General features: G+C 37.6%; 4 protein-coding genes and 1 pseudogene across 4 annotated transcripts; 3 read left to right on the top strand and 2 right to left on the bottom strand.

The window, feature by feature from the left end:
* The first annotated feature begins 11,479 nt into the window (after window positions 1-11,479).
* LOC126791516 (ribonucleoside-diphosphate reductase small chain A) lies at window positions 11,480-15,170 on the top strand. The gene is made up of 9 exons (XM_050517974.1): window positions 11,480-11,650; window positions 12,607-12,767; window positions 12,933-12,981; window positions 13,078-13,204; window positions 13,791-13,856; window positions 14,011-14,127; window positions 14,293-14,455; window positions 14,556-14,626; window positions 14,874-15,170. Exons 1-9 carry the CDS (start codon window positions 11,500-11,502, stop codon window positions 14,986-14,988), a joined length of 1,020 nt encoding a protein of 339 aa, XP_050373931.1. The 5' UTR covers window positions 11,480-11,499; the 3' UTR covers window positions 14,989-15,170.
* Window positions 15,171-20,380: 5,210 nt separating this feature from the next.
* LOC126791510 (mediator of RNA polymerase II transcription subunit 33A) lies at window positions 20,381-28,595 on the top strand. Its single transcript, XM_050517968.1, has 12 exons — window positions 20,381-20,733; window positions 21,534-21,644; window positions 21,743-22,090; window positions 22,409-22,728; window positions 22,843-22,934; window positions 23,026-23,386; window positions 23,497-23,707; window positions 24,233-24,347; window positions 24,502-24,663; window positions 25,970-26,630; window positions 26,965-27,171; window positions 27,266-28,595. The coding sequence occupies exons 1-12, from the start codon at window positions 20,468-20,470 to the stop codon at window positions 28,375-28,377; spliced, it is 3,966 nt and encodes a 1,321-aa protein (XP_050373925.1). The 5' UTR covers window positions 20,381-20,467; the 3' UTR covers window positions 28,378-28,595.
* A 215-nt stretch (window positions 28,596-28,810) lies between these two features.
* LOC126792238 (mediator of RNA polymerase II transcription subunit 33A-like) lies at window positions 28,811-40,745 on the top strand (annotated as a pseudogene).
* A 416-nt stretch (window positions 40,746-41,161) lies between these two features.
* Window positions 41,162-45,061, bottom strand: LOC126791519 (uncharacterized protein At5g19025). The gene is made up of 2 exons (XM_050517978.1): window positions 44,406-45,061; window positions 41,162-41,450 (listed from the first exon to the last, which is right to left on the bottom strand). Exons 1-2 carry the CDS (start codon window positions 45,059-45,061, stop codon window positions 41,408-41,410), a joined length of 699 nt encoding a protein of 232 aa, XP_050373935.1. The 3' UTR covers window positions 41,162-41,407.
* A 1,161-nt stretch (window positions 45,062-46,222) lies between these two features.
* LOC126791521 (uncharacterized) lies at window positions 46,223-50,562 on the bottom strand. The gene is given in 7 exon segments (XM_050517980.1): window positions 46,223-46,843; window positions 46,951-47,188; window positions 47,658-47,832; window positions 47,914-48,025; window positions 49,740-49,766; window positions 49,769-49,972; window positions 50,304-50,562. Coding segments are annotated over 7 exon segments (1,224 nt in total). The 5' UTR covers window positions 50,479-50,562; the 3' UTR covers window positions 46,223-46,550.
* Window positions 50,563-72,089: the final 21,527 nt, after the last annotated feature.

Raw genomic sequence — 72,089 nt, 5'->3', positions numbered from 1 at the left:
GGTCCGCAAAAGCCCGCAAGGTGGGCGGGCTTGGATCTTCATATTTGTGAAAATATCCAATCCGTCACTTATTTAAATTTACTAAGGCCCGGGCCGAACTCGCCACTATGGGCTGGGCCGGACCGAACTCAGCTCGTTGACGAGCCCTAAAGTCGTTGACGTCTTCGTCTCTATGTCGCAATATGTATTTGCATCATCTCTAACGTCACATCTTCATATTGATCATGATATAATCATATTATTATGGTGATAGGGTCCCCGATTATTACAGATTTTGCTCCATAATTGATGGAAATTCATTCAAGATTTCAAGCTTGATGCTTTCATATTATATTCTTGTGGTAATGTACTTGTCCAGTTGGACTATACTATCGTTGCACCAAATCAGTATGTCTGTATGTGTTTGTGGTATATATCACTCTCATTCCTATTAAAGCATAGTTCTACAAGGCAAGAGGCTAAGCTAAGCCAAGCTTCCTGACTTCACTAGAACTTCTTTCTTACACTACCATTCTTGATCAGACACTACCATCCTTGATGGCTTGGTGTTGGATACTAACTACAAGTGAAGGTATAATTTGCTCGCATGGAGATATAAATAAGGTCATCTCCAATAAGGAAGGGTCAAATTGGGGCAGAGCTAAAATTTAGTCATTGAAATATTATTTTTTATTTAGCATAAGGTGAACCATCTCTAATAATAAAGAGAAAAAATTTAGCCCTTTTCCAATATATACCTGACATTTGACACAATATGTTTTTTTATTAGTTAACCCCATGCCACATTGGTGTCCCCATTTATTTGGCCCGAGCTAGCCGTAGTGCTAAATATGACCATTTTCATAGTCCTTTGGTCCTTTTATGACTCTTTTTATTTTTCTTGTTGGAATTCATTATAGAGCTAAAATTTAGGAAGCGACTCTTTAGCCATTTTTATTGGAGATGGCCTAACAACCTAGGAGGTCATTTGAAGTGTTAGGCTGTCATTAGGGGGTTGCTAGGCGTGCGTTAGGCGGTCTCTAGGTGGGTCCTAGGTGGTCATGAGAAGTTTTAGGCAAACATTAGGCGGTTTAGGGGTTTGGCATATCGATTTTCATTCAAAATTATTTTATTCTGTTAAACTCATTTCGATTAAAAGTAAAATAAGTCATTCTCAATGGTGACACTAGTTAGAGAAACTCAAAATGGATTCTAATTATTATAGAAATGTGACCGAAAAATATTTGGCCAAACTCTGCTCTTTAATTCTAGAGCGGAGCTTCGCTCTGGAGGGACACTAATATATATAATATGAAGTTTCACTTTGAAATTATAGAGTGAAGTTTCTTATTTAAGTCAATTTTTGATCGGGTTGGGCATTGGTCGGGACGAGCTGGGATAAGGTGAATCTCAGTCCCGTCCCGTAATTTTAAAATAAGGGACAAGACGGGTCAAGATTAGGTGTTTCTAAAAGTTATCTCACTGGACTTGTATCCCGTTCGGGATCGGGACAGGATCATGACCAAAACGGGACTTGTCAAATAATGCAATAATTATCTCATGATGAAAATAAATTAATTAATCAATTTCCATATACTCTGTTACAAGTTCAATTCTACATGCTAATTAAATTTAAATGCATATCTCGAGCTTTAATTCATTACTAGATCACCTACAAGACTATATATCTTAATTAACAACGGCTTACATAATACATAGAGAAGAAAAATAAACTCTAATGGGGGTTGTGGTTGTTGTTAATCTAATATTTCTTAATCAATTTAACAATTGAGTTGAAATTACTAGTTATTTTAGTTTCATATTAATTCGGGATGAGACAGGATTGAATGAGTCTTACTAAGCTAATCCTGATTTCATCCCGTTATTTCAAAACGGATCGGGACAGGACGAGATATGCATTTTTGAAACACATATCCCACCTCATCCTGATGAATTTAAGAACGAGATCGTGATTACGGGACAAAATGCACATTCCTACTTTTTGACCACATTTCTACATCTTCACCATATAAATTTTAGAATATAAGGTGTAGATCACTTTGTAACTTCTAAAGTGAATCTTTGCTCTGTGTATATATATAAATACAAGAAGATGAGAAAAGCGTACCAATTGGTCCCCCGTTGATGAAAATGTTGGAATTCTAGTTTTCAAGGTAGAAGTGTTGGAATCATAGTAATTTTACATCATTTTGTATCTCATATCTCTACTTATATACACAAGGAAAGATCAAGAGTGCACATCTATATCCTTATTTTAAGAATTTTTTCTACACTAGCTAGTACATGACCTAATTTGATGAATCTTCTTTCGTCAGAATTAAACCCTAAATTCCCATGCAAGAATGATGCCTATAAAAGATCAATTAATTTTATAATCATTTTTTACTAATCAAAATAAGCAATGTGCAAACGAATGTAGACCATTCGATAATATATAAACCAAGATTGTGCTAATCAAATGGTTAAATGTTTTCTATTTTGGCTAATTTTTTGTACAATTCATATATGAATGCTTGGTCTAAATGTAATTCAATGCTAGAACTAAAAACATTCTCACGTTTAGAGTTTGAGGATGTTATTTCTTTATATATATACATATACAGTTTATATTCAGAGTGAAGCTTCATTTTAAAATTACAGAGTGAAATTCATTATTTGACTCACTTTTCGGTCATAATTCAACATAAATAATGTATAAATCACTTATGTAAAGTTTCTTCCAATATATATACATATATATATATATAGTCAATATCCAGAGTGAAGCTTCACTCTGAAATTACATAGTGAAGTTCCAATTTTGGCGCACTTTTCGGTCAAACTTTTTCACCATAAATGATTCAATATATATGTATGCTATTCAAGATAATCTCTACAAAATTTCATTTAATTCGGACATCGTTAAGGTATTGAAATTAAATTAAATCAATGAATGAATTAAAATTGTTTAATGTGAACCGTTCGTGTAAATCTCAATTTTGAAAGCTCAAACCATTGTCAAATTGGATGAAATTTTGTAGAGATGATCTTAAATAACATACCTAAATATTGAATCACTTATGGTGAAAAAATTTGACAGAAAAATGTGCCAAAATTGGAACTTCACTCTGTAATTTCAGAGTGAAGCTTCACTCTGGATAGAGACTGATATATATATATAAAGTTTTATCTATATAATTATCTTTATATATATAAACTGTATATACTCAATATACTTATATATAGAGCCCTTCCACTAAGAGATCCTATTTTTTGGGTCTTTTAAAGAGATAGCTCATTCATCAACTTTTCAATGACATTTTCACATCTCCACCGTTCAATTTTTAGGGTCTAATGTGTAGATCACATCTGTAAAAATTTCAGCCAAAATGGTGAGTTAAGGTATCAAACTTAGTAAAAGCAATGGACGCTTCAAATTTATCAAACCTAAACCGTTCATGCTTATAGGTTTAAATCCCAATTTTGAATGCCTTAAACACCTCCATTTTGGCTGAAATTTTACTTAGTTGATCTACACATTAGAATCTAAATGTTAAACGGTGGAGATGTTAAAATGTGATTAAGAAGTTTGTCAAGTGATCTATCCCTTTAAAAGACCCAAAACATATATCCCTGATTGGAAGGGCCTTGTGTAGGTGTGTGTGTGTGTGTGTGTGTGTGTGTGTGTATTTACGTGGAGCCGTTCAGAAAACGAACATTCATAAAACAAAAAAAGTGCGGATAATGAAGATTACAACCACATCAAGCATCGATGGTGTTGCTGTTCTTGTCGGATTGGGACCACATCTATCCCATGCGGCGTCAACATGAAGAAGGAGGTCAATGTGATCAAGGTTGAAAGTATTCCCGGCAAACCATGAAACACCATCTTGCTCAACTGCAAACTCATAACAGAAGAGTCCAATTGCAAAACGAAGCTCCAGGTTGAAGCTTAGTATCCTTCTAGCAAGAGCGTTATCGGTGCCCAATTCAAGTTAAAAGATGGACAACTGGGAAGCTTCCGCACTTTTTCTATTTTGCGGACATTTGTTCTCGAACGGGTATATATATGTGTGTGTATGTGTGTCGAGTATTGATTTTGCAAGTTTTGCAACCTCAGTCCCTCCCTGATCCCCACTTCTTGTTAGTTTGATTTTCTATCGAGTATTGATAACTAGTTTGTCCCAAGTCGTAAAGGGTATGTAAACCTCCCTAGCAAAATCCTAAAGCTCCTATTGCAGAAACACCTCGACTTTTTAGAGCAGAAAACACTTGTATGACATCTTTATATCCCTTTTGCTATAGAATTTTATACTTTATTTATTTATATATTTTAAGAATGATTAGACCTATAATACTGTGCAATTGTTCAAAACATTTTCTCTAGCATTCATTTTCTCCAGCTCTCTCCCCCTCCTAATTCATCTTGATTCTAGTCCCTCATCACCAATTCCAAAGCTTGTACACATATACTCTTTTCAAGTAAGTCATTAACCTTGCCATGAGCTTTAAACCAAGACTCTAGCAAAAAAATCGAGTGAAGGAACACTAGCAAAAATTTTCAATTACGTAAAGCCTGCTTGTTTATATTTACCATTTAACTTGCTAAATTTTAAACATTTCCAAAAACAATACGTAACATAATTTAATTTACAAAATTATGGCCCTACAAGTTCATTCTGAAAACACTACTACAATAACTCAACCACACATCAGATAACAAAATGAAGTTGACCGCTTGTCTCATGACTTGATTCTCTTTATACAACTAAACTTATCACTATGTGTTGTGTTATCAATGACTTTTCATTTTCAAATTTCATCACACAACACATTTGAAGTTTGTGTGTTGTATAGAAATCCTCCATCAAACTTTCGCAAAATGCAAAACTGTAGAGACAACAAAATCAAACTACTAGTTGCATGATTGATACTTCTACAACACACAATATATGTTTTGTTGTTTGAGGGAAACTCATTTTACGTATCATGTTCCAATATGTGTTGGGGGATGCTAATTGAACTTGCTAAAAAGTTTGTACAACAGAAAATAAATATTGTCTTGTAGGAATAATCATTTATACAACTAATAAAATTTTGTGTTGTGTGCTTAGGTTTCAAAACTTTCAGAGATGCCAAGTGTATTTGACTCTACAACAGAAAATGAATCTTGTCTTGTAAGAATAATCATTTATACAACTAATACAACTTTTATATTGTCTGCTTATGTTCCCAAACTTTCAACATGTTCTAAGGAATGTCAAGTGCATTTAATTATACAATAGATTATGAATATTGTCTTGTAAGAATAATCATCTATACAACTAATACAACTTTTGTGTTGCGTGCTTATGTTACAAAACTTTCAACATGGTTTTAAGGGATGTCAAAGGCATTTGCTTGTACAACATAAATGAATAGTCTTGTATGAATATCATTTATACAACTTTCCCTGCTGTAAGATTATGGTTCGATATGAGCTGGGGAATACCACTTGCAATGGTTGAATGACACTAGAACAAATATAGCTTTTTAGTTGTAGGATTTTAGTTTAGTGTTTAGAGTTTAGGGTTTAGTGTTTAGAGTTTAGGGACTAGGGTTTAGGGTTTCAAATGAAATTTAATTTTATATTTGATAAAAATGATATTCTAATATTATGAAAAATAATTTTTAAAATAAAAATAATTGAATACAAGGTCAATATTATGCCACGTAGGCCATGTTTGACTATTAAATAATATTCAAATAACGAAAATTATGCGAAAAATCATAGAAAATATCTTAGGTGTTCGAAAATGTCGTAAAAAAACGTTACGCTCTACGCACATGTGTAAACATTTTCGTAGATTTATTTTCGCGTAACGCAGCTACCCTTAGGGAGGTATAAAGAAATCTATGATAAGTAATTTATATATAAGGGTTGACCAGATCGATCGAGAACTAATCGTTGTCGAAAATAAATGAAATTTGAATCTTAACTATATTTAACTATGACGATCACACTACGGTTAATTTTTGAAAATATGGTCTACTCAATATAGTTGATTTAAAATGACATACGTTCATATATAACATAGTAAGAATGTTATGCCCCATTAGTACAGCCGTCGTGCTTCAAATGATCAATAATCACAAATTGATGAAATTCAATCAATCATTAGATAGTATGTGTATGTCATCAACAAAATACTTGTATGGTACCAAATTGACATGTTTTCGGCAATATTTAGATCTTGATTCGCAAGTTTAACCTTAAACACGCCGATGCATACTTATTACACTAAATTGTTATTACTACCCATCTTCGATTTTCTCGATCTTCAAAGAAATTGGACCGTACATAAGATGTGATCACTATAATGAAATATACCTTTACATATTACATGATTCGCTCACCTATTTGCGACAAGATGCGCGATTCATCTTAAACGTATACTATAAAAAAATAAAAAAAATAATATTCACACAACAAAAAATACTTGTTTTGTTGTGTGATGGGATGTTACAATCACTTTTACTCAAACTAGACGGGAATATTGCCGCTTCATTTTGGCATTTCAAGTTCATTTTGACATGTTAATATAGGAACTCATACAACAATAGAGTTTAAACTCTTGTGTGAATGAGAAGCTCAACTTATCAATTCCCCTTGGAGGGAAATAATTTGCCTCTAAACTTAAGACACATTGGGGAAAAGTCTTTATATCTCATTTAGCCGTGCCTCTTCTCTCTTTTTTTTCTTCTTATTTCCTCTTCTTTCATTTCTCTTCTTCTTCCTCGACACTTCGACAGAACAGAGAGCGCAGCTCTCGTCAGCGCGGCCTCACCAAGACGCAGCGCCGCCATCCCTAGCCTTCTGGTCGGCGCACCACCACCTATATATCTCCCTCTCTTTCCTATATTGAACCCAACTCGTCCATCCAACATAGATCCAGAAATTGGTGAGTTCGAAGGAAGAACTCGACAAACCCAAAATCTATAATTCCGATCAATTATTTGATCTTTGGCGACACCTCGACCTACGTTTGGTAAATCCTTGTTTCTCTTGATTCTCTACATCCCAGAACCCTTAAATTTTCATTTTTGATCCGATTCTAACAAATCCCTCTTTTCTGGGTTTGAGTTCATTGATAGACATCACTGTGTTCTTTTAATTTTTGGCGACGTTTACGACTACTCATGGTAAGTCAAGCCTCTGTACATTTATTTCTCATTCCAAATTACTCTATGCTTCCAATTTTTGATTTGGAACTAATTTGGAGTTTTCCCCAATTTTCTGCAAATCTCTTTCTTTCTGGATGCCGCCATGTTTTCTAGCAAAGCCAGAGCTTCCAATGCTTGACTTCGACCTTTACAGGTGAGATTTTCATCTCTTGACAACTCTAGTTACTCTATTATCTCAGTTTCGTGAATTTGAGCTAAATTGGATTTGAGAAATTAGGGTTTCAAATTTTCCAGTAGTTTGATAGTTGTGTTAGATTGTCTACATTAGCTGCTTTCTGCCACTGAATTGTTTGTCGAATGCTATAATGAGTTTCAGAAATTTGGAATCTTTGGGGCTTTTGCAAGTTGAGAATAGACCTAATGCCAAGTATGTGTGTGATGATTGTGAGAAAACAAGTAAAATATGATGCGGGCTTGTGATGGTTTCTCTTTTTTAGTTTTTACTTTTCATCTTCTGACTTTTTGGTAGTACAAAAAGTTTACTACTCTAGGCAATTCTGATTGAAGAGAGACATTTGTAGGTCATAGCTATAATGTAGGAAACAGTATAATATTACTTAAGTATTGGGAAAATAATAGAATTGCCCATATCACTATAATGTAGGAAACAGATCAACAGAGAAAGGATGTTTGCGCTCGTTGCAGCAGGTGCTGCTGCTGGAATTTCTTTAGGTAACCAAAATTTCTTTTCACGAGTTGTTTCCACTTATTTCATTATTTGGTTTTTTTCCCATTGTTTCTTTCTAGTCAAACTACACAGAATATACAGGGATTCAAATGTGCAACTGATCTTTGCTCACTCTTATGGCCTCATTGGGCTTGTCCAAATAAATTTGAAGGTAATATATTTCTATAATATTTTAAAAGATAATGTGCAATGTGAAGGATGAGATGATAAACTGTATTAATGGACATATTCCTGAATGATTATTTCACAGTATGTTTAATTTGGCTGAAGATAAAGTACTTACATAATGCAGTGATAGTCATAACTCGTAAGTCTTTTTTCTTAATCTAAATAGTGGTATCACTAATGTGATATGTTCTCCATTTTCTCTATGGTTTCTTGGAACAGGAACATACTATGATTGAGTCCAAGCATGAACATTTCATTTTCTGGATAACCTTCGGTTGAATAATCCATGGCTTGATCTAAGAGGGTACAAAGTTTTATTTTCATATTCTTATCTAAGGCATTTTCAATGTCAGACGGCTCTTTTAGATTTTGATAAATTGCATCTTGTCTGCCTTAATTGATTTCTGAATTATTGTTGTTCTTAATGGAGCTCTTTAATAGCCGTATTTATTACAGGTAAAACAACACTTTATCTTTGCAGTAGTTATAAGCAGTACATTTGTCTTTCTTAGAGTTTGTTTTGGCCCTTCTCCATTTCTTGGTTTACATTTTAATTTGTTGTGCATACTTTCCTTCTAAAATTATATGAATTCTATTTAGTAAACATTGATTTTGATATAGAATAACCTCAACATCCATAGTAACCAGTTTTCTAAAGGAGGTGTGGCCAGGTAGATTGTAGGCTATAGTTATGTGTATGATATCTTGAAACACGAGTGAGTTGGTTAAATACTAATTACACTAGTTTTATGTAGGTAAAGTAGTTGACGATTATATCTTGTCATATGTGTAGAGAACATTGGGTACTCACTTTTGTCTTTGAAATGCTTCGTCTAAGTTTTTATGTCCAAGTGAATTCATACTTACACTATCTTGAATGATTTTTTAGTGGGAGAGCAGGGACCGACATGCTTACACCAAAGCTGATATCAATGAGATTAGGGAGTGTGGGCTGATCATATCCTCACCAAGTGCATGTAGGAGCATTATGTGGTATGTTTTTTTGCAAGAGTAAAATGGTAGAACTATTTTATTCAATAACTAAGAATCTGCACAACATTGCTCTTAGCTATATGAATGATTTTTCTATTTATATTTCAAGTACATTATCTAAGTAGGGATGTTGGAGTACCTAAATGGTACTGTGACCTTTGTGATCTTTTGTCGTGAAGTTATTTGAAGCTATTACATTTGCTTTTGTCATGATGTTACCATATGAACAGTGAAAATGAATTGGTTCACATAACTAGGTCATGTTGTTTTAAACTTGATTTGTTGTATGATGTAAATTCAAACAACTACTTGAAGTATGTTTAAACTTGATTGGTTATGTGATGTAAACTCACACAACTAGTTGAAGTATGTTCAAACTTTGTTTAGTTGTGTAATGAAATGATCACACAACTAGTTGAAGTCATATCAAAATTAATTGGTTGTGTAATGAAATCCCACAACTAAATAACAATGGTTCAGACTAAGATTGGTTGTGCAATGTCAAGTAAATTATAAACAGTATTTGTTGTATGAATTCACTAAAAACAACTAATTGTAAAAATCACCTAAACTAATTAGTTGTCTGATAAGGAACACAACAAATATTGTGATTTCTATTTGTTGTCTGAAAACCACATGTCGAGGGTGCTGTCAAGGGTGTCGTCAAGGGTGCTGTCGAGAGTGTTGTCGAGGGTGCTGCCAAGCAGCTATCGAAGATTATGCCGAGAGTTACACAACTAAAGTTAATTTCTTGTTTGAATGTTTCAATTAGACAACACTGTCATACACGACAATTTTCTCCAACTTCACACAAATGTGATTCACTCTTGTATGCTGAAGTTATTGTAGTAGGGAAACTATGCTCTCTTCAAAATGTGTGTAAATTTGTTCACTATATAAAAACAGTGAGCAAATGTGTTTGTTCCTAAACTTGAAACCACCCAAAGGAGCATGCTACATGATCAAGTAGAGGGTGACTCAAAGCTAGTTATAGATGCAGTCAATGAGAAGATCAAACCACCTTGGAGAGTACAACAAATTGTTTAGGATATCAAGAAGATAAGTGAAAGCTTCAAGACAATCTCCATCAAGCATATCTACTAAGAAGCAAACTTTGTTGGGGATGCAGTGGCAAATACAGGACATTTGACCACAAAAAGTCTCACATGGATAAGTAGTTATCCAAGAAGAGCAGTGCAATTTGTTTACTCTAATAGATTTAGTTTAGAATGCCCGAGGGTAGGGGTGGGCGCAAGTCGGGTCGGATCAGGTTTGCCCCAAATCCATTTTCGACCCGGGTTATACGGTGTAGGCAAAAACACAACGGACAATTGATTTATTAATGTGATGGGCCGATAAATTCATGTCACCGATTTTTCAGTTCGGCCCTCTTTGGTTTTCGGGTCAATATGAGTTTTTTTTTCTCTTACTTATATTTCTTATTATCCTTATCTAATTTTTTTTCTAAGTTTTATGTCGATGAGAGGAAAGAAAAGTTTGGGAATTCTAATCTAGAACAAATAAACTATATGTCAAAGTGCAAATTTCACAATTGTTATAATATCTCGTTTTCCAATCGGATCCAAATTCAACTCTAGAACTCCACATGAATAGATCTATGCTCTTAACCATCAAATCTAGATCTAAAATCCACAAATCAAAAACAATACGTTTTGAAATGAGAGATAAGAATGAGCAAATATGAAAGGGATGAGATTTCAATGTTGGAGATATGTGAGAGAGTGAATGGAGAGGTGAAATTGAAAAAGAGTGACTTATATTTGATAGAGAAGGGAGAGAGTTTGTGGAACATGGGAGGGGAGAGAAGAGCAGATGAGGGTGAGGAGAGAGAATGGAGTGCGGATGGAAAGAAAGAAAGAAAGAAAGAATGGGTAGAAATCTAGGGTTTTGATTCATATATATAGCATTAAATATTTAATTATAATTATAATTTAAATATTCGGTCGGTTCCGTTAAATGTGGTCGGTTTAGCTTCCGAACCTATTTTCGCACCGGTTTAATCTAATTCGGGTAGGAAAAATGGATTTTTTACACCGTATTTAATTCAGTTTGATCGCTGAGCCTTTTATCGGTCTGGTTCGGCGGATTTTGAGATGCGGATCGGTTTCTACCCAGCCCTAACCGAGGTGCACCGGCATGTAATGTGCTGATTTTTGTTTTTTCCGTATAAAAAAAAACCGCTGGTTAAACGTCGTCGTTGCCACTTCCAAACCCGAATGAATCATTACAACCAAAACTCAAGCGAATAAATAAAAAGAAAATCGAAACCTAAAAAACTACGAAAGCGACCGGCCTTGTGTGATACGCTATCCATCCAAATCCCACCCATCCTTTCAGTTCTTGTCATTTTGTGGAGGCTTTTGTAGGGTTTATCTGTCTCTACCCAACACAACCCAACACAACTGATAAACCCAACTAAGGGAAAAATGGGTTCTCTGAGAACTGAAGATGACAAGGAAGAAGTAGAAGTATATGAACCCATTTTGGCAGAGCAAACCCAGAGATTCTGTATGTTCCCCATTAGGTACCAGCAACTCTGGGAGATGTACAAGAAGGCTGAGGCTAGTTTCTGGACTGGTACTTGTTTTTTTCTACTGTGTAGTGATGCAAAGATTCAAACTTTTATGTCAATTTTGGTGCTTTATCTTGTTCTCATGTGTGGGTTTTGAAGTGGATATCTGTTTATTGGTTTGAATTTGATTGGTATTTGACTGGTTTGAAGTGGGGGTGTGGTTTGCTTGGAAGTTGGAATTGAGAGGGTTTTTTGTACAATGGTGGGGTGTTTCACTTGAGTTTGTTGGAATTCAGAAGAAATTTAAGTAGGAATTTACTGATGCATGTGGTGATTTACTTAATTAATCTTTGGATTGGCTCTGTATGATTTTGTTTATAAATTGGTCATGAAAGCAGTTTCTTCCTTAATTCAGTGAGGCCCAAAACATTACTGTAGGTCATACCATCTGGTAATTTGTCTCTCAGTAGACTTATAGATGTTAGGATTTGGGAATTGAATCCTTGAATCATTTTCCTTTGTTTTAATTCGGTGGTCAGTTTACAAAAGGATATAAGAGGAGGAAATGACTTCAACCAAAGGGAATATCATGGTTTGAGCACAGAGCCATTTGGGGTTGCCATTTGACTGCAATATAATGATGTTTTTGTTGTCGGTGAATGATGCATACATTCGTTTTTTTTTTTTTGCTTAATTAAATCCTCTCATGATTTTAGGTATAAAGAGACTCATTATTGGTAATCAGTTTTGAAAGACCGGTTTGTCTTTGGCAAAGAGAAGTAGGCAAGTAGCTTTAGCGGCTTGCTCAGAAACCCCCGGACTAAATCAAATAAACATCACATATGTGTTCTTTGCCTTGGGATAGGCAGATCTGGCCAACAGGGAGTGTGGATGAATTTTTGGGGTTGTGGCGTTTATTTCAGTCATGTCTTTAGTTCCTTTTCTTCGAGAAACCTGCATGTCACTGTACATCGTGTGCTGTGTCCACAGTCATTATAATAACATGTGAATTGGTTTGCAGCTGAGGAAGTTGACCTCTCCCAGGATGTACAGCAGTGGGAAGCTCTGACTGACTCTGAGAGACACTTTATAAGCCATGTCCTGTCATTTTTTGCCGCATCAGATGGGATTGTTTTGGAGAATTTGGCTGCAAGATTTCTAAATGATGTTCAGATTCCAGAGGTGTATTTTTGTTATGCTTTTGTATTTTGGTTGTGTGATTGTCTTTCTCCATCTCCCTATTTTTCCGCTTACTTTTGTAACTATTTAAAACTTTGTTAGAAATTTATCCAGTTTTTCTGTCCTCGTGGTGGACCAACTAACATAAAGGCTTCTTGCTCTTCACAGGCTCGGGCATTTTATGGTTTTCAACTTGCAATGGAGAATATTCATTCTGGTAAAGCTTCAAATCTATGTTATCCTTCATTTATAATACTTGGACCAACTGGCTAAGTGTCCGATTCTGTTCTTGTTGAATTTTATCTACAATCAGAGATGTACAGCTTGCTCTTAGAGACATACATCAAGGATCCTAAAGAGAAGCACAGATTATTTAATGCAGTTGAAAACATTCCTTGCGTCTCTAGAAAGGCCAAGTGGGCTTTAGATTGGATAAACAGGTACTTATGTACATACTCTTCTGTTATCTCGTTGTAAGCATGCAAACTTTAAAATGACTCATTTGTGCATGATATGAATAATCATTTAGCAGATTAACTTAAATTTGTAAAATTCATTTTTTGACATGTTAGCATAAAATCCTTTTATACTCTTAAAACATTCATAGAGACGATTATCTTTCCTTGAGTTGTGCAGGAGAGTTGTTATATATCAAACTCTTTTGAGTATGAAATGTTAATAGCTTGATCCTCTTTCCAGTTCGTAAAGGGATATTATGTGGGACATTCAAAATGTAATTATTTGTCGAAAATGTCTTGTTCAAGCAGAAATTTTGTTTGCTACCATACATGTCTAATTGAATGCAAACATCTATTGTTTAGTAGCAAACAAAGTAAGAGCTCCTTCTGCATTTATTGAAACACATGTTCTTATCACATTTATGCTATGTTGCTTGCTGTAATTTTAGACGTTGTCTTAACACTGTAATTGTTGTTATCAAGCTTTTTTGTGTGTGTTCATACTCCTGTGGTTAGAACAAGTTCAATTGTTGCTTCAAAAGACTTAAGTATTCTGCATTATGTGCAGTTCAAATTCGTTTGCAGAGAGACTAGTTGCTTTTGCATGTGTTGAAGGAATCTTCTTTTCAGGAAGGTAGTTTCTCTTATTAATTAAATAAATGGCTCATGTTTTCTGTTGTTTCTAGGAAGACTTATTGATGTGCTTGTATATGTATGTTCAGCCTGTCTGTTATGAGTGTCTTATGACCTTTCTTCTCCTGTTGTTTATGTTTATTTGTTGTTCTCAGCTTCTGTGCCATATTCTGGCTTAAAAAGAGAGCACTAATGCCAGGTTTAACATTCTCAAATGAGCTAATTTCTAGAGATGAGGGGCTCCACTGTGATTTTGCTTGCCTTTTGTACAGGTAATTAGTTTTTTACAGTTCTCGAGTTATGTGTTCCCCATGTGAGGCCAGAAAAACGTAGTAGTTATAAGGGGCAGTATAAAATATTGGATAGGATCGTAGGAATAGGTTTGAAATCTTTAATATAAACAAATAGTAAAATATTTCTGTTGTTATTGCTTACAGTTTGTTACAGAAGCAACTTAACGCGGGAAAGGTACATGGAATTATACGTGAAGCTGTCGAAATTGAGACGGAGTTTGTGTGTGACGCTCTCCCATGTGCATTGATTGGCATGAACTCGGATCTTATGAGCCAGTATATAAAATTTGTTGCTGATCGACTCTTGGTCTCTCTCTCTCTCTCTCTCTCTCAGTTGCTGTGTACTCTTTATTCTATATATTGTTATTGTTAGATATCACTACTAACATAATAGCTCTCTTATCCAGGTTGCGTTGGGTTATGAGAAGAAGTACAATGTGGAAAATCCGTTTGATTGGATGGAGTTCATTTCTTTACAGTAAGCCATTGTGCCTCGGGTGATTGCTTCAATTTTATATTTATTTAATTTATTATATGAACTTGTTCATTGATTATTTGCAAGAGAGCTCGAGTATTACTGAATTTGTAAGGGGTTTTCTATATATATGCTGCTAATGACTGAATTTGGGATAACTAGTGTACTAAAAGGCAGTGTTCACCTTTACTTATAGTCAGAACCACAAATGGCTTGAAACGATATTAAATATGTTTGTCTGGTTATGCAGAGGGAAGACAAATTTCTTTGAGAAAAGGGTGGGGGACTATCAAAAAGCATCAGTTATGTCGAGCCTTCAAGACGGTGGAAATAATTTCGTCTTCAACATGGATGAGGACTTCTAGTCTCCAGTTTTTGCTGCAGCATCGCCTAGAAATGTATCTATTAGTCGTGTCCAAATCGGAAGTTTGTTACTAGTCTTTTAGTAAGTTAGTAAAAGACTATATGTGTATATTGTGTTGGGCCATCAGCTTGGTAAATGTGCAAGAGCTTTCAACATACTGCTATTCATTTCCTTATTACCTTAGTGACTGTCATCATCAACAAAGAATTGCACATATATAATTTATGCTTCATTGTCGTATAAGGTGGCAATGTGGAAAATATCTATATAGCATCTTTGTGTTTGAAAGTGGTGCTTTTTTTTTTGGATAGAAAAGTGGTGCTTTTTGTGTGCTGCTATATTAGCATTATGAGTATAGATGCGGAGTTCTAATCCATGCGGATAGTAGCTTGTCTGCTCATGCCTGCCGCCGTTGCCGAGTGCAATATTTACACTTGAGAGTATTGCAGATACTTTTTTGTAAGGGACAAATTGTTGCCTGTTCAAAAGCATATCACCTCATTTATTCTGCATTGTTGGCCTGAATTTTGGTGATCTGAAGTGTTAATTAGCTTATGAGTGAGAATAATAAATGTTTAAGTTCATATTATACTGGACCAGATGGAAGATGGGAACTTTTCACCATCAGGAAGTTGTACCATTCCTCATTGGAAATTTAGATTGATCAACTAGTGTCTGTCAGTCTGTCAGAATGTACTACCTCTTCTATATAATAAAAGGCTTTCACTATGAAGCACATTGAACACTTAAAACAAGTGGATCGCTCTCTTGGGCAGGGCAGCCCTTATAATAGAAAGCTTTTCTGTCTGTGTTTAGTGTTTGCTTCCTGCTGAGGTGCCAGGGGCCTTGGGGGCACTAGATCAGTAGATCAGGTGCCAAAAGCTACTGGGATATCCTGGACTCCACCCCTGCCTCCCAAAAAAAAAAAAGTTAACAAGTTTCTCATCTGTAGTTTCATTGGGAGTACTACTGGCACCTTACTACTATCCATAATTCCTTGGATTATTTGTCATTTAGGTAAGCCATCAGCATTCATGCACCAAAAAAAGATTAGAAGATAAAGTTTTCTTCATTTCTAAAAATGGTTTCTTTTGTAGCAATGTAGCTCAGTTGATCTGCTTCAATTATGTTTGCTTGGCTTGGAAGCCTTGATTTGTTCTTGGGTGGTTGAGCAAACCTCTTTTGGGAGTCACACCTGGAACAATATTTTGAGGTGTCGAGGAAAACTATAATAGCTTTCTCTGTTAGATTCCAAAACAAAGGTGATTATGATTGGGAATCAGTATCATGATGTTTAATTACAACTTAAAAAAATATCCATGGAATTGTTAATTGTTAATCCTATATTCCTATCCCACTCTACCAACTTCAAATCAGATCATAACAACTTTGGACCTCCCATGATGCAGTTACACAGATGAATATACCATTTCACCAAACTTACCTGTCTAAATATCTCTATTCTAATGCAGTGGCATCAATTGGTTCATTATATCTTGGTACTCATAGCTCAACACCTGACTTTTTGTCACTAATATGAGTAAAAACTGATAAATATCATTATTATTCTCAAATTTGTGACTCTGTTGCCAACTTTGTACAAGATTCTCATTTAGAATGGTATTCTTCATCATAATCTTGCACTCAAGTCGGTAACTTAAGGTAAATCATTTCGACGATTTTTCTTTGAGGAGTATTGAGTCACCATATTTAAGTCTTCACATAAATTGTCTAATTTTGCTGTTGTTTTTTCTTCTGCTTGCTTAAATTGGCTGTTGATGACAACTAATCCAATTATTGAAACGTAACAGTAACGTTTGTGTATGAACGTGTATGAAGATAAAGGCCGCAATACCTTAAGTCAATGTTAAGGGAGTCAGTTGAGACTAGTCCCCTAATTAGATAGGATGTTCCTAATCACCTCATTTAACTATAGTGGCTGAAAGGCCTTAACTGATAGAGCCACTAGTGCGCTTACCTACCCATATATCCATCCTCTACTGTCTACCATATCCAAGAATGTGACAAAAAAGCCAGAGCTTCCCAATCTTTTCATCAGTGGAAAAGTGGGAAGGACCAACTTAACCTGCTCATGCCTACAGGCTAAGCACAATCCCTATGTGACAATGCTAATTATGTGCTATTGTCACTTTTAGAGTTTGAGTGGACGAACTCTAGTGGGGGAATGTTATCACTCACTTCTGGCTCTTTCTTTCTTTCTTTCACCTACCCTACCCACTAAGGTTGTTCTCCTACTCTATCCATGAAATGAGCTAAGAAGCACCTCTCAAAAGTCCCGTGTCCGACAATACAGGGCAATACGGCTAAATATAATAGAATACGTGTATCCTGTTTTAATAAGTTACGGATACGATGACCAGCTCAAAGCGGCACAATCACGTCCTTCACCTCCCTCTTCTGGGTTCTTCACTTGTGTTATTTTGAAGGTTTATCGAATGGGTTATACTTCTTAAAAAATGAGTTTCCAGATATATAAAAGGATCTCCCGGTGCAAGACATTATGATTGGTGATCATTAGTGGACCAGCCTGGGCCCTATGACACAGAGATTACATCTTTACCCTTGCCCAATTCCAACTGAAAATGTTGAGTGATTTCTCTAGTTGGATCCATTGAGCTCTGTTGATACCAAAGTACCAATTAATCTAGAAGAAAATTTTTCAATGACAATTTCTAGCATCCTTTGATAATGAAATGAACTAACCCATGGCCAAAATGCTACATGGTGATGCTAATGAGAATTTGATGATCGACGCGCGAGCGTCACATAATTAACTCTTTAAAATGTCATTATTATTATAAAATAAGTAAGAATTGTTCAGTCCGGGGAATTGAAAAGAACTCTAAACTTTTAGTGTTAATAAATAATGGGGAGTTTGAGATTGATTATTAATTACTAAAATAAAACCTAAATTACTATTTATATGATCGACTTCTCTTTAACAAATTTAAACCAAATTTACCATTACACCACATAATTACAAGTTCGAACCTATCATGCATTCTAATTCGACCAATTACATACTTTTTAGACACCAATACAATTAGAGCCTTAGGAGATCATCTAATCATGTAAGATTTCAATTAACATTTAGATTGACTTATGTCATAATCTAAATTTGCATGCAATCGAATTCAATAACACTTAGAGTATAAATCAAACAAGAATACATTTAAACACCAAATCTTTGTTAGAGATATGTTTCATGTGTGGCGCCACCCACCATTGTTTCACATGCAAATTTCTAGAATTTTTACCACTTTTAATCAACACAAACCGAACCTACTTAGGGCATGATTCGATTTGTGTCAATATGGTTGATGAATCTAGTACTCAAATACAATCTTAGGGACTGCATCCAAGCACTAAATTCATATGCACATATCTGAAAATTATCTAAAAGTATGAGAAAGATGATTAAAACACAACAATAGAAATACAAACTCAATAATTATAGGAAACCATCAATTCGGCAAAGATCCAAAAATCCAATAAAATAATCTGAAAATTTCGATTCTTAATACAAAACAATAATTCCACACAAATATCATACTACGATCTTCATAGACAAAGTATTGTAGAAAATCAAAAACGAACAAACCCATGGAGATGAGTTGCGAGAATCACACGTTGTAGGAACCTTGGAGGTGTGTCTTCAATGATGATTTCGGTGGAGATGAAATTGGTATATGGGGGAGAACGGTTTGCTGTTTTGGTGAATGATGTTTGAGGTAGTATTTTGATAGAGTTTTGGCTATTGAATGCAAATGAGAAGTGATATTATTTGAGAGGTGAAGCCATGTATATATAGAGGAAATAATGAGGGTTTGAACTTGACTATTTCTTCCTATAATAATGTCATGTTTTATCTCCCTAAATCATGCAATGTTTTATCTCCCTAAATCATGAAATGTTTTATCTCCCTAAATCATACCATGTTTTATTCCCTAAATTATGTCATGTTTTATTCTCTAAATCATGTCATGTTTTATTCTCTAAATCATGTCATGTTTTATTCATTTAATGATTATCTTCTATTTAATTGTTGCATGACTTGTTGATGTTATGACTCCATGTGCATGGCTTCTCCTTGTTTTCCTCTAGTATTATCTCTTAAATCCAATCTGAAAATAAAATCATAAGTAAGAGATAATTAGTTTCGAAACCTAACAAGGATTCTTAGTGCAATAAGAACTCTCAAAATATCGCTAATGCGACCAAAACGTAGAAAGATGAAGACTCATAATCAACTAGGTTTTCTAGTCCTACAAGGATTCATACTCAAACTAGGACTCTAGACCAATTATGCGTTTTTAACTCATGTAAGCACAAAAATGCATCAAATACCGCCAAAGACTCTTACTATGACTCAATGACCAAATAGTACGACAATAAGGGCTATACAAAGTACAAACTGAGGTAAAAATATATTAAGAACGGGGCAGTGGTAAACCAGAATTGTTCATTGATTCCCACACATGGGCCATATGCATAAAAAACATTGAAACTATGAAAGTTCTACCCCCAAACGAGTTTGACCCTTTCTTTACTGACCATTTATATATAAACAAACTACTCAAAAGTACCAGACAACAATTTAGTTTACAAATAACTCACTACATAATTTAATAAAACAAATAAGGACAAAAAATTACAAATAAAGTCTAAATTATGGCAAGTTTCCACATGCTATAAAATATTTTACTTTTTTACCCCTCTTTGACCCATAGTGTGTGCTACTATCAATGAAGATGTTATCTGCTACTGTCGACTATAAAAACTAACTGCTAATGTCGAGTTAAAAACTAGCTGCTACTGTCGACTTGGAAGGTAAGTGCTACTGTCGACTATGAATCTAACTACTACTGTCGACTTGGAAGATACCTGCTATTGTCGACTATAAGTTTAGCTGCTATTGTCGACTGAGAAACTAACTGTTACTATGGTTTTTGATGAGAAAAATTCAAAATTTCAAAATATCTCAAAACATATGCAATATGATACTTAAATGAAAGCCCATGACATAAGGAACAACTTTATATATTGGCTCACCTCCAAATTGCTGATGATTTGGCCGGAAAACTTAAATTTGCCGGAAAAAACTAAAAAAGGAGGAGAAACAAATTTGTTAGATATATGAGTGACATTTGATAAATTTCACGAAAATAAGGGTATTTTGAATATTTTTACATTAATTAATTAATTTTGTTTTATTTATTATTTGAGTTTAAATTTATGTTTTAATATGAAAAATAAGTTTTTAATTAATTTAAATGTGTTTTAAAACTACTAACTAATTTTATATTTATATATTGCCAAATTTTCAGAACTAAAAAAAAAAACAAAGAATCAAAACAGAACCCCCACTCTTCTCGTCCTTAGAGTCACCACCACCTTTGTGTTGATTGATCTCTCTTTCTCTCTCATCACCAACACCAACCTTAGAAACTGGCTCAAAAATGGAGGTGTCTAGTATCTGGGATAGTGTGGTGGAGTTAACCAAAGTGGCCCAACAAAAGGGTAGTGATCCTCTGTGTTGGGTTCTACAGTTGTCTTCTAACTTGAGTTCAAGGGGAGTCTCTATGCCCTCAGTGGAGCTAGCCAATGTTTTGGTTTCCCACATTTGCTGGGATAACAATGTTCCCATTATGTGGAAGTTTCTGGAGAAAGCCTTGATGTTAAAGATTGTGCCTCCAATGCTTGTTCTTGCTCTTCTTTCACAAAGGTTTGTGCTTTTAGTTTAAATAAGAGTTGGTGCAAGATTCTGGCTTTTCTGGGTTTTATGTTATTTTTGGTGAGCTAGGTTGTTATGATTTGAAGTGGGTTTAGATGAAGGGTGTGAATTTGTTTAAAAATTTGATCTTTTATCACTTCCCACTCGAACTGTTTGATTGATTTGGCCTTTTGTTTTGATAGGTGTTCAATGTTTGTATTTGATGACTCTTGTGGTTTCTAGGATTATTAGAAAATAAAAGTGAGAGCAAAATTTTTCATGCTGAATTGTTCTTTGGGACGAGGTAGAAATTTTGACCAAACTGGGCCATATTGTTTTGTTAAGCTCAGTTGACCCGTGGAGTGAAAGTCCTGCAGTCTACCGATGCTGATTCTAATTTATATCAACTATAAGTTTCAGTCTGTTCTTACCTATCCTGCACATTTTCAAAAAAACGGCGGGTTGGGTTGGCAACTTGACATGTTTGTCATTGTAGTATTGTACTTAAGTTTATATCTCTGTCCAGATGAGGACCAATTCAGAATGATTGATGTCTTCATCCAACTCCTTTTAGTATATACAAAACTCTCCTCGATTGTTTGAGTGACAGTTCATAGTGTATTTTATATCTGATTTTAGGCTTTCACTTGTGGGACATTGCTTGTTCCAAAATTCCTTTGTATTGTAGAAAATAAGAAAACTGATCGGCCATATTATCAACATGTATAGAGTCCTCGCATACCATAGTGGTAACTGGTTTTATTTTTTATGGTGAATGGTTATATATAAATTGTTCGCCATTCTATCTACAGGGTCATTCCAAGTCGATGTTCCCAGAAAGTTGCTTATAGACTTTACATGGAGCTCCTTAAGAGACACATGTTTACCCTTAAGTCTCAGATACATGGGGCAAATTATCAAATGTAAGATGTTAGTAAAGAAATGAGTTAGCTGACATTACTGACAGTAGCAATAACTATTATCTCATATCTCGAATTTGAAACCTTTATTTTTCATGCAGGATCATGAAATCAATAGATTCTGTTCTTCATCTTTCTGGAATGTTTGGTCTTTCAGTGAGTGAACCTGGTGTTCTAGTGGTTGAGTTTTTATTTGCAATTGTGTGGCAATTGCTTGATGCATCATTAGACGATGAAGGACTGTTGAACCAAACCCTGGAAAAGAAGTCCAAATGGGATATTGAACGTCAAGAAATGGAGATAGACTGTCATGGTAGCTACTATGGGAAGAGGAGGAAATACAATGAGATAATGAGGGATGCAAATACTGTCATGGCTATTGAGATAGTTGGGCAATTCCTTCAAAATAAAGTAACATCCAGAATTCTGTTCTTGGCTCGCCGACACTTGTAAGTATCTGTTCCCCCAAATGGTTACTTATCAAACATTGTCCTTTCCTGGTAGGGTGGATGATGTATACATTAGTTTGGTTTGGTCTTTCAAGCATTGATAAGCTTTCTTACTATCAATCTCATTATTTTAAATGCTATAAAACAATTCTGACATATACATAACTAATTAAATTTTGCTATTCACAGATTTTATTCTTGTCAGTTTGAGTGAGAGAATAGAATGTGTTTTTACATTTGATCCCTTTTTTCAGCAAGTCTTTCATACCTCAATGTCACTATCCAAGATACGCATAACATGTTGTTCCACTTTTCCAGGCCTACACATTGGACAAACTTTACTCAGCGTTTACAATTGCTCGCGTCAAATTCTTTAGCAATAAGAAGTTCAAAAACTCTTACTCCCGAGTCTCTTATGCTGTTGACTTCAAGCAGTCACTTCATATCGTCTCGAGAATACAAAACAAGTTCTCTGCAAAAGTTTCATGTAGTTATGGCTTCTAGATCTCTGGTTTCTTCTGCTAGTCTGTGCAATGGGGCCAGTCGTTCGGCTCTGTGGCTTCCTCTTGATCTTGTATTAGAAGATGCAATGGATGGTTATCAAGTTGATGCTACAAGTGCTGTTGAAAACATTACTGGTAAAGAGAGTTTTAATCCTTTCTGCTTAAATTAGTAATTCACATTACAATTGGATTTGAAAAAATAAATAAAAATAAATTATGTCTGTGAGACTAAGATGCTTCATTTTGTAGGTCTAATTAATACCCTTCAAGCAATAAATGGCACAGGCTGGCATGATACCTTTTTAGGTCTTTGGGTAGCAGCTCTTCGCCTTGTACAAAGGGTTTGTATTTGCTTTGAATGAACTTAATAATGATCCTTTTTTTAATGGTTTGGGAACAAAAATTTTAGTCATGATTTTTTATGGTTTTTAGGAAAGGGATCCAATAGAGGGCCCTGTGCCTCGCCTTGACACTCGCTTATGCATGCTGTTATGTATAACAACACTTGTGGTGGCTAATCTGATTGAAGAGGAGGAAACTTTACCAGCTAGTGATGTAGAATGTGGCACCCTCAACAGCTGGAAAGAAAAAGAGCTTCCAGAAAACCGCCGCCATGATTTAGTCTCCAGCTTACAGGTGTTGGGTGATTATCAGGGTTTGCTGACTCCTCCTCAATCTGTTGTTTCTGCTGCCAACAAGGCTGCTGCAAAAGCGATGCTGATTATTTCAGGTGTCAATATTGGGAGTGCATACTTTGAGTGCCTAGGTATGAAGGAAATGCCCATCAACTTTGGTGAGTAAAATTTCTGTCTAGTTTACACTCAAGTTTTCTGTTGTATATATTATTTGCAGTCTGTATATCTCTTTGGAGTTATTATCTTTGGTTTATGTGCTTCTTTACAGCTGGAAACATGCGCCATTTGATAGTTGAGGCCTGCATTGCTAGAAACCTACTAGACACATCTGCATATTCCTGGCCAGGTTATGTCAATGGACGTATAAACCAGCTACCACACGGTGTGCCAACTCAAGTGCCTGGTTGGTCAACATTTATGATGGGGGCTACTCTTACTCCAGTCATGGTTAATGCTTTGGTTTCAAGCCCTGCTTCAAGGTATATAAGCTCTTAACACAAATAACTTGTTGTAACTTTGATTGTTTATATCATCATAGAGAGTTCTATCCTAGTGAATCAATTCTGAAAAGTTTATGATCTTTGCTGCTACCCTATCTTACCACTTTCGAATGTAAATGCATAGGTAGATTTGTAATTTTATGGTATGCTTTGGATTTATCAAAGCATATTACGACTTTAAGGCCAATCAATGGCAATCTCTTGTCCTTTTAGCCAATTGTGGTATGATAGAAAACTTTTAACGAATTCGAACAGTGTGGCCTACAATTGGTTATATCTTTTGCCACTAGCACTATGAATCAGAATCTATGGTGGCCACGGCTAATAAGTTAAAGGGTAGCTGTGCATGTATGCGACTTTAGATTACCTTTTTACCTCCTTGTCTATGCCCTGGTCTTCAGTTACTCCTTTCTCTTTCCTGAAGCTAGGTTTATGAGATGCTCTTTTTTGTAAATTTACCCAAAGGTAAAGCTACTGAATTTAAGCTCATGGATTTGATGGAAGCTTAGCAGAACTTGAGAAAGTATTCGGGATTGCAATCAATGGATCAGATGATGAGAAGATATTTGCTGCTACCGTTTTATGTGGGACGTCACTACTTAGGGGTTGGAATATACAGGTGAAGAAAAATGATCAATTACTCGTCTTCCTTTCTTACTATTAATTCAAGGCAGTAGCTTTCTCACATTTCATGTTGTTTTGATCATAATGCATCTTGCCACACCTTTTCTGAATCAATCACCCTATTAATTTATGGTTCACACGTTATGCAGGAGCATACTGCTCATTTTATCATTCAATTATTGTCCCCTCCTGTTCCTGCTGATTATTCCGGCAGTGATAGCCATTTGATAGGCTATGCTCCAATGCTGAACGTCCTCATTGTTGGAATTGCATCTGTTGACTGCGTTCAGATCTTCTCTTTACATGGCCTGGTAAGTTTAACTTTCCATCAACTAAGAGTGAAGGATATGAATTAAGGTTGTTGGATCTTTAGTTAGTGATTGAGCACCCATGATTGTAAATGATGCACTTTACACATCAAATGCTAGTAAATTGTTTATCTCAAATATCTGTTTGATTGGATTTTCCCATTGAATGTAGATCAATAATTGCATTAAGGAAAGGGGAAAGCTAAGGACATTTGACATGCGAATTTAGTATAACAAATAATCTTGTAGATTTCAATAATGGACTTCGGTAGCAAGGAACGCTTCTAGCAGGCCTAATATAGAGTTTGTTATGTCGCTTCCAGCTATGCTTCTTAGCTTCCATAATCAGAAAAGTTGTAGCCAGGGCGGTTGGATAGAACTGGCACGACTTTTGTTTATGTATTCTTTTTTATTTGTTCTGGAAAATAAACTGTTTTTGTTGATCACTTGATCATGAAGATCGTTACTACAAAGGGCAAACGTTTGTTTATTCTCTGTACTTTTGGTCGGTCATTCATTTAGTCTCTGAAGTTTCAATGTCATCTATATAGTCCTTGAACTTGCAACTTTTAGTCTAGAATGTCCACTCTGTTAACAAGATGAGGTGGCCGTTAAATATCCTCCCAAAATTACCAAAATATTCTTATATCAATGTTTCCTTTTATTTTATGTAGTATTTCTTTTTTATTGTTTCCAATATATTTTTAAGAGATATGAATGCCTTTACTTGACAAAGTCATTTCCATTATTTCTTTGTGTCTTCATATAAATTTAACTTAAGGTGAAAATCATAAATTTATCAGATAATTGAAGAAAATATTAGAAAATATTGATCTAGGAGTATTTTTGCCATTTTACACTTTTTTGGAGGATCTTTAATTGCCACCTCATGTTAACGGTTAAATTGACGGAATTGACCTTTTAGATTAAGAATTGCAAGTTCGAGGACTATATAAAATGAAAATGTAACTTCAGGGACTAAATAGACAACCGATCAAAAGTGTAGGGACTAAACGAATGTTGGCCCTACTACAAAATTAAGACTACACATGCACAACTGGGAAGCAATAGGATAAACTGCATCAAAACTAGGTTGGCTGAAGTATAAATCACCCTGTTCAGTCCAAACCAAATTGGAAGAAAGAATGTAGTTTTGTAACCCTAACCAAAATGGATGCCCATGAAGCTAACTATACGTTACTTTATCAAAGCTTTTTGTGTGTTAGTTAATTATATTGCTGTTTTTGTTGTGTAGTGACTGTCATTTAGTTTTAAGCTAATGTGATTTGTTTGATTAATTTCTTAACAGGTTCCACAACTTGCATGTTCATTGATGCCAATTTGTGAGGTGTTTGGTTCTTGTGTTCCCAATGTCTCCTGGATTCTAACAACAGGAGAAGAAATCTCTGCCCATGCTGTATTTTCAAATGCATTTACTCTCCTTTTGAAGCTCTGGAGGTTTAATCATCCTCCTCTTGAGCATGGGGTAGGAGATGTACCCACAGTTGCATCCCGGCTAACACCTGAGTACCTCCTGTCAGTAAGAAACTCCTACCTGGTATCTTCTGCTACTGCTCACCAGGATCGTAATAAAAGGAGGTTGTCTGCTGTTGCAAGCTCATCATATCCAGAACCTGTATTTGTAGATTCTTTTCCAAAACTGAAGGTTTGGTATCGGCAGCATCAAGCATGTATAGCGTCAACACTCTCGGGTCTTGTGCATGGAACCCCTGTCCATCAAATTGTTGATGATCTTCTTAACATGATGTTCACAAAAATAAATAGAGGAAACCAGTCTGGAACTTCTGTGAATTCTCCAAGTACTAGTTCTTCTGGACCTGGGAATGAAGACAACTCTTTAAGACCTAAATTGCCTGCTTGGGATATCCTAGAAGCTGTTCCCTTTGTGGTTGATGCTGCTCTGACAGCCTGTGCTCATGGAAGACTTTCTCCTCGTGAGCTGGCTACAGGTTAGCCTTGTTCTGCTCTCATTTTCTTGTGGTTGCTGAATTGTTAATTATATTTAGTCACATCCAAGAGAATATGTGAAATAGTTTCTAAGTGGTGATTCTTTTAAGAAATTTAATCCTGAAAGTGTGATCACTTTAGTACATATTGCCACAATCTCGTGAATGAATTTCATCCAAGTGGTTATCTAAGATGTTCTAAAGTCGTCTTTATGCAATCTGTAAATATAGTCAAGCTGAAATTATATTACTAGTTGTGGCACTCAGATTGTAGAGAGAGAAGTTATCATTATGAAAGTTTACCTCTATTATTAAATAAGAATTTTCACTATTTCAGGGCTTAAAGATTTGGTTGATTTTCTTCCTGCATCTTTGGCGACCATTGTGAGTTACTTTTCTTCTGAAGTTACACGAGGAATTTGGAAACCAGTTTTTATGAATGGAACTGATTGGCCCAGTCCAGCTGTGAATCTATCCTATGTTGAGGAACAGATCAAGAAAATTTTAGCTGCTACTGGTGTTGATATACCTAGCCTTGCTGCAGGTATTATTTTTTCTGTTATATTATTTCTTTAACCATTTTCAATCGTAACGGCTATAAGAGCCATGTTCCCTCTAATAAGGCTTGATTTCTATAGGGAGAAGCTCTCCAGCTACACTTCCACTACCTCTAGCTGCCTTTGTAAGTGTTACCATCACATATAAGATAGACAGAGCATCGGAACGTTTCCTCAGTTTGGCTGGCCCCACCTTGGAGTGCCTTGCAGCTGGTTGTCCATGGCCTTGTATGCCAATTGTAGCATCTCTGTGGACTCAAAAGGCGAAGAGGTGGAGTGACTTCCTTGTCTTCTCTGCATCTCGGACCGTTTTCCTCCAGAACAGTCAGTCAGTGGTTCAACTTCTTAAAAGCTGCTTTATTGCTACACTTGGCTTGAATGCCACTCCGACCTCGAGCAATGGTGGTGTGGGAGCACTTCTTGGCCATGGATTCGGATCCCATTTCTGTGGTGAAATCTCACCTGTTGCACCAGGAATTCTTTATCTACGTGTGTACCGGTCAATAGCAGATATTGTCTTCATGACTGAAGAGATTGTAGCTATCTTGATGCAGTCTATAAGAGAGATAGCATGTAGTGTGCTTTCTAAAGAGAGACTGGACAAGTTGAAAACCAAAAAAGGAATGAGATATGGACAGGTTTCACTTGCTACAGCAATGAATCAGGTGAAACTAGCAGCTTCACTTGGGGCATCTCTGGTATGGTTAACAGGAGGCTTGTGCCTGGTTCAGTCATTGATCAAAGAAACTTTGCCTTCTTGGTTTATATCGATGCACTGGTCTGAGGAGGAACAAGGGACAGAAGGAACGGTAGCCATGCTTGGGGGCTATGCACTTGCATACTTTGCAGTGCTCTGTGGAGCCTTTGCTTGGGGAGTTGATTCATCATCACCAGCATCAAAACGACGGCCTAAAATCCTTGGTACCCACATGGAATTTCTCGCGAGCGCCCTTGATGGGAAGATATCACTTGGTTGTGATTCAGCAACATGGCGTGCATATGTGTCTGGTTTTATAACTCTAATGGTAGGCTGTACACCAAACTGGATGCTAGAAGTGGATGTAGAAGTATTGAAGAGACTGAGTAATGGTCTAAGGAAATGGAATGAGGAAGAACTTGCTATAGCCTTGTTGGAGATTGGAGTTGGTACAATGGGTGCAGCCGCCGAACTCATAGTCGAAAATGAGATGTAAATTCCCTTTCCTCTACCCAATTTTTCACTTTGTTTTTCAGGCGGCAGATGTATATCTTAGGATCTTTAATATCATGTAAATTAGTTTCATTGCCGGAAGTAACTTATTTTTGTAGTGAAAGGTTCAAAGCTGGTACTACAAAAACCACATCCCTTGTTACAAGCACCTGAACCAAAAGTGTAAAACTCTAAACATAAATCTAACCAAATTTCAGTTCTTTCCCAAAAATATGGTTGTTCATTAGTCTACAGGTGGCAACCTTAGGCCATCTTGACCTTCTCCATGTTTGACCGATCATGCCCTAAGATTTAGCATCAATCTACATACATGTACAGAACAGCAAATGCGCAGTCTTAGTTTACATTTCTCAGATTCTCAATGTCACTCTCAAGCACTGAATACCACTCAAAATAGCAGCTAATGTGTCTGAGACATGGCCGATTCAGAACAAAGCAGCCTATGGGACAATGTCATAAAGCAAACCAAGGAGGCTCAAGAACAGGGCAGTGATCCTTTGCTCTGGTCAGTACAAGTCTCGTCGATTTTGAGCTCAGCAGGGGTGTCCCTGCCCTCAATGGAGCTCTGTGATGTGATGGTCTCATACGTTGTTGGGATAACAATGTGCCCATTTTGTGGAAGTTTCTAGAAAAGGCCATGGTATACAAAATGGTGCTATCTATGCTTGTTCTTGCTCTGCTTTCATCCAGGTTTGGCGTTTCTTTTCAATTCCGCTGCATTCTGTTAGATGAATAATTGAATATGGTGTTGGCATGAATTCGGCCGGGAATCACGGAGTAATTAGTGGTAGTTAGTGGTAGAAATAGTGTTAGAATTAGTCATCGATCTACTTATTCTCCTAGTACTTCTCCTAAATTTTTTTTCCTTTTGAATTAATTCATTCTGATGTTTGGGGACCCTCTAAAGAGTCTACTGTGTCAGGCATGAGATATTTTGTGTCATTTATTGATGATTGCACACGTCTTTCATGGATTGTTCTTCTTAAAAATAAAGATGAGGTTTTTCCTGTTTTTCGTGCTTTCCATACTTCTGTCCAAACACAATATAATGCCACCATTCGAGTTCTTCGTTCTGATAATGGGGGGGGGGGAATATGTGAATCATGTCTTTCAGGAGTTCTTTAACACACAAGGAATTGTTCATCAAACAACGTGTCCTTACACTCCTGAGCAAAATGGGGTTTCTGAAAGAAAAAATCGTCATTTACTTGATATGGCTCGATGTATTCTTTTTAGTGCCCACATGCCTAAATACCTTTGGGGTGATGCTGTCATTACTTCCGCCCACCTCATTAATCGTCTTCCATCTCGTGTCCTTCAGGGGAAAGTTCCCTATGAGGTGCTTGCATCTCATGTCTCATTACCCTCTTTTCATAACATTCTTGCCCGTGTTTTCGGTTGTGTTGTTTTTGTTCATCTTCCACAACATCAGCGTTCTAAGTTGGATGCCCGGGCAGTTAAATGTGTGTTTGTTGGGTACGGCGGACATCAGAAAGGGTACCGGTGCTATCATCCCCCTACCCGGAAGTACTATGTCACTATGGATGTTACATTTTTTGAGGATATGAGTTATTCTACCTCTTCTAATATTGCTCTTCAGGGGGAGAATTCATACTTTGAAGAACTGTATCATGGAGAGGGGGAGACAAGTAAGCCAGTCGATATGGTAACAGGTTCTGTTGAGATTACCAATGTGACAGCTACACAGGCACCACCGGAGGTCGTCACTCGAGAGATTCAGGCACCAGAAGATGATAACACAACTGCCCCTCATGTCTCCCGTACAACTGTTTATACCCCTGACCAATGCTCTCCTGGTGCAGAAGATCACTTATCTGAGGTTAGTCATAGGAGACAATATGTTTTGCCAAATAGGTCTACTCGGGGGCAACCAACAAAACAATATGAACCTACCCTTCAGACTAAAGCCAAGTATCTTGTGGAAAATTTTATATCTACCAAAAGATTATCTAAGTCATATGAGTCATTTGTGAATCAAATATCTACTGTATCAGTACCTAACAAAGTGCATGATGCATTGGGAGATCCAAAATGGAGGAAAGCAATGGAGGAAGAGATGGAAGCATTACAAAAAAACAATACTTGAGAGCTTGTACCTCCACCACATGGGAAGAAGACTGTATGATGTCGTTAGGTATTTACAGTGAAGCATAATCCAGATGGGTCAGTAAGCCGGTATAAAGCACGACTAGTAGCAAAGGGGTTCACCCAAACATATGATATAGACTATGATGAGACGTTTGCACCTGTTGCAAAAATAAACAAGTGTACCGATATTGTCCCAACTTAGTCACCTCACAGGTGTTGGGTTTTAATCACAAAAGGCCTCGGTACAATTGGTTATTATCCACCCACTTATAAGCTTTATTTTCTTTGTCACTTCTTAGATGTGGGATCTCTGCTCTCCAACATGCCCCCTCACGTGCAACCTAATTTTTAGGTCTGCATGTGACAGATTAACATCCCACATACTGGGATGAAAGAAACTAAGGTCCAGTAACCAACGACACTTAGTGGCCATCGAATCAGAAATCCTCTGATGGCATGACAAAGTGGCACCCAACTCGGGCCCACGAAAGATTGGAGGCGCGACTGGAGAGGAACCCGCTCTGATACCATGTTAAACAGCGATAAGCGTTGCCCGTGGACCAACTGTACCGATATTGTCCCAACTTAGCCACCTCACAGGTGTTGGGTTTTAATCACAAAAGGCCTCGGTACAATTGGTTATTATCCACCCACTTATAAGTTTTATTTTCTTTGTCACTTCTTAGATGTGAGATCTCTCCTCTCCAACATATTGTTGCATTTTAATGGTGACACAAACATTCATGGATTGGTTTTACAGGGTTATTCCGAGTAGACGATTACAGCCTGCGGCTTATAGAGTTTACTTGGAGATCCTAATGAGACATGCCACTCAGACCTCAGATATATTGGCCTAATTATCAAATGTGAGTTCCTAGTCTGTCTAATTGTTGATATTTATTTTGCATTGTTTTATTTGTTTAACCAATCTTTTTTATACAGGGTTATGAAATCCATAGATGCTACTCTTGATTTGTCCCAGATGTTTGGACTTAAAATCAGTGATGCTGGGACTATTGTGGTTGGGTTCATCTTCTCAACTGTGTGGCAGTTGGTTGATGCATCATTAGATGATGAGGGTTTGCTGGAACATAATAACCCAGAAAAGAAGTCTAGATGGATAATTAAACCTCAAGAAATGAAGATAGACAATTGTGAGAACGGAACTGGACACTATGAGAGATTACACAATCAGAATACTGTTATGGCTATTGAGTTGATCACACTGTTTTTGCAAGACAAGCTAACTTCCAAGATTCTAAATTTGGCAAAACAAAACATGTACGCATCAGTGCATTGTGTGATTATTGCGTGATATTAAGGATTCTTCTGTTGGACTATGCCACGGAACTGGTCGCTCTACCATATGGCTTCCACTTGATCTGGTACTTGAAGATGCCTTGATTCTTACAAGGGTCATTAATGCCACAAGTCTAATTGACATTCTCTCTGATAAAGCAGATATTGTATATGATTAGTCCTTTATACCATTTATAAATGAGGTATATAACTATATATACAAATACAAGTTTGTTAATTTTCCTCAGATTTGATCAAGATTCTTCAAGCCATCAATTGTGCAACTTGGCATGACACTTTTTTGAACTTATGGATTGCAGCTCTTCGTCTTGTTCAAAGAGTTAGTGTCATATTGTTTAACCGTGATTTTCTTTGCCTCAAAATTCTCTTCCTTGCCAAGATGATAGTCAGCAAGGAAATGCATGCTGGTAGAGTTCTTAGTAAAATGAGCTAAACTCAGTTAGAGTCAAAATTGTTTTCACTCTGACCTACAGAATTAATGCTCCCTCGTTTATCTGTTACCATATAATTTCAAGAACTCTAGCTGATCGCCTTTCGTATTCTATTTTCAATAATCTGTTTAGGAAAGGAACCCAATCGATTCTCCTATGCCGGATAATGATTCACGCATGAGCAAGATGAAAGCGCACTTGTGGCTGCTAATCTTATTGAAGAAGATGAAAGTGCAAAAGTAGACGAGACAGAGCATAAGTTCACCAATCAACAGGAGAAGCAAAAGTATACAAGGAAGTCTCGCCATGATTTAGTCTCAAGTTTACAAACGCTGGGAAACTTTATAGGACTGCTGGCTCCCCCTCGCTTTGCATTTACCAAAGCAAATCGTGCTGCTGCAAAAGCTATGTTCTTTATTGATGGGTCAGTCCCTTCTTAATTGGAGGTAGAAATTTATGCGGTAATTTACTACATGAGAAAAACATGTGTTGCAAGAGCCTTGATGACTCATTGGCTTACACAAAGCTAGTTTGCTATTCATATAGCATAGGAGTGCAACTTAGTTTGAAAAGAAAGAAACAAACCTATAAACATAGATGGGATGTGTCAACAATTTTTGAAGATAGAGCATACATGCATTAATAAGCATGCAAACATTGAGCATGAGGAAGACACTTGACTTTACTTCCAATTGCATTTACGTGCATGAGTTGCATGACATGGTGCATGAAGTCATTTGCCTATATAAAGGCATAGAGATTGTAGAAAATATATCCCAAGATAGAGATACAAACCTTAGAGTGTTTATGTAGTAGTGTGGTCCTCACTTAGATAGATTGAGAGCAAAAGTGTCTCAATTAGTGAGAAATGAATTCCTCTTGAGAGATAGAGGTGTGTTAACACTTTAGTTAGTCTAGAGTGAGTTGTTTCTTATAATCTCATTATTTAGTATAGTGGAAGAAAGTATTACTGCTGCCCCGAGGACGTAGGTTTATTTATTGAACCTCGTTAAATATCGTGTCATCTTTTTGTTGCTATTTCCGCTAATCACACCAAGGGTGGGAAAAGTCAGATCCTGGGATAATCATCTATATGTCGTTTTTGTATTAGGCAGCCACTATTTTCCCAACACGTGGTATCAGATCCCGACGCTCATTGTCTGTGGCATCTGGTGGTGATCAAGATGGCAGAATCATCGTCATCGCCGGCAACAATGGTTAAGTTGACATCGTCAAAATACTCCATTTGAAAGCCTAAAATGGAGGATATCCTTTACAACAAGGATATGTACGAGCCTCTTCAAAATGGTGGAGAGAAGCCAGCAGGCAAGACCGATGTGGAATTGAGCATCCTGAACAGAAAAGTTGTTGCAAGAATTCGTCAATGGGTTGATGAAAGTGTTTTTCATCATGTGGCACAAGAAACCAATGTCTACTCAAGGTGGACAAAGCTTAAGTCCATGTATGAGCGAAAGACCGCACACAACAAAACCTCGTCCATTCGGCAGTTGGTGAACACGAAGTACATGGATGGTCATAGTGTTTCGAAACACTTAAGCGAATTCAAAGACATGGTGAATCAATTGACAAATATGAAGATGGTGTTTGATGATGAGTTGCAAGCACTGTTGTTACTAAGCTCATTGCCAGACAGCTGGGACACCTTGGTGGTGTCATTAAGCAACTCGGCTCTTCAAGGCGTTCTTACACTGAGCATTGTAAAAGACAGCATGTTCAATGAAGAAGCAAGAAGGAAGAAGCAAGGAAGCATGTTCATTAGTGAGAAGAAAATTCTTCTTGAGAGATAGAGGTGTGTTAACACTTTAGTTAGTCTAGAGTGAGTTATTTCTTGTCATCCTATTATTTAGTATAGTGGAAGAAAATACTACTACTGCCCCGATGACGTAGGCTTATTTGAGGAACCTCGTTAAATATCTTGTCTTCTTTTTGTTGCTATTTCCGCTAATCACACCAAAAGTGGGAAAAGTCAGATCCTGGGATAATTATCTATCTGTCAGCCTTGTATTAGGCAGCCACTACTTTCCCAACATTTATATCAGGGACTAGTGTTGAAAGTTCATACTTGGATTGCATCAGTATGGACAACATATCTGTAGACTACTGTAAGTCAACTAGTTCTAGGTAGGTTACAAGTTAAGCTTTCAGTTACAGAAGTTGAAATTGGCACTGCGCATTGCTATGCCATGTGATTCTCGCGTAAACATTGTTCCATCTCCTTGTTTCAGCAGGAAACATGCGTCATCTGATTGTTGAGGCTTGTATCGCAAGAAACCTACTAGACACTTCCGCATATTTCTGGCCAGGCTATGTTAAAGGATGCATCAATGAATTACCTTCTAATGTAACTTCCCAAGTGCCTAGTTGGTCATCGTTAATGCAGGGGGCACCACTTGCACCAGTCATGACCATGGCAATGCTTTCAAATCCCGCATCAAGGTACACTGTAAACATATCTTATCAGTGAAGAAGCTATATCAATTAAACAATAAATTTTTCTGTTTCATTTCCTAAGAAACACTTAAAAGCTTCTATATACTTGCTCGACTTGATCACGACATGTAAGCTATTGAATGTAAGCTCATTGTTTGGGTGAAAGCTTAGAAGAGTTTGAGAAGATATTCGACTTAGCTGTCAAAGGATCAGATAATGAAAAAATATCAGCAGCTAGTATCCTTGGTGGAGCCTCCCTCAGTCAAGGTTGGAATGTACAGGTTATCCATCTTGCAGCGTTTGATGATAGTTGGCAACTTTAGAATTCTATCTTTCTAATCATTCTGATTAATTTGAGGTCTGAATCTCATGTAGGAACACACTGTTCGTTTTATTATTAGGTTGTTGTCTTCTCCATCATCTACAAATCATTCTGAAAGTGGCAGCGATCTAATGGGTCATGCTTCACTGCTAAATGCACTTCTATCTGGGATCTCTACCATTGATAATATCAAGATTTTCTCGCTACTTGGCATGGTACATGCACTTTCATCTACTCTGCTCTTGATTTCCTTTCTGCAATTCTCAAATTGCCAAGTACGAGCATCAAAATATAATTTAATAGGAATTTTAATTGGTTCGTACTGTCCAGTGTTTTCAAAGGCGACGCCGGTGCGCGCCTTCAGGCGGAGCGACGAAGAAAAGCCCCGCAAGTTCAAACCCAAGTGAGAAAATGGAAAGGCGACAACCAGAGCGACGGAGCAAAGGGAAAGCCAGAGGCGGGCAAAGAAGACAATGGAATTATTTTTCTTTTCTAAGGGCCAAAACGACGTCGTTATGGCATTTGTTTTAATTAAAACGATGCATTTTGTATTATTTAACGATACAGCCCCCTCCCCCCATCAATTATTCATTCAACCTAGCTAATCATCCTCTCTCTGCCTCCCTGCTTCTCTCTACCTCTATGCCTCTCTCTACCTCTATGCCTCTCTTTGCTTGTAATAAAGTCCATTTTGATGTGAAGAAAGAGTATCAATTAGTTATAAAGGAATTTAAGGATTTGAAATTTAAGAGAGGTGCTATGCTCCGTGAGATTGAGGAAGGAATTGGTGGTGGAAATGATAGTATAAAATCTCCATTAGAAGAATGTGGGAGTAGTGTTGCTTAACCAAAAGTCAAAGGACCACTTGATAGTTTTGTATCTTCTCAACCTAGGCAAATCGTATTGAATGCAGCTTACAAAAAAGAGTTAAGAAAAGAAGTTTGTTGAATGGTTGGCCGTTTTATATTTTCTAGGGTGCTTCATTTTAATACAATTAATGATCTATTTTGGTTAGCCATGGTAGAGGGAATTGCCAAGTATGGTGTAGGGTTCAAATCTCCTTCTATGCATGAATTAAGGACTTGGATTCTTAAGAAAGAAGTTGAAGACATTGATAAGTACTTGTTAGAGCATAAGAAAGCTTGGGAAAAGTATGGGTGTTCTATTATGTCGGACGGTTGGACCGATGAAAAGGGTAGAGTACTTCTTAATTTTCTTGTGAATAGTTTGGCGGGTACTTTCTTTTTGAAGTCATTGATGCATCCGGTAGTGTAAAGAATGGTAGTTTAATGCTAAAGTATTTGGATGAAATGGTTAGAGAAGTTGGGGAAGAGAATGTGGTTCAAATAATCACCGATAATACATCAAATTATAAAAATGCGGGCCTTAGACTTATGCAAAGGAGGTTGAAGTTGTGGTGGACTCCATGTGCGGCACATTGTATTAATCTTATGCTTGAAGATATTAGCAAGCTAACCATCTTTAAGAAGACCATTGCAAGTGCTAAGAAAGTGGTGAAATTTCTCTATGGTCACACATGGGTCCTTTCTCTCATGAGAGAATTCACAAACAACAATGAGATCATTTGTCCGGCGGTAACTCGCTTTGCAACTTACTTGCTCACCCGTCAAAGTATCTATAAACAAAAACAACATCTTCAAATGATGTTTAATAGCATGAAGTGGATTGAGGGTCCTTTTGTAAAAAGTCATGAAGGCATAGGGGCTCGTGCAATTGTTCTATTTGAAAAGAACTTTTGGAGTTATGTTGCATTTTGTGTGAAGAGTGTGATGTCATTAGTGTGTGTTTTGAGGGAGGTTGATTCGGAGGTAAGACCTGTTATGGGCTACATATATGAATTGATGGATGCCACCAAGGAGAAGATTGCATTTGAATTGATCAACCAATTTGGAACAAAATTGATGCAAGGTGGACTCCTTAACTGCATCAACCTGACGGATATTTTCTAAACCCTCAACTACATTATGAAGACAACTTCTTAACTGTTTTAGAAGTCAAGAAATGATTGCATGAATGCATGGATATGATGATGTCATTTGAGGATCGGTTAAGGGCTGATATCCAATTTGAGATGTTTGATAGATGCCTTGGAGAGTTTGGAAGTAAGATAACAATACATTCCATAAAGCTAAGAAGTCCAGGTAATGCCTCATATATTATTCTTTATAATACAATTGTTTACATTCTATTATTTACAGTTTATAGTAATTTATATTTTCAGTGAGTTGGTGGGAGCATTTTAGAGAGGAAACACCTGAGTTGACAAAGTTTGTTATCCGTGTACTTAGCCTAACATGTAGTGCTTCTGGATGCGAGAGGAATTAGAGTACATTTGAGTCGGTAAGGAATTACTTAATCATTACTAATTTATATAATCAATAGCATGTTCATGTCATCTAAAATTATTCTTATGTTTGTTTTAGATTCACATTAAGAAAAAGAACCGACTTGAGCACAAAAGATTAAATGCATTGGTTTATGTCAAGTACAACTCTTTACTAAGAGAAAGAAACATTAGAAGAAGAGTGAAGAAGCTTGATCCCATTGTAGTGGAAGAAATCGATTCTGATGATGAATGGATATCGGAGGTGGAAGATCCTATATTGCAAAATGATCTCTCTTGGCTTGAAGAAGGTGTGTTTGAGGTGGAACCTATAAGAAATGTACCGATTGAATGTTATGAACAAAATTTATCAATTAGAGTTCCTATATGTGTGGAGCCACTAGATGAGCCAACAATAGATGATGTTCCTTTATTGGATGATGACATGAGATTTAATGAGCCCTCTTACGCACCTTCTTCTAAAAGGAAGAATGTTGAAAGTTCACGTAAGTACTTTCTTACTCATCCTTATGTTATTTAGTTTGTCTAGAATATATGTATCAATTCATATTTATACTAGTACATTTTTGTTTTTAGGTAAAGAAAAATCCAAATCTAAAAAGAAAATAAAAACATTGAATGCATTACTTAGGAATGAAGATGAGATTGAAGACCTTACTTTACATCCACATATTGATGCATTGAACATTGATGATTGTAATAATATTCATGTGGGTGTGAGTGGATATGATGATGAAGATTGAACACATTTAAATGTGGCTCTTGCATTTAATTTAATATGAGTCTATATATTAATTCTATAATTTGATTAGAACCTTATTTTGGATGAATGTTATACTTATAATGACATATTCATATATTTTGAAAGATATTCATATTATTTGAAAATTATTGTATTAAATTAATGTTTGTTGGAAATGAGATCGCCTTAAATCATCTTTGCGCGCCGATTCTCTCGCCTTATGAGACTTGACCATATCGCCTTCGCTTTCGCATCTGAAAACATTGGTACTGTCTTTGCCAGGTTCCTCAATTAGCATGTTCATTGATGGCAATCTGTGAGATTTTTGGGTCATGCGTACCCTGTAGCTCAGGAAGTCAGACAACAGATAATGAAACTTCTGCTCATACTGTGTTTTCTAATGGATTTACTCTTTTCGTAAAATTATGGAGGTTTGATCGTTGCTTTGGAGCTAGACCAGCAGATATACCAACAGTTGGATCCAACCTTACTCTGGAATGCCTTCTACTACTACGGAACTCTCACCTCATGTCGCCTGGAAATGTGTCCAAGGATTGTAATAAAAGGAGGCTAGCATCTGTGGCAAGCTCATCATCTACACACCCCATCTACATTGATTCATTTCCAAACTTCAAAGCCTGGTACAATCAGCACAATGCATGCATAGCTTCCACCCTCTCTGGAGTTACCCATGGAACCCCCGTTCCTCACCATGTTAATGAGCTTTTCAACTTTATGTTCAAAGAGAAGGAGGAAGGAAGACAGTCTTTAGATTCTAATACTTCTATAGATTGTAGTCCATTTGGAGGAGATGAATCTACATTCTTGGGCAAACTGCCTGCTTGGGAGATTCTGGCTGCTGTTCACGACGTGGTTGATTCTGCTTTAATAGCCTGTGACAATGGAAGACTCTCACCGCGCAAACTGGCTATGGGTAAGTGTAGTGCCCTCATATGATTTCCCTAACTCTATGAAAAGGATTTGCTTGAAACTTGAAAGCAGTCATATATGAGAATGTACCTGGGAAGTGGAAAATATCAATGCTTTTTGTGAAATGATGTGCCAGCAAATTCTAATATGCTACTAAAGCCTATATGTTATAATCTCTTTAGGTCTCAAAGTTTTGGTTGATTTTCTTCCTGCATCTTTGGGGACTATTGTGAGCTACTTGACAGCTGAAGTAACAAGGGGTACTTGGAAACCAGCTTCAATGAATGGAATAGATTGGCCCTGCCCTGATGCAAATTTGTCATACGTCGAGGAAAAGATACAGACAATTGTAGCTGCTGTTGCTGTTGACGTCTCAAGCACTTCTTCAGGTCTCTACGAAGTCAATGTTTGTTTTCTATTTATTTTTGTCCACATTTAAGTGAATAAGCATGATGATAAGTTCCTAAATCGATCATCGATGTACACAGTTAATTATGTTCTTTCCATCAGTTTGTTCTAGAGTGATAATCTCTTAATTTCCTCAATATCATGACGAAGTGTTTGTCCTGAACTCCTGATAGGAACATGTCAAGTTACACTGCCATTGCCCTTGGCTGCCTTAGTGTACCTGACTATAGCATACAAAACTGACAGAGATTCACGACGGTATCTCGACTTGCCTTCACAGGCATTAGCCTCCGTCGCAGCAGGTTGCCCCTGGCCATGCATGCCAATTGTGTATTCATTGTGGAGCCAGAAAGCAAAACGTTGGAGTGCATTCTTAGGAGCTGCTTCACTGCCACACTTGGCCTGCATTCCAATCCTCTCTCACACAATGGAGGTATTGGAGCCCTTCTTGGCCATGGAATCGCATCACATGCTCAAGACGACAGTGTTTCTCCTGTTTCCCTGGGATATTACATGCATGTTTATCCACATTTATCTGACGTATTCTTCTTGAACAAAGAGATTGTTTCCCTCTTGATAGAATGTGTAAGAGAGATAACAAGAAAGAAGACAGCTGCCATTCTTCTTGAACAAAGAGATTGTTTCCCTCTTGATAGAATGTGTAAGAGAGATAACAAGAAAGAAGACAGCTGCCAAGAACGCAAGGATACAAGGACAGTTTGAAATGGCTTAAAATTTGACACAGTGTAAGCTGGTGGCTTCCCTTGCAGCATCGTTAGTGTGGTCATCAGGAGGCTTAGGTCTGGTGCAGTCACTGTTCGAAGAGTTCTTACCATCGTGGTTTGTATCGGATCAAAGCTCAAGTCAAGAAGGAGATTCAACTCAAGTTGCATGGCTCAAAGGATATGTTGTTTCATATTTTGCATCCTTGTGCGGAGCTTTCGTTTGGGGTGTAGGCTCATCATCATGGGGATCCAAGCGTCGCCGGAAGATTCTCGGAACACACATGGAGTTTCTGGTGGCTGTACTGAAAGGGAAGATGATGCTGCGTTGTGATGAGATCACTTGGCGTGCCTATGTGTTGGGATTCATAAGCTTGATGGTGATCTGCATGCCAACTTGGGTGTTGGAGGTGGATGTGCATGTCTTGAAGACAATCAGTAAGAAGCTGAGTGAGTGGAATGAGACTGAAAGCTCTATGGAATTGCTGTGGATTGGTGGTCTTGATTCCATGGGTGCTGCTGTTGAAATGATAATCGAATGCGAGCAATAAATTTCTTGATATTTTTTTTTTTTGCATTTAAATTCAATTGAAATGTCAAATTACTTCAGAATTGAGGAAATGATTGTGCATGAGGGTGTGATAACTGGTGAGTCATAGATTTTAAGGAGTAATATGTGGTATATATATCATCTTCATGTTTGATCTCAAAATCATCAGAATCCAATTTTCCTCTCTACAAAACCTAAATTTAATCAAAAGGAGATGTTGACTAGTTTAATGCCTCTATGAAATTGTTAGGTTCAATTAGTGTGAAAACCTTGAGATAAGTTGGAAGTTACCCTTTGTTAAACAAGTACTCAACACCTTCACCCATTTTATTTATAAAATGTCCAATTACCATGTACAATTGACAATGAAATTGAAGTCATGAAACTTAGAAGCCAGTAGATTTAACGGGAAATAAATATCCAATTTACCATTTCATATGTTTTATTCTAATCCAATTTGCTCTACCCTTACACATGAGCAATCAATATGTATGTCTAGACTCTAGACAATGTTGTGTAGACAAATCTGTGGGCCAAACATAAATATATGATCAATAAAAAGGTTGTTTTGATTGAGAATAAACAAAAAAAGTCTATAGATTATAATCAGATAGGTGAATGATAGAACATGTAATGTAAACTCCAGAAAGCATCCCAAAACAATCAACGATTGTCTCCTCCGTTGGGAATTGTACCAGCCAAAGCCCTGCAACACCAGAGATTTCAAATTATAATTGTATCGATATACCAGCTTTAAACTGCAGAAGTGCAGATGCCATGAAAGATAGCTTGCACAAATGCAGCTGCATCTAAATGTTTGTCATTGATGTTTAATGTTCAATTACAGGATAGCTTGCGCATATTTGTCAAAACAAAAGGTAGACCAGCCTACAAAGTAATAAGTTTGTCAGCCAATTATATAATCATGCAGTCCAAGCAAATACATTTGAAACATACTTTGTCAACTAAACACAAGCTGCAAGCAATGACAAGAAGAAGACATCGGAAGGACCAGAGACAATAACTAGAAGCATAAAAGCCAAATCAGCGCCCATATTCATCAAGGCAATTGATAGACTCTTTGCAGATTCAAAAATGGGAATATAACCACACATGCGACCCATATTCATAGGATGAATGACAACCACAATAAATTGAACTAGAAAGGCTGACTGGTTCGTCCTAGATTATAATGTTGCTTCTCAATATAGCATACGTAGGTACTTTTGATCACATTTGAAACTGTGTATTTTAGGCCAAGTGTTAAAGAATAAAAACAAACTACTCTCTTCCAAGACTAGAATATACTACAAGAAAGGCCTCTTACGGTACCAGCTCAATACAACCGTTGACCAGAAAGATCTAGATCTGTAGGAGCTGGAAATGGGATGCAGTAGCACGGTACGAGTATATTTTTTGGAAAAGACAACAGCCTTGAGAGAGCATCATGATAGTCTTGAACAAAGTTGGAGCATAATTATGTCACAGAAACATCATATATAGCTATGTATTATCTAAAATCACTCGTAAAGCCTAAAACTCCTTTTAACCTCATAAACAATTCTCCACACCAATCTATGATAATCTACGTTGTACTCTGAATACCACCGATGTTCAGATCTGTGTTATATTGCATAGATATCCTTAACACAAATTTCCTTTGAACAAGACCACAATAATATTGACACTCACCCAAGCTAATTTTGATTCTAATAAAAAGCTTTCCGTACCAATTTTAGGATAATCTACTGTCCTGCAGCTATTGCAAGTTTAATGTCTGTCTGAATGCATCTCAGATTCTCAGATGCCTCTAACTTACAGAATTAGTACCTAGTCCGCCATCAGATTAGGTGTTCACCCAAATTTCTGCAGATTTTGATAGAATGATTTTTCCACCAAGACTCCTAAGTAGTGACTACCAAACAAAACACAACTGCTTCCTCATAACAATGGAGTAGATGCGCACAAACTGGATCATCATTTAGGTCCAGTTCATCAAGGCTTCATCTTGTCCATGGAACCACTCAAGCATCGGGCCGAACACAAAGTATGTTGCAGGTCATGTCTAGATTTTAGAGGCATAAGTTTTTCCTCACAAAAGAAATAAAGAGATAGAAAAATAAATAAAGGGAAAAGCATGATATGCATACTACATTCCACTGTATCCCAAGACAACTCAGGCACTAGTGAGCAAAAACAGCATTGCGGAAGCCTACATTGTTAATGCCAGTTCAACTACTTAATACCTACAAGGCCACAACCAACCCAGAGAAATATAACAGTTGTGAGAATGAATTTTTTGCAGTACTTTATGTTTGAGAGGTAGGATGAATGAAGAAATTATCAAACTATAATCATAATCCACCAGAAGAGATGGGGCTCTTGTCTATCTCCTGACTGGTGCACTGTGTCAAAAGGAGCAAGCAATCTGTTTAACATGTCTCTCTTCATTGAGCCTATGGTTTGAACTATCCCCAGTGGTGAATTATGTGGACTATTCATAGGCAAGACTTTTCTCTCACAAGTAATAAGCACATGAATTTAGGGGGCAGGAAGAAGGCTAACATTTTTACGATAATGCTGGTGCTTAATGTTGGGTGGAACGTAATCAGAGAACTATTCAGGACAAAGAGGATTTATAAGACACAATTAACATTTAGGATTCCCTATGGACTTCGGTCACTTCTGATCTCAGAGATTTCTTTTCCACAGCTCTTGTATGGGATTAGAAGGCGCCAACTCACTGCTTTATAGAGACTTTCTCCTTGGAAACCGACTGCGGTTTCTTTGTCAGAATAATAAAAAAAAAAAAGAGGAAATGCTAGATTTAGATGCACTATGCCTCTGAGTTGAAGACCTCTCTGCCACGTGTTACTCGGCAGCAGAAAAAAGTATATTCTAATCTTTTTTCTTTTTTCTGGCCATGTTTGCCTTTAACGTCTTTCTTTTTCATCTTCTTCTCTTTGCCCCTGCAAAAGCAATTATTTTCCTCCACTCTCCTCCACAACCACCAAAACATCATATAAAATGAGCTTCTAATTAAACCACAATCTCTGGCATCTCTCTTCTAATTACTTCCCTTGGTTCATTGCAGATCATGTCGTGCCAAGAAGCTGTGGATTGTGATCACTCCAAAATCCTTCCAGATTTTTCACAGAAATGTCCTTAAGGCCAATGGAGTCTGGAGATAGAGTAGTCAAGACGATCCAGAAACTAAAGTACGGGGCTTTTTTCACATATAACCCAAGATCCTAATTTTACCAAAACCTCAAAGATGGTACAACATACCACAAAACATATATGAGGCTTAGATTATAGGTCCAATTTTGTCTCTATCAGATAGAATAGAATAAAATGAAACTATTTTCCCAATTGAGAAAAGGAAAATTATGCTTCTATCCATAGATATTTAATCAAACTCTAGTTCTACTGCATTGTGGAACTCAATTAGCCATCCAAATCCTACAAAAGATTTGATTTTGACAACACTAAGCAAGAGCTTCCAAGCATCCAACCTAGTAAAGTATTGATACTTAAATCACTAACTAACAATGCAATCAACTAATAGTATCTAGTAATCGGCCGAAATCAATCAATCATTTATCCAATGCAATGCACAATCAAAATTATCGAAAATAAGGCGAAAGTGGGAAAGACTCACTTCTTATGGCGGCGGCCACGCTTGGGACCCCAGCCTTGAAGCTTAGCAACAGGACAGCCACACCTGGCCCGAAACAGCAACACGGCACGGCCATTAGGCGGCGCCATCTTCCTCAGCTCGAGCCGGAGACACTCGTAGTCAGGATTAGACTCGCTGCCTCCCTTCCACGGCAGCCTATCGATCTCCTTGGACCCGGTCTTGACACACTCCTCGGTCTGCAGCTGCAAATCGAATTCCATGGCCTTCTTCAGGCCCTTGCAGGCGGTCCGGTGGCAGCGGCGCGATCGGGCGCCGCAGCAGAAGTCGACGAGGAGGAGGGCGGCGACGAAGAAGAGGAGGAAGCCGGCGAGGTAGGGGATGGGGAGGAGAGGAGGGGCGGAGTGGGAGAGGAGGAGGGAGAGGGAGTTGAAGATGTAGGAGAAGTAGGAGGTGATGAGGAAGGTGCCGGAGAAGAGGACCAGGATGAGGATGAGGAGGTCCAGAGTCGCCGACGGCGAGTGCTTGCAGAGGAGGCTGCAATTCGGGTTGCTGTGGTGGTGGTGGTGGTGGCTAGGGTTTGATGAGGATTTGGGTTTCGGGGATGATGACGTGGCGGTGAAGGACGAGGAGGAGCGCATGGTGGTGAGAAAGGGAGGAGGAGGGTGCGTGAGGCGCATGTTTTAGACAAAACTCAAAGCCCCCGTCTCTGTTTTTTAATTTATTAAATTGATTTTTTTTTAAATATTATTTATTCAATGGAGTTGAGGGCTGCCGGTGATGGAGGGCCGTCACGTCACCGGAAGACGTTAACTGTGCAAAGCAAAACAGGACGTGAATATTCATTTCCAGGAAAATTTTCCGGGTGAAATCATCGATCTAATTATATTATGCGAATCATAATTTAGATTAGTGTGTATTTAATTATTTAGTGTTATATGTAGTCTAAGGCGTGGGTTAAGATCGATCCTCTCGTATAATGGCGGAGGGCACTGGTTAGTGTACCAAACTACCAGATGTGTTTTCAACTTTTGATATGTATATGAGTGAATAATAAGCAGCCCTTGCTGTTATCTGCATTGGTCTCCCTACAACCTGCTCGTGTCTTCTCATCGACCAAGATATGAATGGCTCTACCCGAAAAAAATGCCTGTATTTGGGTAGTCAAACAACCGAATTCTCATATTGCTACACAGTTGCAATCTACATCAGCTCTAGTACACACACATCTCTAGTTGTGTCTATAGTCCTAAGAATCGTGTGCATCCTCTGAAATATCATAATCACATTGTCTAGTCCAACCTCTCTAAACTAAAGTTATCCTCAACCAAAGTGACAAACAGATGTACAGACCAATCTTAGCTATCCAGTTTACCAAGAATAGGAAACAAGTATCTGATTGCAGAGCAATTTACACGGTCCACAATTTTAAAGCAAGGCAGCATGGAATCATGGATGCTGTAGCTAGTCATTGCTCCACTCTTTCAGAAGAAGCTAGAAGAAAGGAATAGCAAACTGTTGGAAATTTTGTGATTCCACCATGAGCTAGCAATGACCAACTTCTTTGCCATGTCTTCTGTTGGTGTTAATTTGATATGTTAGCTCATCGGAGTATGGTTTGGAAGCAGAAAATGAGGAACTTGTTTGTTTACATTGTCGACTTATTTTCTGTTCGGATCAATTACGCGTTAGACAAATACATGTGCAACTAAATTAGCCCATTCCTTTTCCACCAGAAGTCAACGTCAGAAAATGACTTGATCGACTCATTGAAGATATTAAGTTGCATGATAAATGCAACAAATACAAACACATAAACTGGAAGGGTCATGTTCATTTGGTCCAGATCATCTCCATCACATTTTCTATTTATGCTATGATAGTATAGAATTTAAGGTCGACAACATAACTCAAAGTTTCACTCAGAGACCTCATTCTAGTTTTTATTGCAAGTTTTGCTCCATATATACACAAAAGCAAGACTTGCATACTTGAGACTACAAGGAGATCACATATCGGATTTCACTGAGGCGAACTTCACTTAAACTCCCCAACCATGACTATCTAGAAAGCTAGTTAGATAACTACATGATAGAATGTGTGATTCACAGGTAAATGACCAAGATTCTGACATTTCTGGGAATCTATAGAACAAAGTGAACGAGGAATCTAGAACTCACGATCTGGGAAAAGTAAAGGAGCCACAAGGGACCAAACGTACAATGCAGCAGTAACCCACTCTGTGCAGATTCGGACCCAAACTGATGTCCAGCCAACATCTATAAGGTCTGAGCTCTCAGCTGAGTTGGTCCAACCCGAAAGAAGCATGGCTGAATACATGCTAGCCAAGGCAAAAATCAGGTGGAAAAATGTGTATGAGTAACTGACAGGTATTGCTTCTTTGTCATTCTTTTGTTTCCCTTCTTCCAACTCTTTTCCCTCAAGAAGAGGTTTCTTTTCAGCTGCGCCACAAATTGGAATGAGTTTGAAAGAACTTAATATGTAACTAACAAGCATGAGAGTAGCATTGGTTATTGCATAATAAGGGCCAACATGAACTTTTGAATACCTGCCCTGGGTGAAGAAGGTGGTGACAGAAAAGTTGTTGAAGATCCAGCACGTAATGCAGAGTACAGAACTGAAAGAATGGTTGTCGCCATCCCAAGAAGAAGAGTACCAACAGAGACAGCACTGGAGTGGTGAAGACCATTGCAAGCATAGCCACGAGGCTCACTGGAAAGAGCAGTGTAGCACACATAAGCACTATAAACTGATATCACAGAAGCAGGAAGGAGGCTGCCATTTACCTGTTTACAATTCCAGGCAAAATCGTCACGGGAGTTAACATTTTTGTATACGAACTGACACTAGATCAGACCTACCAAGTCCCAGTTTTTCCAAATAACAATGACCACCCCATTTAACACTTCCCGATACAAATTTTAGCAGTACTCTTGTACTATATGGTGGAACAATGATGCACTTGTTCAGAAAATATAGGCAAGACTCTTAAGGAGCTTATGCAATACTTTTGTTTTAAGTCATGCAATGCAAGTCAGAGCCATTCACTATTGCCCAAAATCATAACTATCTGTGTGGTCATTGGCTTTTAGTAGAAAAATAAGAATCTATGGGAATGAGTCCTAATTACTTCATGGGTTATGCATGGTAGACATGAATAAGTTCATTGATAAGTTTATCAATTAAACATAAGGAGAAAAATGGGCATCTTACATTTGGCATGGGTTTCAAATTGATGACTTTTACTAAGCTTACCGTTGGGTGTAGTGCAATTACTGCAAATGCAAATGCAAGAACCATGGTCATCACAATAAAGAAGACATTAAGGCCACAGTCTTCGCCAGACGGGTTGAACCAAATGAACAAAATGCCTGAAAATGCAAATGCTGCAATGTAGCATCCAATTGATACAGCAAGCAAAGCGATATACCTGAAACATATACATTCATACATTTAGAAATCAAAGTGAACCAGTCTTACAGGAAATGATATGTATCAGGACTAAAATCACCATTTTTGTTCATCTTTCTCTACTCATCCATCATTCCAGGAGTGAGTAAAGTCTAGCAAGATAATCACTTGAACCAGTAAAAACAGGCCTGCCCCGAATTTTGATAGATCTCCTGCACGCAGTTATAATAGAGATCAAGTGCTCATTTAAGTATAAAATCACAGGGAACAGAGTAGTAATTTTTCCAGTGACAAGACAATCACCAGTGAGAATCGGAATCATGGCTGGCCAAACTGCATTGAACTAACCCAGTACCTAGTATTTAGAGTCTGAATATCATATGCATGAGGGCTGCATAACGAAGCAAAAGTGCTAAATTCCCTCCAGTAAAACTTCTTTCTAGCTACACTCGACTAACATGCTATTTTGTCAACCATAATAGTGATAGCCTTATTTTATTACAGTGAATATAAATCCATAAAATAAGTTTTCCTTTACTTCAATCAAAATTCAAAATAAATAACCCTGCGATTAATAAATGAACTCCTAAGTGACCATGGAAATGGTTCATTCAAATTTCTAGAACACCATAATCCCCATGTAGGTTCCACATCCTAAAAACAACTACATTTCCTCCTATAGAGCACAAATCTCAGGAATGAATAACAAAAGCAATTTAAATTTCTATCATCTTTCCATGCACACGAGTTGCATATCATACTGCCAAGCGACATGTTTTTTGGGAGGACACAAGCTTATGGCAGCACAGTCCACACTTACCAAAACCCTTCCATAATTCTGAAAAGCTCAAAGCAAATTGTTACATGTCCTAGTGTAAAGAATACTCTTTCTGGGGAAACTTTAGTGCTATTAGAATTTAGGATTCATTTGCCACAGCACCTAGTACATGCAAATTATTTACTACTAGTTATCCTTAGCTCCAGGTCAAATAACAGAAGCAGAAACTATTTATATCTAAGGGCATCTGCACCGGCGATCAAGAGGAAGAGAGCTGCTTGAGCAGGAGGTGGGACCGCCAGGATCTGCTCGAGCAAATCCAGTTTGGAGCTCGCACCGGTAGCAATGATGGTTGGATTCGCTCGCCCAATCAGCCTTCCGGTTTTGCTCCATCTTCGGCTCGAGCAAATTTTGCTCGATCTGTCGCTCGACCAAATGGCGGAGCCCACAACGTTCCAATTCTATTTTTCTGTCAGAAACTCCTCCAATCCTCTTCAAACGGTCACATATTGATCGTCGGGGAGGTGAAGGACACCGGTGGGGATACCGTGGTGACATAACAAGAAGAGAAGTTCAAGTCAGACTTCAATTTATTGAATTCGGTTGGAATTGAACCATAAATTAAGAAGAAAGATTGGGTTTACCTAGTGAAGGTTGACGAGATCGCCGGAGTCTCAAATCGTGGCCGGGATCCTCCAAAGCTCCAAGTCTGTATCTTCTCCGATTTGGGTGAGAAAGGACTTGTACGAATAATCAATGACCATGAACTGATAGAGGGAGGGGAGGCGAACAAGATAGAGTGGTTGCATGTGTGAATCATGGCCGGATGGCGGCGGCACGGCCTGAGGAAGGTGCGACTGTTTTTTGGGTTTGTTGGGAGAGTGGAGACGCGAGCAGAAGATGGTAAGAAGAAAGAAGAAAAAAAGATGGGTCTTGGGCCGGACTCGGGTCTTGGACTCTAAATAAAGACAAAATTGAATTGCTCAAACAAATTGTTAATAGATATGTGTAAAAATCGATTTTGCTCAACTAAATATAAAATTGATTTGATTTGCTTCTGGCTCTACCATTTGCTTGAGCAAATTCAATTTATGAGTGTGGATGCTCTAAGAACTAACATTAACCTACTAAGGAGATCAAAAACTAACCATAGATTGTGATGACAATGTCCGGAAAAACATGAGAATAACAAGCAAAAGCCAGATGACCATCTTGGCAATCCATCCACCGTGATGCCATCCATCTCGCCGGTCATTTCTATCCTTCACTCCAATCATTATGAGGGCAAGTATCGCAAAAAACAAGAAATTCCCCATGCTCACTCGCAGTACTGCTTGTGTTTGATACCATGACTTGGTGTGAGTTTCCGAAGCGCTTATCCCTATCCAAACCAAAAGGAATATGAAACAACCACATCACACGGTGACAAACAATGTTTACAGGTCAAACAAAAAACCATATACAACTGTAATAGCTCAAAATTCAGACATTGCCAAATTTATGATGGACCCAATTCTATTCATTTAGGCAATTAATCGCAGCATTCATATTAAAAGCATTCCGAAACGAATCGAAACAACTCAAACCCAGTTCCACAGAGACAAAAATCCAGACTTGATTACTAATTCCAACAATTAAACAATTCCAGCACATACCCAATTCAGATCAGCTCCTAAAACAAAAGAGGGTCGGTGAGAAATTGGACAACTCACATGGGATTTTCTCCAACAGAGGAGCTCCAACTTCTCTAAGAATCCAAGTGACGACCAAGGAGAGGCCGAAGAGGCCACAGTAGCCGAGCCTGGCGGATTTGCTGGAGATCCCGGAGGCCACGGAGGAGCAGAGGCCGCAAGTCGAGGCAGTGCAGCAGGAACACAAGCACGACATGTCTCTCGGTAACTGTGGTGATAGAATCACAGGCCAGATTGTCCGAGGAAGAAGAGCTTGTGTAAGTTTGTGTGTGGGACTGACTGGTAGCTCTGGTTAGGTGTTGAATTTCGTACGTAAATTTGAACTTGGATTGATTATGACCGTCTGATTTTTGCATGATGACAAAGAAAGCAAAGAATATTCGAGGCTTCCCCAGAGTATAGGATATTGTTTTACCCTTTTTAAAGCATTAGAGTTAGCGGTAAATTCACATGTTTCGTTTACTGATGGGTAGTTTAGCCTTGGGTGAAAAGATGGAGTTAATTTGATTTATGTGAATTCGGATTGTGAGGTTATAATTGTGAAGCAAATGAAGTAGCCAATGATGTATTGAGGAAGTTGTAGTGTATGTTACAGTTTTCGGTTTAGAGTATGATCTATTGCGAAAATTCTTTTATGCGCGGCAGTAAAGTTACACGGCAGGTTTTATAAACATGTGTCTTGATCAAAGCCTTTAATATAGAGTTGAGAAAACACTAATTTGAGCCGTAAATTCAGGCTTAATTTTTCAACAGTCAGCGTGACTACGTGAATGGGGTAAACAGGTTAAAATGGGCAAAAGATTTTCATGGTAAAATCTTCATAATACACTGTCTTCCCTGACTCGGCTACCAGTGCGCACCTCTGCGACTCTTCTTCCATTGGGACTTGGTGGCGGCAAAGGTGTGAAGATAAGAACTTTCAAGCCGGGTTGGAACATTTTCAAGGGGCAGGAGCATTTTCTATTTCCTGGTTACATATCAATTGGCAGATGCATACAAAGTAGTATTAAGAGATGATTATGAGAGATTAGCAAGGGTGGTACTTTAATTTGAGCAGGAAAGATACATAGGAACTCGAAATTCATTTCATTGAAGAACAATAACCTTCACATTTAATAAACCCATATCTTACAATGTGAATCAGTGAAACTAGCTAAAATTGAAGGGAATTGAACTAAAGATGCATAGTTGCATACATAGTGATCATATTTATCCAAGCCAGACTATATACTGATTATTACAATTGCAGCATCATCCTCCAAACATACTAAACTGGAGAAACATTTGAAGATAGATAATTAACCGTATAGATTAATTGAATGGCCACAACCAACAAAATGAATTCTTCAATCAGCTGCCAATTCGGAAACACAAGAATCATTTCTTATCTCCAATTTCTCATCAAGTCGGTTTCAATAAAGAAGTAATGTTGGGGATTTCCAGATATTGTGATTTTGGGTGTCGGGTTCAACTGCACGATTTAGAGCAAGGTTCTAAAAAACGATAGGCGTTAATCGGGCGGACAGCTAAAAACCAGCGCCCAGAGGATTAATCGGGAATTACTCAGGGATTAATCGGGGATTAATGGGCCCAAAATTGAGGCGGCCAAGGGTCTCCGGGTGCCTAAGCGCCGCCTAGGCGGTCTTAGGTGGGGATTTTTAGAACATTGATTTAGAGTCAGCAACTGGAGATTCTCCACAACCAAGCGGTCCTCATGTCAACCAAATTGCTTGAGGAAGGTAATCGGAATGGGAGAGTCGGGAGAGAGGGTCGAAGTGAACGACTAGCTAGTTTTTGGAAAACCAGATAGTTTGGTTACTGTAAAAAAAGGTAAATAGTCTTTTGGATTTAGTCTGGCTAACGCCATCCTTATATTTAACAATTAACATCTTCCCTTCGTTCACATGCACAGCGCATGGCCGTGCACATCCACGCCCGTGCACCCAAGACTCTCCGGATCTATTGTGAAGCAAATGATCTATTCAGAAAATAGTTACAATTTCCAATTTTCCATGAAGAACGGGAACGGTGCTAGTTATCTCGATCCTACTGCACAAGCACCATAGCTAAAGTAAAAACCACAAAGGCACAAATATATGGGGTCAATTTGTAAGATAACCACCTCATTCCATTTGCAAGTGATCTAATTCATTGATCATCAATAAAACCACATGCAGACTCGACTTCCCTTTCAAAATCTTCTTGAAAATGAAAAAATGGAGATTAATCTCGGGGGTTCAATGATGATCATATCCGCCGATCCGGATCCAGTACGTAGCTACGGCCAACCTCAACATTTTCACCTCAATTATCCCGGAGCTACGTACCAACCTTCAACGAAGGACATGTATATATAGCCGGAGTCAAGGTTTGCAACTCATGAAAAGCTACGCATGCAGTCTCTCACCTGCAACCAAGCACTGCATTCTCCTATTTCATTGATACCATTTCTCTGCCGACTGATATGGTAAGACGCCTTGATTTTGGCTTTGTATTAGGATTGGCCCTGATTATTTCTAGTGATGATCGATGATTTAGAAAAGTTCAGAAGCTAGATATCGAGCCATGAGTTTGCAAGATGAATATATAGTAGCTTGTGCATTGATCAAGATGATCATGCGCATGCGGTTTGTTCTTACGTTATCTAGTCCTACTCAAACCTTCATTTATAATTAAATGCATGCACGGGTCAAAATGAATATGCATTCGCAACAGTATAATCCAGATATGAGATGCGTGTTCTTAACCTAAGGCCGGAATTGAAACACTAAAGATTTAATATATAGAGTCAACTAACAAAGCCCTAGCTATTAATATCAATGTTTAAAAAAAAACTCGCCTCAAAACTCACCTGATGCTAAAAAAACTTAAGGCTACTTATATAACGCCTATGTTTTTCGGTCTAGACAATGAGGCTTAAAAACTTACGTCTTTCAAATATATAGCTACGTTTACTTAAAAAATAATCTTTATAGATATTATATATATATATATATATATAATGTATTTAAATTGATGAAAACTATCTAAAAAGTTTAGATTATGAATTTCATTATATCGAAATGTAATATATTATAAGTTTTTGTTACAAAAGAATGTAATATGCATCATAATAGGGAGAAACATCATCTTTATTCATTGATAATGGAGTATTTATATAGACATTACATTGACTATCTCGTAAATTCATGGATTATATGTCATTCCTTATCTAGACTAACCTATACTAATTAGGACAAGATACACCGAAAGATTACGGAGATAATTCTCCTACAACACTCCCCCTTGTATCGCGATCCTAATGTGTCATGGTGCAATACTGTTACCTCGGTAAAAACCTTGCCAAGCAAAATAAAAACCTCTTGAGTAAAATAAAAGCTTGGTGAAAGGGAAAAAGCACAACGCACCAACTACAATTAAAGATAACATGTGATACAGACTCTCCCTAAAGTCTCAAAACAACTCCTCCTGATCGGTAACTCAATCTAGGAGTTTAGATAAATAGCGTATACGAACACTCTTCACATTCTTCAAAAGTAGCAATGGGTCAATGACTTGAATATCAAATCTCGCCAAATATTCTTAAATCAAACATGTACACTTATCCGTACATGGATCAAAAGAGAGAGAATTGCATAACAACTCAAAACAAGAGTTTGCAATGAAAAACAGATTCACGTGTGGTATGAACTTCACGCACTTAAACAGTCATAACTTATTCGATACAATAGGTATGGATGAACTGTAAAATGTTCTGGAACGTAAACACCCGTGGCTTTCCAGTGATATGTAGTTCACAACCAAGTTCATTTGGAGCTGAACACAAAGCTCTATCGAAGTTGACTCAGCTGCAGGTTCCGAACAGATCTGTCCGATTTTACTAATACAGCTATAACTCACTCAATATAATAGATATTATCGAATTGTTGATGTTCTTGGAAAGTAGACACATAAATCTTTCCAATGATATCGAATGCATAATTTTCCAACAAGTGAACTGCCATATAGGTCCCATAGAAGTTGACCTATGAATCTGGGAAGATTCTTAAATCGCTTCATTAAAGTGTCTTCTGTGTTTGGATATAGGATTGGATGTCGTAACGTGTTGTGATCAAGCATTGACATATGTGTGGGCGCACTCGACCATCATCTTGGCCTTACGAGTTTGAACCGAATGAGATGTCGAATCAAGTATATTACAACAAGTACATGCATATACATATCGTACTTATATATGTAGAGTTTCATCTCTTAAGACTTATCATCGCTCATATGGCGGAAACATGTTTTTTCATGACTCCGACTGATTCATCGAATATTTATAGGCATTGGTTTAGCATCTTTATTACCTTTAGCCAACCAAGAAATAACGTCATCAACAACAGTCATCACTTTCAAGACCTAGTATTCTCAAAAATCATTCATTCTAAGTACAGGTGCATGCAATATTGCATATCCCCAGATATCCCCAGACAGTTATGGGTAAATTATTTATGCGTAACAAGGGCCCTAACTATAAGTTATAACCATTTAATTGTCGCTCCTGCTCATCCATTCTGCAAAATAAACATGGGGTTACAAGATGTTCAACATCTATCCCGCCATGCAATAAAAAGTCTTCGAAGTAAATTCTCTTGCATTATCCAGTAAAAAAATTTGATTAGATGATCAAGGTGGTGAGCCATGAGTTTTAAACGAGCTTCGGAATTGCAGCATTTGGCTCTTAGCTTATCAAGAGTACATCACACTTCATTTTAATATCCCTAACTTAATCGAGTTATCACGCTCCATGGTCTGGAGGCACTTGAATTAGGTTAAAACCAATCCATTCAGGATCTTCATCTACATCTCTTAACTTAGTCCCAACAGAGATGATACGTGACCACAAGCTACAAATTTAGTTGTTTTGGAAACCACCTAACTGACAAGGAATTATGAGAACAAACCGTCTCATATTTGATTCCAGGGCGTTTTTTCAGAGAGTTTGCGCCAAAAGGTGAGTCTAAACTCTTCTCTTTCTCATTACGCCTAACAAATGTATAACCGATAGGATTTACATGTGCGGTGTTGGCATTACCTGACCAATGACCTATCTCTTTGTTAAAACTGGACATACAGCTTTCCAAGAGGCTGCGGCGGTGACGTGGGTCGATCATCGCCATCAATTCTTACCGGATAGCACTTTCCATGTATTTCAATCTACAATGTTAGAATTTTGCTTCAACAACGTATGTATGGTTCAACATCAAACTCATTCAACATCGTCATTCTTTGAGATCTCTCATTTGAATTAGTATTGACATTGAGGTGTCCCCCAATGATAACCATCATCCAAGAAAACAGACGAGTGAATATCATTGATCATAGATCAAGTTGTGCCATAACTCGCATTCAGCAAGTATTATCTAACCAATGTCTCTCCACACTTACGTGAGAGTAACGGCCTAGTGACACCATCTACCACATTTGTGGAGTCACCACGTCACCAATGATGTCGTCCTAGACGAAAAGAGCATACAAGACTTCTCAATTTAGAAAACCCTATCAATGTAGTAAGAGTAAGCACAAGTTTTATCGTTCACAAATCTAGGCTTGAGCGTGCTCCAACAACTAAACAACTAATCAACTAATCATTCACTATACATAATATACAATATACAAAATAAATGGGATTTACAATTGGATTGGTGATCGACAACTACTTTCACACGACTCATAGATAAGATGAATGGATGAGAAGAATTCAAGTTCAATCTATATGCTCATGCCGATTCTACTCTATTTATAACATGTTTGGAATACATATGCAAAACATCATAGATAAGATGAATGAATGATAAGTGCATGCCCAATTAAGGGACACTCAACTCTTTAAGTCACTTCCTTGTATAAAGAAACATATCCTCTAATGACCAGAATCTTTTATCAATCATGCATAGACTAGATGAATATCAACTTCACTAACCAATACTAACTGACCCATAAAGTACTTTGAAGTTGGACCGAATAACACATAACTCAATCTCTAACTTCTGAAACAATGTCTGATATCGAAACTCACTCTCATGTTATCTTAATACTAGCTACAATATGAATCAAACAACCCTAGCACGTATTCTAGATTCATTCAAAACATAAAGATAAATCCTCCACATAAACTTTCAGTCATGCATGCATATGCCATATTATAAATCAAGAATCCTAAAAACCTAAACATATAGAGATCACAAAAACATAATTCTACTTGAACCTAACATGAAATCAAAATAACCAAAGAACAATCACTAGAAAGAAAATCCATTCAATAAACCTAAAAAGAATTCGACATAAACAAGAACAAGAGAGTACAACTTTGTAATTGATCACTAGAACAAAGAGGTGAATTCGATGATGATGATGGAAGCGGCTGCCTTGTCGAAAGCTTCTTGATGTCCAAGGGTTGAATCACACAATTAGGTAGAAGGGAAGGAAGATGGTTGATAACGTTTTTGTGATAGTTGTGATACAAAACTTGTCTCTCATACCTCCTTTATATAGGGGACGGTAAGCAACGGCTACCCTTTCTCCAACCAATCAAATGAGAGTATAATCCAAATCCTAAAGGGAAACAACATCTTTGATGCGTCATAGTCTTTATCCTTCTCCTTCTAGGACTTGGTTAATTCATTTTGCAATTAGATCTACTTGTATAACTTGGATTCAACTTCATTTTCTTCCTTTAGCTGTGCCTTCACCCAAATCCTAAAGCAATTGGGTTTTATCCACCGATTTTAGCTCTTTTGATTATCTAGAATTATCTCGTTCAATCCGTAGCAAATCCACGCAAGAAAGCATATCCTAGTCGACTTAGGATTCCTCCTTGAACTTGGAATTATCATTCCTAACCCATATTGGACTCCTTATACAAAATGACTTCATTATCTCGGCCTCATTGACTTCCCTAGTCCAACTAGGAAAATGATTCTTAGCTAAACTTGGACTATTCTCTTCTGTACAGCCTCAGCTCTCTTGTAACCTTCTTTGTTGATTCTTTCACTCAAAAAACCATAAAACACGAAAGTAAGTCAAAATGATAAAGATAAGAGAAATAACAAGCCAAAATGCAAGGATAAATGCCTTAAAAACATGGACAAATTTACGTTGATCAACCAACAAAGAGTGACTACATGTCCGTCTATTGGACATCAATCCTTACAGGTATAGTTGCAGCATGTATCTCTAATATCGTCACTTCCATTTGTAGGACAATTAGGAACATGATGAGATATAGTGGGACAAACCACGACAAAACCGAGTCGTTGAACTTGAACAAAATTTTTCTTCTCTCCCCTTAATGATGGGGAGACTGGCTCATCAAAAGTGACTAAACGAGATCGCATGTTAAGGTCTTTATAAGCGGGCATAGGTGGAAGTTCATGTTCTAATCAAAAACAAAATTCAACATCAAATAACCCATCATTATGCACAGTGGAGGCACAATTTAGCACATAAACTATATGGACGATAAACCGTTAACATAATCCGTTAACAAACATGCATATTGTTAGACTTAAAACACTAACATGCGTACCGTTACAACCGTAACGTCAATAATGGTGGTATAGATGGATAACGTAAAACAAGACGCGTTACAAGCCATAACTTATGGTTCAATTAAAAAAATTTTGGTTTATGGTGTGAAGCATGTGACCGATCAATATATATAGGTCTCAATATAGATCCCAGTTGAACCATGAACACATTATTAACCAATACCAAACCTCTGTTTTACACTTCCTTGAATGGTTCACTGACTTTTGGAACACCGATTGCTATGAAATTTTAAGAGCAAGTAAAAATGGGTGTTAGGAATCCAATGCCACCAGCCTCACTTCCGAAAATGGTTGGAAAAGCACCAAACCGGCCGGAGTACTCGCCGGAGGTCAATGACCACTTGTGTCGAGCAGTTCACTATGTTCCAGGTCTCCAAATGGGCTCAATTTTTGTGAGTAGATACCTTGAATGTTAGAAATCCGTGGTTGCAAGTAGCACCCCAATAGCCCACCGAAAATTAGGTGAACCGGTCCTCATAATGAGAAGTCTGCAATCTGGAAGTCCTGAAATTATAGGCTTTTTCAACTTTTGTCATTGTTTTGGGTGCTCCATAACATCTAAGTGTTATGGTTTGAGTTTAACCATCATATATGTATCAACATAAGATATTTTAGCCTCAAAGTGAATCATGATGAGTCAAAATTAGGCTTCCATCTTATATCTCATTCTCTTTAGCGTAGGAAGGTGTATGCCACTACTAAACTTTGCTAAAGAATAGGCTTGGAGATTGAGCATAATCAATGAAGGATAATAGAAGGGGCTTATGTACTTGTTAACGCATAGATTACATCTCTATTACATTGGAGGAATTATATTGATCCGTATAACATCTTTGCTAAAAAGAATAGCATATTTCAAATCATAGTAACATGAAAGAATACAATTCACACTATTTCGACTCTTGAGATGCACTCCGTCATTAGAAGCGATACATAAGAACTCTTTCACAATGAGTTTTTAGGTAATATATGTTGGCATAAGTATTGCCTTCAAGTAGCTTATCGTCTCACTGTTTTCATGGTTTCGTTGTTAATTCAACAATGTAGACAACTACTATATCAAGGTTCAATTTTCTCTTGATGCATAAAAACATGTGACTTGAATCATAACACCATAAGACATATAAACTTGAGAACTAAACTACTCTTTGATTCTTTTATGATGATCTAGTCATCGTAGTCACAATGGATTAAAATATTAAATCCATTAATAGCTTTCATTTAGCTATGCACTCAATTTCTCTATAACATATTAATAAACAAGAATATAGAGACAAGTAGTCTTAGGTCAAGACATAAATATACAATATAAAGCTCGGCAAGTGCAATAAAGTAGTCCCGAATGACCGTCTAACGTTACTTAAGGGTTTTAGGCCCTCAAACGTCATTCACGAGTGATTTTGACATGCAAAAATATCATGTATATACAATATAGATCCAGATAAAAGGATCTGTGTTGCCTAGGCATAGCCGAAAATGAATGTCAGCGTAAAAAAAATAGAGCCAAAAAGGCTAGGAGTTTGTGAGGAGGCCGTGCGGAGGACCTGCGTGGGGGGGGGGGGGGGGAGAGGGGTGCAGGGGACCAGCAGGGGGCCTAAATGGGGGCTGCAATGGGTTGTTAGATGCCTAGGGGCCGAGACAAGAGTTCGGCCAATTTTTGATGTCACTAGGAGTAAAACCGGGCGGCGGAATGAACATCTTGGCGATACTGCCCAGGCCGTAACTCGTGAACCTATAATAGCTTGCCACTCCCCTAATCTTGTATGAGCGTTCAATTCGAACTTTGTGAAAAACATTACCATATTTTGAACTGGTGGAATATAGAGTGCACATGGTGATACATTGCATATTATATACATTTAACGTATCAAACCATATTTGCATCAAAACATTCTTGTATGGTCGTTTATTTGAACTACATGAAAATTTTTAGCCAACAATTAGATTGAGATCTTGACCATGAATCAATTAAAAATGCATCGACTAAATAACATTAGTCACATAAACTTGGGAATGAACGGATATGTAGTCACTCAGACTATTAACCAAAGTTTTATGCTTCATTCTTTTTATTTTATAACCACAATGTATAATTGCTTTAAAAATCTGTAATTGTGACAAGATATTCTCATGTTCTTCCATATAATGAGCATCTTGTTTCAAGAACTTCTCATATCTAACTCTTATATATTTTGACCATAATGTTTCTGTCTTTCAATGAAATGATGTTGTACCAAAAGAAATTAATCTGAACTAGGTACATAAACACATTCCACATGATGATGCCAAATTTCAAGCGCATGTTGCAATCAACAAGAGAGAGTATCTATTAGTATCAATATCTAGTACAATTTCCAAGTACTGAATTGTAGATCAAGTCCCAAATATGGTAACTCAATTCAACTAACCGTGACAATTTCCGTCACAAACCAATGGTATAAGCGACAATTTCCGCCGCAAACCGATGTTTGTCCCATTTTTTTTCAAACTTGTAGCTACACACAATGGTTACGGATGGTAACAGCGGCACTACTAGCTGCTCCTAAAACTCAATACTAGGGAAATCATGTCCCTGTATACCACCAGAGAAGCGAAAAAATCGGGTTGAAAAAGAAATAGAGGTTGAAAATTCCCGATGAAATACAAAATTCAAAGGAATTTAAATTGCATGAAAGCAGCAGTGTTAATTTATAACATACTTGTTTGTTTGCCAAATAACCAGCATAACAGTTGCTCATGCTTAATTTCCACGATCATGTTTGATTCCACATTTCTACGAATATGCATCGAAGTGACTCTCACCATTACATTTTGTATCATTGTCTTTTACCAGAAGGGGTAAAACCCTATTTTCCGTGCTCCAGTCGGGTTAAACACTCAAACCCTTCAATCCGGGTCGTGGATGCACATGATCGGACCCATGCTTCTGTAACGCAGGTCGAGAGACGTGTGTCACGCCCACAAATCTGAGACCACTATTATATGGAAATATGGTTCCCGAATTAGAGGTATAACCTTAAAATCAATAAAATTTCCTCAATAAAAATGATAGAAATATATGTCTGAATAATACTTTTATTAGGAAATAGAATCAGAGTTATTTTACAATACAACGGATTTAGAAATACTAAAATTTAGCGAAGATACATGAGTCTCGCATTTATTGTCTTGAATAATAATTGAAGAAAAACCATCATTTTATTTAGTAGATTCATCTCATTCCTCAAGCGTCTACTTATTACCTGAAGATAAGATTGTGTAGCATCATGAGTAACACAGACTCAGTAAGTACATAATACATCTTTATAATAATTTGGCTAATAAGAAATTCAAATATGAACAACCAAGTAAAATGTACGAAGAACCAGGTGTATTTGGTCACACAAATTCTTACTTATGCATATAGATATACATACCAGCATCAATATATTCAATTAATTATGTGAATTTTCAAGAAAACTGGTAATTAATCACAAAGTCACATGTTAGGGTTCACGTTTACCCAAAACATGGATAAGCCTCAGCATACCGAGGCCAACACCAAAGTATGTATACTCAAGGTCAATTCTCATATGAGTATAATAGTGCACTATCTGTAGGGACTAGGGCCCAAGGCTAACTCATAAAGCACAAACCAATTTTACCAGTAATTCACTTAAGCACGGGGTAGTACTAATCACCTGGCTTCACACCTCCAACTCAATAACGTCAATAAATATCATAAATTTTAGTAATTAAGACAATATTTAAATACTAAAAAAATTAATCTTACACCAAGATATAAATACTTATTAATAACTCAATGTATGCATGAAATAAACAAGTTAATAAACTTGAAAGTAAATGTGCAAATAAAGTAAATGTGCAAATAAAGTAAATGTACTTTAGATTAAAAGTAATTAGATAATATTAGTTAGTAGTGAAATGATTAGTGATCATTTCTCTCATGATAAGGAAAGTCTTTGTCCAAAATAGCAATTGTCCTTCAAATAATAGTGTTAAAGTCTGTCAACTTTCCGTATCAATAACTCAATCAATAAACGTCCAAATTAGGCAAGTGAGGAGTCTATGTTCAATAATTTTTCATAAGGAATCTAATAGAATGAGTCATATAATCCAGTTAAACTCATTGAGTCCAAAAAAGTTCAAACACAGTAGCAGTGCAGAAACCGATCATCAAGTTATCATCTTAGGTGTTTACGTATTCTACTTGTAACACAAATTTCATCATTTCTTCTGAAATTTTCTAGATTAAATATAGAGGTCTTAAACTTTAATTTGATATAAAGTTTGTGAAAAATGGTTAAGAAATGAGTGAGATATGAGTTTTTAAAGTCGTGAGTGCTACAAGAGATTTTCAGTAAATTTATTAATTATAACTTTGATTAGCCATAACTTCTCCATTTCTAAACATTTTTGAGTGATTCAAAAACCTAAATTGAATCATTTTTCATGAGGAATTTAATGCTTTTGTTACTAAGGACAAACTTAAATGTTATAAAATACGAAAATATAACTCTTACCAAAACATGGTCTTTTCCATTTTATCCTTAGCTATGCACTTTGATAAATCTTAAAAGACAAAAGATTATAAGGATGATAAATGTATTTACCTTGAAGTTTCAGGGGTGAAATGAAGGTTTTGATGTGGATCCAAAGTTGGATTATTTTAGTAAAGAATGAACTTGTTTAAGAGAGAAAGAGTAAATGCTAGAATTTTAGCTTAAGAAACATTGGATGATTGAGTTTTCTATCAACTAAAGGAACTCTAGACTTGCATGATTTCTGATTTTGAAGTGTGAAGAAACCTTAAGGTAGGTCACAACTATAAATAGGCCAAGAAGGAATACAAAAATTCAATTTTCACCTACTCTTCTCAATAATTAATATTGAGTAATGGCCTAGCTAGTTAGTGTGGTTGTTGACAAAGAAAAAAACAAATAGTGTGATGGAACACAAAAATTCAATTCTCGCATACCATTCTCAATAATTAATATTGAGTGATGGTCTAACTAGTTAATGTGGTTGTTGACAAAGAAAAAAAAACAAATAGTGTGATGGGGTAAAATTCGGCTAGGTTTAAAACGTATTGGCAAAAGGCTTATATATATATATATATATATAACAAACAAATTTATATGTGTTATTCTTAAAAAGTAAAAGAATTTAGTATATTCTTTTCATAAGGTTTTCAATATATTTGCATTATCTAAAACTAATATAATACATAAAAGATAATATTATTAGTATTAGTCTTAAACTCGATTACAAAATATCGAGTATACGCAAGAATATGAGCTAACGTACTCAAATCTTGGGCTAATACTTACAAAAAGAAATTTTCTATCTTTGAAAGCATGAACCTTAGCATCATAGGTTTCTAAAGAGAAAAATTGAAATAATTTTACGGTGACGGAGCCAGAAATTTAAGTCAACTAGTGCAGTGAAAAAAATATATATATTATATATATACACACACACACAATATTAGCTATTCCTCAATGAGATTATTTGTAATTGTGGCATTTAAAATTTGAACAATCCAAACTAAAATACTTTCTTAACTACTAATAATTCACTATGAAGATCTAAGCTCCATAGTAAAAAAAAAGTAGATATTTTGTTAAAAATTCACTTGAAAACATAAGAAAATAAAGCAAAAACTAGTAAATAATTAGAAGAACACGTTTGCTGCTTGGAGGAATCGAACTCAGGACCTACATGATTGAGTAAACAGAGCATACCACTACACCAAACAACTTAAATGGTCATATGAGAACTATAAAACAATATAAAACTTACTAGTGCACTGGCACAGTAGGCACCAATGTGGCTCCACCTCTGTAATTTTAAGTTAATATAACCTTAGAGTACTGAATAGTAAATACTAAATTTCGGAGTATTATACGCTGTATTTGCAGTGCTGGGTCGACGGACGGAGACGCCGGAAGGGAAAACATGGACATGGCGGCGCTGCAAGGATAGCCATGAAGGCTTGGTCCTATGCTGGTCGGCGGCGTCTGACTTTCGTCGGGTCAAATCCGAGTTTTGAGATCAAGGGACGCTAGGCTGGAGAGACGCCGCAGCTCTGGGATTTGGGAGCGGCCTCAAAAAGCAAAAGGCAACGTCGAGTTTGAAGTAGGAAGCCAGAGTTCTCAGATGTCGGCGTCGGGTCGACCTAGGGCAGGTTGGAGAAGAAAATTAGGGTGCCCAGAATAGAAGTCTGGGTGCCTAAAGGACAGACCGATTTTGGTTTTCTTTTCTCTCTTTTTTTTTCGTCCTCTTCTGCAATTTTTTCAGCAAAAGGACTTTCTTGTTCTTCTGTCGAATTTTTCATGGCAGAAGGAATTTTACGTCTTCTTTTGTCGAATTATTTTCATGATAAGATGATTTTTTTTTCAGAAATTAGGGTTCTAGACCTAGGAACTCAAGGTTAGAACTTCGTGTTGATACCGTATTACATATGAATCTAATACGCATCATAATTGAGAGAATCATCATCTTTATTCATTGATAAGTGAGCCTTTATATAGGCATTACATTGAGTATCCCGTAGATTCAGGGATTATTATCCTTCTTTCTCTAGATTAACCTTTACTAATTAGGACAAGATACACTGGAAGATTACGGAGATAATTCTCCTACAACAGTTTTCAACTTTTCATGTATATTTGTTCTTTTTATATGTGTATAATTATATATTTGTTCCGGGAGAATTACTATTCTACCCTTATGTGTGTCTTAGCCTAATAGGTTTCCTGTTAGGAGATAGATTAGCATCTCCGTAATAGATTAGGACTCCGAATCCTACGGGATTGTGGTTTTGTAATGCCTATATATAGGCCCCCATATCATTCAATAATACACAATTATTTCATCTGAAACACGTTATCAGCACGTTGCTCTAAAAACCCTGAACTTTTAGAGCCCTATTTTTTTTTCTCTCTCTCTCTCCTCCGCCGGCCGCCGTCGATTCCAAGCTCCGGCATCTCCTCGCCGGCGCACCTCCTGCAGCCGCCGCATCGCTGCCGCCGCACCGCAGCCCCCCCCCCCCCCCCCCGCAGCCCCGCGCGCAGCCCCTGCGTGCTGCCCCCGCAGCCCCTGCACGCTGCCCCCGCAGCCCCGCACGCTGCCCTGCCCTACAGCCCCTGCGACCCCCCCCCCTGCAGACCCTGCGACCCCCCTGCTGCCCCTGCACGCAGCTTCCGCAGCCCCGCAGGGTATCCTCCGCATTCGCTCCGCAAAAACATCTTTTTGCCCCGACAAACCCCGCATCAGAGGATTCAAAATTGCTCCTCCCGCATATATACGCAATGAACGCGAACTGCACAAGCAAACTCTTCGCTCAAGAGAAGCTACTCCCGTCTTCTCTACCATTTTCGGCCTTTAAACTATTTCTCTTTTTTCCTTTTTCTTTTCCTATTGCTTATTAAATCATTTATTTGCACGTTTTCGTTTTCTAACTCTGTTTCGCGTGCTTGCATAGGAAAAGTGATTACTCGTCGTACTATGGTGATGACATTCATGCCGAGATGGACGATACTTTTGCCATCTACATACGATTCCGATCGTATCCTCCCAAGATTTTTATGTCATCGGACGAAGATCGAAAAGGAATTCAACAAGCAACTTCATGCATGACGATCGATTTGCAGAGCAATTTACTTATATGCGGTCTATTTGGCAGACCAACAAGTATGTTTTTCTTAAAGTTGCTGCTTTTGAAGATATATATATAAATTATCGGGCGCTATTAGCCTTTTTTCATGTCTTCTTTTCCGGCCTTTCTTATAACGCCGATGAGACCAAAGAGGGATATGATTCCCCTCTTGGTCGACGTTTTTTTGTGTGACGGTCCTGGGGGAGTCACGTTATTATTTAAAAAGGAAGATATCGATTTCGTGTGGTCGCCTGAGTGCACCGCTGTTTTGGGTGCGATCATGAGAATCGTCGATATGCATCGATTATTTTGTGACCATATACATCACAACCCTTCTAATTCCGGTTACATACTTGAATAGTTTCGATTATTCGAAACCTATACAACCCTCGTTTCTTATGGATGCGTCGCCATCGCGACTGTTATTTGAATGTTTGAGTTTCTTAAATTCATGTCTATAAACGATAATCCCAAGGTCTACGTACTCATTTATTTGAGTTGATTCATTACTCTGATGCAGCACTATTTGCTGACAAAAGATCCCAAAAATAAAGAATTCTATGGGACACACTTAAAAGTGATTTAATGAACGTCTATGACGTTGTATTATCAGAGTTGACCTTGATGTATACTCCACATCAAAGAAACACATGCCATTTTTGGCACCTGTATCTATTTCTTGAGGGAATTTTGGAGATGGAAACGTAACATTCTTCCATTCTCAAGTAAGCACATTTTTGAGCCTCAGGCTAAGGCTCCGCCCAATCCGATATGCAAGATTTTGTTGCTACGGACTTTTGATTAGTCAATCTATTTTGACTATGTTTTCTGCTTACTATTTTTCAAGTATGACGTTGGCATTGCCATGATTATTGCTCGACTTTAGCTTAAGTCGTCTATTGGAATTGGAAGCTTGTTTGTGTTGTATTAAATATTGGCATATTCTATAAAATCTCTCGTATTTCTTGTTTACAAGATTGACTCGTGAGAATTTTATTTGCCTTGGCTTAGCATGCATGGTCAACGTTGCAACTCACGTGGTTTTTAAATTGGCCGCTTTTGGGTTACATGGGACCCCAATAGCACTACATTGTGATTTTGGACTTTGAAATTTGGAAAACGGACCTCGGAACGTCAAATTTGACGTCGTTTTTTCCGGTTACTGTTCCGGCGTTTCCGGAACGTTTTACCGGCGTATTCTCTGCCTTCCGGCCATTTGCCGGCGTTTCCGGCATCGCCATCCGGTTCCGGACGGCGTTCCCTGTCGGACCTGAAGTTACGGCCTCCGTACCGGCTAGGTCCGGCCACCGCCGGCCGGATTTCCGGCAATCGGTGCCGCCGGCTTCCGACGAGTTTTTCCGACGTTTTTTTTTCGTCGTTTCTCGTCATTTTCCGGCATATCTCAGCAGTTCTTGCTGCCATGTTTTCCTAGTCCAAAATTCACCCGGTTTTGAGTTAATTTGACATGGTTTTCCGGTCAATTTTCCGGTTTTCTCCAAGTCGTTTCATAGCTCAAATGATTTTATTATTATTGGTGACCACCCGCACCAATTGGATGGTTTTTACCACCCAAATTGTTTGGTATTCAACTGCTCCAATACCATGTTTTTCCAACTCTTGAGTTGAAGAATGTAGTTCTATTGCCATGTGATACATTCGATGGGATTGCCATTTGTTTCAATCCCCTCTCTTACAATATCCTACGGCGTATTGTGTAGAGAAGTTCACCGCGTCGTTGACTCTCTTAATCTTCATTTTGAGAATGTCCCGCCGTGAAATCGAGTGTCTTGCTAATTGCGTAACCACCCACACTGTCCTACGGCGCAGGTAGTTGTTTTACGGATCTCGTGCGGAGATTGTGTTCTATATCTTCGTGCCTTGCTAAGTTTTAAAGGCCATACATGCCAATGATGGATTTTCATCTTGATATTTGTGTTAAGAATGGAGAGGAATAAATCTGTCAGATTTCATTGACAGTATCTTTTTCAAGCTTCGACAGTAGCTTTGTTAGCCTGTAGACATCGTTTTGCTTGCCTGCAGCAGTAGCTTTATGTAACTCAAGATTCTTTGAATCATGGGTTCGGTTTTACTGTCTTCTCGGTTTTGACATGATCGTTTTTTTGGTCATTTTGAACAAGATATGATGATTCGAGTTCTTTGAAATTCACATTATCATCTATTTTTCATGTTCACGAAGCGATTGGAGGACCACCTCACCCATGCTCCACACGGTGAGGCCGAGCCTATCCGTGCCATGCACGGTGAGGCCGAGCCTATCCGTGCCATGCACGGTGAGGCCGAGCCTGCCTATTTCGGCGGCTCCATGGCATTAAGGCCGTTGGTGGCGGCATCCCCTCCTTCACAGGAGCTTGTGATGCCTCCCGTGTCTTCTAATGCCTCCATGACAATCTCTGATGCCAATCGCTCATTTTGCAAAGCTTGTTCTTTTGCTAGATTTCAAGGAAGTCCTTACTTGCTAAGGCTCCAACCGAGAACATTCCATTCTTACAAAGTATTTATGGTGACATTAGTGGACCCTATCCAACCGAATACGGACATTTTTCGGTATTTTTATGGTATAGGTTAAGAGCATCGACGCGTTGGTCATACGTCGCTTTGCTTTCCACAAGAAACGCTGCATTCGCTAAAGTTTTTAGCTATGATCATCATACTAAGGGCTCACCACCCTTCCTATCCTCTCAAATCTATTTGAATGGATACCATTGGAGAGTTCACCTCCACGACTTTGATGATTTCGTTTTGCATATCTACGGGGATCGTCGTTGAACATATTATTCCTCATGTTCATTCACTGCACGATCTAGCAGAGCTCGGACTTGGTTATGGGTACTAACCTGCCGATTTTTGCATGGAGATATGTAATGATGTTGCATGCAGCGACACTTATTCGTTTCAGACCCACAACTTGCCAAGCGTTTAGTGCGTACCAGATGGTCACTGGATACGGTCTCAACGTTCTTTTCACTAACGCCTATTTGGTTAAAGTTGTTTATGTGCCTCTATTGTAGTTATCTCAATGGGTCTACTTGAAACGATTAAGTATTCTGGTTGGTTATGATTTATGAATCACCAACACTTGTCCGCTATTTCCAATCTACAACCGTTGATCTCTATCCTGCGATATTAGCAGACGGTCACTTTGATGAGACATACTTCCCGTCGTTAGGAGGAGATATGGAATGCTCCCATTCTTGTTTTAACGCCAGGAATTGACGTGGTGTGGCACTATGTCTTATTAAGATCCCGCACTACTCAAAGTGAGTAAATGTGCAACGCATTATCGACATCCAGAAAGTCAAAGATTCGATGCTCAATGACTTTACCGATATTACGAAAGTGATGAGATCGCACATAAATGCTGTGATGTGCCGGTAAGGTTGGGACTCTCAAAATATGAGAGAATTTCATATGACCTGGTCCTAGCACCGTTGGCACCATCTCTGACAGTGGGAAGGAAGCCGGCGATGGCACCATCGTACGCTGTGGTGTTGTCGGCGCCCGTGGCATTGCACCACAAAACAAGGGCGGCAAACGCAAAGATGGACTAGTAAGGGTCATAGCTTCGGTCTTGGCTCCTGCCTAGATGAGGGGGAGACCATTATTCTCTAGAATCAAAACTAGAAAGAAGCGAAGTGCGTAGGCACAAGTATTTCGCCCATCATCAAGAGATATGCTCTAAACATGTGTATCAACTAAGTTTCTGTGGGACGCTACAGACTCATTTTGTTGATATTAGAGAAGAATAGAACTCTCACGAATTGATCGTATACAACGCGCGCGTGTGTTTAATGTATTGATCTCCCATGATTGATGATGTATTCGCTTATGCTCTTATTCCGTTGTAAAGCATCAACGATGAGCAACTTGACCGAAGTGGAAAGAATCAATACAGGCTGAACTAGACTTGTTATGTTGGTCGTTGTTCGTAAGTGTAATGAGAAAGATGAAGTCATGCGATATATGCAGGACTTATGGCGCAAAGATTGTCTCATTATCCTAGTATTGACTACGATGAGTTATATTCTCTCGTTATGGACATAATTTCTTTCCGCTACTTGATCAGTAGTAGTGTCCATGAAAACTGATTTGCAGCATATGATAGTAGTCATAGAATATCTGTAAAGGGATCTTGACGCAGATATGAGAGTGCCTGAGGGACTTTAAATGCCTCTAGACCACGGAGAGCTTATGTAATCAGATTGCGACGTTCGAGAGAACGTAGTACAATCGGTTGCAGGAACTCATACCCATATGTGTTCATATGAAGCTAATTCTTGATTCTCTATTCCGTCTAAGTATAGATGATGAAGAGATTCAATGAGCTATACATTCCTACATGTTAGTGTTGTTGGGACACTATTGCTTTCATTATGACGTGATTAACTATGCGCCTATGCATTGTCATTGGACTTGCATTGCTTCTTTGACACGGGTTTAGTTCTACACTTAGTGAACCAACACAAATCCTATCCACACCAACGCCGCCAGCAGCTCCAGCAACATCAACGTACGCCTTGGTGTAGCAGTCGACACTGGTAGCGTAGAGGATGCGTACGGTTCTGTCTTGGACCAAAATCAGTCCTTCATTGGTCCATTCCCCCATTCTTTTCGAGAAAGACACATTAAATGTGACAAATCAGAATCTGTCCAGTTTCGTAGGTCAACTTCAACGAGACCTACAAGATAGCTCGCTCAATGAAATATGGTGAAATTAGTACCGTTGGAAAGGCCTATATGTCTACTTTCAAGGGACATCAACCTTTCGTTCATAGCTATCATATTGAGTGAGTTATGGCCGTTTTAGCAAAGTAGGACAGTTCTGTCCGGAAATTTGCAAGTCAGTCAACTTCGACAGAGCATTGTGAACTGCTCCGATTGGATGAGGTTGTGAACCTTATGTCACTGGAAAGCCACGGGTGTCTACTTTTCAGAACATTTTACGGTTCGCTGATACCTATTTTGACGAAGAAGTTATGGCCGTTTAAGTGAGTGAAGGTCATTCTACCCGAGAATCTGATTTTCATTGCAAACTCTTGTTTTGAGTTGTTATGCAATCTTGTTTCTTAAGATCTAAGTTTGGCTAAGTATAGCATGGATGATCTAAGGATGTGTGGCTAGATTAATGATTAATCATTAGCCCAAGACTACGTTTGAGAAGCATGTAATGAACGTTGTATACGTTGTTCTTTGTACTCCATGATTATGGCACTAATCAGGGGGAGTTGTTTCGTAGACTTCAGGGGGAGTCTAGCTCACATGATGCTATCAAATGTAGACGGTGCATTGTGCTCTTTTTCCCTTCGATCAAGCTTTTGTTTTACCCAAGAGGTTTTTGTTTTGCTTGACAAGGTTTTTACCGAGGCAACGATGTGTGCACCATGCAACCTAGGCATGCGACACAAGGGGGAGTGTTCCGGGAGAATTACTATTCTACCCTTATGTGTGTCTTAGCCTAATAGGTTTCCTGTTAGGAGATAGATTAGCATCTCCGTAATAGATTAGGACTCCGAATCCTACGGGATTGTGGTTTTGTAATGCCTATATATAGGCCCCCATATCATTCAATAATACACAATTATTTCATCTGAAACAATATTTATATATTTAACTACTAATTTTTTTTATAACATAAGACTTATATCTTATGCACCTCAGATTTCAAAGCTCAATGATCTCAAAAAAGGTCTTGCATTGGGGTAAGTCTTTGATTTTTAAAACATTGATCAATATGCATGGTTCTACTACGATGATGCCTAGTGAGAAAGAGATCCAAATCAAGGAACAGTGATATGTACAGTGCATACGTTGCTACTCACTAATGAACTTGGATGACCACTGACCATTATATGCATGGTGGATAACTGATATGGCCAAAATAGCCTCATAATTAATTTGTAAAATATTGTCAATCATAATATATAATAAACAAGGATTGTTCGATAACAGAGAGACTGAGGGTATTTAATTTCACACATAAAAGAAAACAAAAAAACTAACTAATTAACTAAACTAAAATAAACAAAGAACTAGAATGGTGGGATGGATTATCTAAGGGACAAAAGGTGAGAATGGAATAAGTTGAAGAGAAAACAAGTAAAGGATGGGGGGTTTGGATTCACGAAAGAAACTGAAAAACAAAAGTAAAAGAATAAAAACAAAAGATAATCGAATTGAAATTGAAAAGAGATAATATGGAGAAGATGTTAGAGACTCAGTTGTCCACCACCAAATACGTTCAAAACATGTGTACAATCCTGAGTTTCAATTATTAAGTTGAGAAAAATTGGTTTCAATCAAGAACAAACCGTGAAAGTACTTCGTAAAGTTTTTTATTTAAGAATAATCAATCCAGGTATAGACACTAATATTTCAGTGAATTACTCTAAGCAATAAACACAATGGAAGTTTGATTAAAACAAGTATGCAAAACTAGTGTGGAACGCCTATCTAGCATGCAATCCTCTTTATTTTGTTTCACCTATTGTCCTATAGGTTTCACTACTCTGAAACAAGCCTTTTAACCATTTTAGGAGA

Source organism: Argentina anserina, chromosome 4, assembly GCF_933775445.1.
Source record: "Argentina anserina chromosome 4, drPotAnse1.1, whole genome shotgun sequence".
NCBI lineage: Eukaryota > Viridiplantae > Streptophyta > Magnoliopsida > Rosales > Rosaceae > Argentina > Argentina anserina.
This window is presented reverse-complemented; position numbering and strand designations above follow the sequence as displayed.

What these genes read in the sequence shown, in the direction of transcription:
- LOC126791510 (XM_050517968.1), top strand. Translation starts at nt 20,468, where the DNA reads ATGGAGGTGTCTAGTATCTGGGATAGTGTGGTGGAGTTAACCAAAGTG. An exon ending in CATGGGGCAAATTATCAAAT is followed by an intron (nt 21,645 to 21,742) that starts GTAAGATGTTAG and finishes TTTTTCATGCAG; the next exon opens with GATCATGAAATCAATAGATT. An exon ending in GTTTCAAGCCCTGCTTCAAG is followed by an intron (nt 23,708 to 24,232) that starts GTATATAAGCTC and finishes ATTTGATGGAAG; the next exon opens with CTTAGCAGAACTTGAGAAAG.
- LOC126791519 (XM_050517978.1), bottom strand. Translation starts at nt 45,061, where the DNA reads ATGCGCCTCACGCACCCTCCTCCTCCCTTTCTCACCACCATGCGCTCC. An exon ending in CGTGGCCGCCGCCATAAGAA is followed by an intron (nt 41,451 to 44,405) that starts GTGAGTCTTTCC and finishes CTGGTGTTGCAG; the next exon opens with GGCTTTGGCTGGTACAATTC.
- LOC126791516 (XM_050517974.1), top strand. Translation starts at nt 11,500, where the DNA reads ATGGGTTCTCTGAGAACTGAAGATGACAAGGAAGAAGTAGAAGTATAT. An exon ending in TGAGGCTAGTTTCTGGACTG is followed by an intron (nt 11,651 to 12,606) that starts GTACTTGTTTTT and finishes ATTGGTTTGCAG; the next exon opens with CTGAGGAAGTTGACCTCTCC. An exon ending in GGAATCTTCTTTTCAGGAAG is followed by an intron (nt 13,857 to 14,010) that starts GTAGTTTCTCTT and finishes TGTTGTTCTCAG; the next exon opens with CTTCTGTGCCATATTCTGGC.